The following is a 71,452-nucleotide window of genomic DNA, read 5'->3' as shown; positions in this document are numbered from 1 at the left end:
AACATCTATTTTTCATAGCCCTAAGTGATAAGGGTTGCTCACACTAAAAAAAAAAAATTTTTTATGGAAGGATTTTTTATTATTTACTTTTTATAATGTGGCATTAAGAAATATATACAACTAAAAATAATTTATTAGGCAAAACAACGTTTGCTGGGTCAGCTAGTAATATTATAAACGCAAAAGTTTGCATGTATGGATGTTTGTTCCTCTTTCAATCAAAAATCACTGGACGGATTTAGGCGAAACTTTGTACACAGTTTATAACCAGGATTAACACATTAGATATTTATCCCGATTTTATGTTCCTGTGGGATCATTTTCGATTTAAAGCGGGCGGTTCCGCGGGCTACACCTAGTAATATAATATTTTAAATGTAGTTTACCTGCATTAATTCCGGTATCTGTGGCAGAGCTCGTTCCATGCTTGACATTTCAAAGCTATCTGTTGACATGTGCCCTGTCGATATAAAATATGTTTATAGGATACACTTGTACAAATAAATAATAATTTAAATAACATTTTAATAAGTTTGTGAGGCGGATACATAGTTATTTATTTAATAACGCATAAATTTAAATAAATTTATCGGGATCAAAACTAGTTTTTATTTCAAATAGGCCGTTTGCCAGGCACTTCTAAAACATTGGCAATAACATGACATGACTTTTTGGATCCGAAGACGTTCCAAAATGTCATTTCTAGACTTATTATTGTAACTTTTTGAAAACGCCTGGAATTATCTATACTAATATATAAAGCTGAAGAGTTTGTTTGTTTGTTTGAACGCGCTACTCTCAGGACCCACTGGTTTAAATTGAAAAAATCTTTTTGTGTTGAATAGACCACTCATCGAGGTAGGCTTCAGGCTATAAACCATCACGCTGCGATTAATAGGAGCGAAGATACAATGGAAAATTTGAAAAAAAGCAGGGCGGGTATAAATCATAACTTATATCTTCTACCCACGGGGACGAAGTCGCGGGCAACAGCTAGTAAAATAATATTATGATAACTTTTGTGAAGCGGATACTGGTCGCTCGACTAGTTTCGGACCCAACTGGATTTCTTAATCATGAGCTGACGCCGAGGTAACGCGGCTTATGTTCGTAATTAAGAAGATAGCAACATTATTGTCGGCTAGGATTGGAGATTACGTCACTCTTTCACTCTTTAACAAGTAAAAGAAATAAACATATTTTAATTTTGTAATATTACATACTTTCCCAATTTCTTGAATTGTTAATTTTTCAACTACATTAAGGAATGTCTCGTATCGCGGTGTGGTTTCACAAACATTCAAGTCACATGCGCAAAGACACCCAGACTCAGAACAAGCATTCGTGAATCACACAAATGCTTGTCCTACGCGGGTTTCGAACCTGCATCACTTCTCGTACAGTGGCTTCGGCATGGTGACCTCAACCACACGGCTATCCGTACAGACAACATATATTCCTACCTTCGGGACCACTCCTATCAGTCATAGAAGTAAGGCCTCTTTGTAACGTCTCTTTGATCTGCTGCTCGACAGACGCGGGGAGGTGTGAGGGAGACGACGGCTGCTCCTCCGACACTGGCTAGAGAGGGACAACAATATTTTGACACTATTATTTGATATATTTCTTTTTACTACGGGTATAGTATGTGTCGTATTGTGACTGGTAATGGAAATCTTATTTATTCTGTAGTTACAGGGTTGAGTCTAGGAAGTCTAGTCAGGAATGTTTAGTTTAATGATTGCTTATACGAATGGAATATTTGTGGAAAAGTTATAAGGGTCAAAGAATACCGCCTTGAGGAACTCCCTGTTTAGATTATTTTACAAAATTTTCGGTAATTTTAACTACAGTTCAATGAATGTAATGTAATGTGTATTTAAAGAGCTATACATGCATTTAAAATTTCAGAGGTTTATAGTTTACAATTTTAATTGAATTATTCAATTACAAAGCTAATTAACAGTATCAAACGCTTTATACAAAACTCTTTCCAACTCAAGGATTTTAAAATCACTAAATTTAGTTCTCTGAGAATATGATTTATTAACATTCCTGAATTGAACTTAGACTGGTAGCTGACCCCAACATAGTTGGGAAAAGGCTAGGCCGGTGATCAGCGTTGCCAGTTTTTTTTTTTGGATAAGTCGCTACTTTGGTACTTTTTGAGTGAAAATAGCGGGATTCTTCCGTCAGAAGCTATTTAAATTAAAGCGGAGGACATTTAAATTTCGTTATAAAATCGGGACGTCCGGCAACGCTGCCGGTGATAATGATGATTCCTGAATTTCCTTTGAGCCCAGCAGCGGCCCTCCCAGCCCCCACTCACCGGCGCCCAGGCCTGCCAGCGCAGCCTGGCGGACACTCCCGCGAGCGGCGCGGGCGCGGCGGGCGCGGCGGGCGCGGCGGCCGCACGCACGCGCACGCCGCGCGCTGACGAGCGGCGCGCCACGCGCGTCACCAGCCACGACCCGCCGCAACTGGTGGGGACACATATATCACTAAGGGCCAATTTTTCAATCGCCAGATGATAACTTTTATTCGACGAATATGATTGAAGTTTTGACAGCTTTTGTATAGAAAATATGTCAAACGGCCACATTTATTCCTCAGATAAAAGTTATCTGACGATTGAAAAATCGGGCCTTTGTAAACTTCGTCGTATGGTTGATGTACAACCAGGTGCCTTAAACATGATTTATACATAACATTCTCAAGTGTCTCAGTTTCCTAACGATGTCTTTTTTCATTTCTGTGTTATATGCACATGATAAAAATCCTTATAGATATATGGATGTGAACCTACGAACGATTTTGTAGGCAACGCTTATACCGGTATCACGATGTATTGGACATTCAAAAATGATTTTTGAACGTACAAAAATTTTGATGAAAAGATTTTGTCTCTCAGTCTGACCTCAGAACCTTAGCGTGTAAAATTTAATTTTGGCTGACCTTTTTAATATTTTAATAAACTATTTTGCGTTTAATCTAAATATAGTGTTGATTTATGAAAATACATTTCAACAATATTTCATAAATGATACAAGAATACTCACTTGGGATCTTCACCGATTAGTTTTAAAACTTCGAACCCGGACCCGCGCTGCGCTGCCTTCAATTCTCTGCCGGTGCAACCCACCACCTATGATAAGAAATAACCGTCCTAGTTACCTAATTACATAGTACACACTCTGCTTAATTTGAAAACCACGTTAAGATGCGAAAAAATCATTTATTTATTTAATTATCACACTAATCTACCATTACAGGTTACTTAACCTAATGCGGTAGCTAGGACTAAACAAAGGTCTAAGTATTTATGTGAACTAGGGTTTCAAAGAATGAATTATTATGCACATAGTTGCAGGTCTAAATTCCAGCAACTAACTCATATAAATAATAATCGATTACTGTCCGAAAAGGGGTTACAAATATACCAAAACTTTCGCTTTTACAATACTACTGACTGGCCTGTTGGTCTAGTGGTAAGTGGCCCTGACTGCGATACCGAAGGTCGTGGGTTCGATTCCCACCCAGGACAAATGTTTGTGTGATGACCACGATTATTTGTTCTGTGTCTGGGTGTAACTTATCTATATTATGTATGTATTTAGAAATGTATAACTATGTTTATCAGTTGTCTAGTATTCATAATACAAGATTTGCTTAGTTTGAGACTAGATGGCGTTGTGTGAAAGTTGTTGAATATTATATAATACCAGCTGTACATGCGATGACAACAACACAGACAAAAATACATTTTGCATAAATTCCCTGGACTTTCACGAATAACTCAAGACTAAAATAAGCCATATCGGTATACATAAGAAGACAACAGCGATATTGGTTTTTTAATTAACGTCTCCCGCATCAAGCAATTCAGTCGCGGGAGGTTTACAAATACAAACATAAAACTCGCACAAAGACACCCAGACTCAGAACAAGCATTCGTGGATCACACAAACGCTTGTCCTACGGGGATCGAACTAACACGTCGCGCAGTGGGTTTGGCGTGGTGACCTCAACCACTCGGCTATCCGTGCAGTCACATGTTTACCTGTAGAAACGTGACAGTCCCGTAGGGTCCCCGCGCGGGCGCTAGCTGTGGCTCGGCGGCCACCAGCAGGTGCCGCAGCCTGGCGCGGGCGGCGCCGTCCAGGGCGCGGTGCCAGGATATGTGGTCACCCGCACACAACTTGTTACCTGACAAACATACATATAGTTACCGGCACGGACCTTGAGCGCTGACCTTCACCTGCGCAGAAGTGATTGTTTGTGTCCCTTTTGCGGTATGAAGTGAGGCGCGGGCGGACTACAGTGCAGTGATTGTCCCGCAGCGCATCGCGTCATAGCCGAGATGACGGATGAGTTGAAATTCGTTCTTTGCTGCGGTTGCATGCACCACAAGACGACGAGTACGCACAATTGATTGGCGTTTTATTTAACGATGCGCAAAGCGATCCTCACTCTTCCGCCGAGCGCTCTAGATCCGTGCCGGTAACTATACCAGGTTAAGAGTGTGATATCAAAACTACATATTTACATAAAATGTTATCTTTGTGAATTCACTCAATGCACACGCAAAATAGGGATGATGTCTGGGTATAAAAAGAAAAAATCTCATTAGTCCCTCAGTTAGATAATTGAAAAGTATGAGACACGTATTTTTTCCTTTCCCAGAAAAACTAGAATTGACAAAGATTAACTGCTTTAATGTTTAGGAGAGGGGGCTTGTGACGTAACGATAGGTTACAATTAATTAAGTTTCATTCACTGTAATTTGGTCAATTTATGTTTGCGGGACAAAAAATACGTATCCATTGTTATACAATAAACTACATACAAGACGGACACTGCAAAAAAAAAAATTACATCATCCCTATTGTCAATGTCCTCTGCTACCAGGTTAAGAGTGCCTATCTTACCTGTAGTAAACACATATCTAGCTAGCGCCTGCAGCAGCGCGGCGGGCCACAGCGGCGGCTGCGCGGCGGCTTCAGCTGACAGTCTCATCGTCAGCTCGAAGCCGTAGCCCGAGGGCAGGTCGCGGGAGGTGGCGCGTGGGTGTACGCGCCCGTCGCCGTGTAGGTCGGAGAGACCGAAGCTGTGTGGGTTAAAGAATTGTAGTTTAAGGGCCTGTTTCACAACCGCCACGTAAGTTCCCATTAAATTACTTGACAGATTTTTTCACACAAAGAATGCCACATTTTTCTATTTATCTGCCAGGTAGCGGCTAATCAGAGATTGTGCAACAGGCGCTAAGAGCAGTTTTAAAAAAGCGGCTTTAGTATAGCTTGCGGTTTGTTTGCATGGTGTAATAAAAAAGACGGTCTTTGTAAGAGTATTAATAATATTTAGTTTCCCGACGTGTTTCCTAGTGAACTTGTGATGAAGGGTTCGCAATTCGAATCGATCGAGTTTCTAGAAAATTTGAATTTATTGTGTTAACGTTCGCGGTTAAAACTAGGACTACACATTTTTTTTTTAGTTTTAGGCAAATAGACCTATCCATCTAGATTGCTTACCTTTTTAAACTACCTAAACCAAATCGAGTATTGCTATTTAAAACCAATGACATTATCTAACTTGTACAATTATAAGTCAATTTAAAACTAAATGTTGTACCAACCTGACATAATGCCAGTGCGGCAGAATGTGTTCCTCCGGCTTCCCAGGGTTCCAATACATGCTGATGTAGTCCAGGGGGTCGTGACCACCTAACCTATAAAAACAAAACCGGTCAAGTGCGACTCGGACTCGCGATAACGAAGGGTCCGAACAAGAAAATGGAAAGCAATCTAACTTTCAGAGAAATATATCGCCCATATTTTTTCTTCTACGACTTGATGCTTAAATTCGTTTGAAATCGTAGTTTTATACACCGGTGCAGCTGTTTTACCAACTAAGCTGAGAAGGTCACTGACCTACAGTTAAAATCTGCCCATTACATCCTTATGATCCTTACTATCCTTACTAATCCTTACTACATCCCTACTAATATTATAAATGTGAAAGTAACTCTGTCTGTCAGTCTGTTACGCTTTCACGTCGAAACCACTGAACCGATTATAATGAAATTTGGTACAGAGATAGAGTTGACCTTGAGAAAGAACATAGGATAGTTTTTATCCCGAACTTTTGAAGAGTTCTCTTGGAAACGCGATATAACCGACATCGACGCGAACGAAGCCGCGGGCGAAAAGTTAGTATTTAATATTTTACCTATACCTTTCCTATTTGTATTTAATTACTAATAATATAGACATAACCCATGTGAAAAAAATATATACTCAATTTTACATCCTTTAATTTGTCATTTGGAGGTGTCATATGCACAGGTACCTATATATTTTTAAGTATAAAATATAACATACCAATATTTCAGCCTAGTGGTAACTTGCAGTGGGTTAGGCTGGTCTGGATACAGTCTCGAACATGCCTCACACAATGCTGCAACTCCCGCTGGAACTAAAGGATCTGCGGACAAGTATTATTAGAATTTCAGAACTATTTCTCATTGAAATAAGACTACTTTTACAGATTTTTTTGGATAATCTAGGTTCCTATTTATTTATTATCCATTTTAAACCCTTTGGTTAACATGACTACTTTTAGCAACAGAATTTATTTCAAATAATCAGGTTTTGATATTGGTAAATTAAATGGTTGGTTATATGGTATAAGGTAATAAAATACTTGGAACCCAGTAAAGTTTAGACAAAGGTAGGAACTGGGCAAATCCAATTACCAATCATTCATTGGCCATTGTAAATAGCAGTCCGATTTAAACACCTTCTTGTTTTCATTGAAAAGTCCTGGCACTTGGAAGCATGGAGTTAAATGGATTCCTTTGCCCAGATATGGAACATAGAATGAAAACAAAACAGAAAACACTAGTATTATAATTCTTGTACTTCTATAGTAAGTGAATACTCTTTTCGGAAAGTGTATTAATTAAAAAAAACAAACTTTCTCTTTCTCTGCTGCATTGTAACATATTAAAACCTTCTCTTTATCCGTCTTATTTACATTCTAAGCATACACCATGTACTTTATTCTTATGTATGATTCAGAATAATGATCATAAAACTGTTACCCTTTGCTGACATCAAGTTAAGCCAAAAAAGGAAGCAAGAATGGACATTCAAGTTAAAGGTAACAAAATTAACTTAAAACTTGAATGAAAATGATTTTAAAAGACGTAAAGTTAGGATGAATGACTAAATTCCTTTACCTGCCTGCCCCATCTCCTCCCTATCCATTTCCTGCGAGTTCCCTGGGACATTGTCAGCTGTTGCCGTAGGCTGCGCAGTCGCAACAAATGATAATGCACTGCTTTGGACAACTCCACTTGGCGGCGCAGCGCCTTGAGCACTGCTACTCGACATTATAATATAATTAGTTAACTTCTGATATGTTATTGTCTAAATTTAAGAGGTTTTAATAAAAGTTTAAGAAATATAGCTGTTTTGTGTGCAGTCTGTCCCGTAGTGTTTTCTGTTGAATTGTTTATTTATTTTTGTCGCATTTTGAGCATTGCATGAAAGCTCCTTATCACAACCTCATATGTGTGAGAAGGATATTTAATATATGCTAAAAATGTCGTCATTTTAAAAGCTGATATAATTACTGAACGAAATTTCTTCAGCTTCAATATAATTCCATTATAAAAGGTTTTGTAAGTGCTTCATAACATAAATAGGCCTTTAATCTTGATATATGAAATAGCTATCATGATTTAAATACATAATATTGTTTTTGTTTTCAATTCAGAAATTATCGAACGACATGATTCACACATTCCGAAATAACTAAAATGTCAATGTCACATCATTTCAGAACGGACTTCCGTTCGAAGCGGAAAGCAGCCCTGTTTATTTGTTTGTGGAATTAAATCAATCTTATACGTCGTTTTACTCTATTTATAAACACAAACAAGGCATTCGATTACTATAAATAACATTTACAACATTCCCAGCGCCATTATCCGCTATACAAGTCAGTAAACACGAAGTTTTCAGTCATAATGCGTTACCTATTTTTAACTACTATATTTAGTGTGGTTTTTGCTTACGAAAAAGATGTGACTGTTATGATACAAGCAGGAAAAGTGGATTGTTTCTACCACAAGGTGCAGCCCGATGAAATTATCGATATTGAGTATCAGGTAAGAAAATAAAAATGTTTTTATTTGGAGGTAGATAACCTTTTTGGTGGGTCGCAATCGGCCGAATTAATCACGAACCTAAATATAATTAATCGTTATCTCTTAAATTTTCAACCAAGTAATCAGTGCCTTTATTAAGTTTTATTTTTTCTTTAATAATAATTACACTGTACAGAAATTATATTCGTACCGAATATTTTCGTTTTCTTCTTGGATAAGTGCCAATTGCCAGCTCAGGACGGCGTTACGTTGAGTTTTATCGCGATATACATTTCCTAATTTCTGTAATCTATGTTGCTATTGCGAGGAAAAAAATGTAGCAAACAAACATTATAATTTATTATGAAAAGTTTTTTTATTTTTAAGATATCTTGAATTAAACTTATTATGAATATTTTTTTCTTACTATCAGCTAACTGTTTACTTACTACCTGTAATATAGATAAAACAAGTTTTCTATTTCCAGGCCTCTTTCAGCATCAATATGATTTCATATGTATAAAAAAAAAACAAGTTTCAAGAAGGTTTTAAATAAAATTTCTACTTATCATCATTCAAATAGTCTGCTCCCGTTTCTACCTTGCTCTGATCTCATTTCAATATCTCATAATGTTATTTGTTTTTCTACAATTGTTTTTGTAAATACTATTGTTTGAAAATGTTATGGTAAATCTGATTTTTTGAACACTCATGAGTTGCAAATCATCATACCCCTGCCCTTATCCCAATTATATTAATTGGGGTCGGCGCAACATGTCATCTTCTTCCATACCTTCCTATCGGCCGTCATCTCACAAGAAACACTCTTTACAGCCATATTGTCTTTCACACAATCCATCCATCGTTTGTCCTCTTCCCCTATATCCATCCACATTCATGCTTAACGCCTTCCTTACCACATGATTTTCATTCCTCCGCATAACATGCCCATACCATTGGAAATACTACTTTTTTATATGGAACTGATTCTTTTACAATATAGATAGTAGATGATGATATAGTGTTTACTACACTATAACGCTATATTTAGCAGCCCTATTCAAAATAGTGCACAAAAGGAAACTGTCTTTTTATTGTAATTTGTGTATCTTCTTGACCATATCATATTGATAATAATGGCGATGATGACTGGGTATAAAAAGAAAAAATCTCATCAGTCCCTCAGTTAGATAATTGAAAAGTATGAGACACGTATTTTTTCCTTCTTCAGAAAAACTAGAATTAACAAAGATTAACTGCTTTAAAGTTTAGGAGAGGGGGCTTGTGACGTAACGATATGGTAAAATTTCTTTCAATCGTGACGTCACGCGTATGTTTCATTCTCTGTAATTTGGTCAATTTATGTTTGCGGGACAAACTAAAAATATGTATCCATTATTATACAAAAAAACTAAAAGATGGAAACTGCAAAAAAAAAAATTGTCATCGTCCCTATTAGGGTTGTGACAACTATCAATATGTGTAGTTTCTAAAGATAGGTGGTAAACCATATCTCCAGTTACGTTAACTGCCCAAAGATTTCTAGATAATCCAGAATATCTATCAGAATGAAATCATCCTACTACTATTATAAAGGCGATAGTTTGTAAGTATGGATGTATGGATGTTTGTTATTCTTTCACGTAAAAACTACTCAATGGATTTGAATGAAACTTTACCACAATATAGCTTATACATCAGAATAACACATAGGCTACAATTTTTTAGGTTTCTAATGTGAGGTCGTAAAAAAAACACATTTTTTTGCGCTTACATTGCAAACGCTGTCTGAATCCTACAAGATAGATAGAAGGCAGGTATAAATTATAACTTATATCTTCTAACCACGCGGACGAAGTCGCGGGCAACAGCTAGTATGTTATAATTGTTCATACTCCAATTTCCTAGCCAATTTCTGACTTCTTACAGCAAGAAAATTAACTTTAAATACTCCTCATAGCATCCACAATCTTATCAAATATAATCTTATCAATTAGGTCTAGTTTTGGCAAACCGGCAATAGACAGACAAACATTCCCATCGTTTTTTTGTGAACATTAACATTGTAGTAAATACAAGGGGTTATAAATTAATTTAATGAGTTCAATGTACATTGATAAGGTTGTAATCAGGATTGAGGTATTAAATACTTTCAGAGGTTGTCAACTGTTGGTTGTGTTTCAAATCTTTCTATTCCATCCGTAGGTTGTATTGGCAGAGTGGTTACTGGCCCTGGCTGTTGTACTGGGTCTTAAATTCGGTTCCCATTGTTCCCACTCATAACATGTATGTATTTGGTAGTATGTGTTTCGGAAGGCACGTTAAATTGTGAGTCCCGGCTGTAATTTCTACATCTTTGACAGTCGTTTCAGGTAGTCAGAAGCTTGAAAAGTCTGACAATCAGTCTAACTAAGGGGTATCGTGTTGTCTGTAACTGGGTTGAGGAGGTCAGATAGGCAGTCGCTCCTTGTAAAACACTAGTACTTAGCTGAAACCGGTTAGACTGGTAGCCGACCCCAACATAGTTGGGAAAAGGCTAGGCCAATGATTAGGAAATCTGTTTATCGTTAATCTAGTACTCAGTAAAGCTTAGGCCTACCGGAGTCTAGTACTTTGTCCTCAAAAAAATAATCCTCAATCCCTATAAATACGCGAAAGTAAACCATTATCAATGAATGTAATGTCAAAGTACTTTATCAAATGTTGACGACCCCTGAAAACGTTTTCAATGTTAACAACTCGAACGTAAAACGCTATCACAGCAATAAAACATGTTGATAACGACAAGAACTTGTTCGATGATTTGTAACACTGTTTTTAAGGTAGGATTTATTAACGAATGTATAAGGATCGCAACGCATTGCCATACACCGATACAAAAACGCGGATGACGTAGCACGGCGGTTCAGGTTTAGTCAGTAAGAGTCTGACACTACCCATTTCCTCCCCCGAGGCAGTGGGTGTCCATGAGGATTCCCCGGCCTTAACAAAACAAAAAATACTAACGAACTCTTTACTAATGCTGAGGTCACATTTAAAAATATATGCCATTAATTATCGCGATTACGGATGTTAACCGTAGGTGTAGCCACAACTGAACGCGATAATTTGACAACAGCATTGACATTTTGCCGTTCAGCGTTAGGCGATAACTCAAGTGGGGGTACATAAAAAATTAACACAATCATTATTGAGCTAATGAGCGTTGACGTTAGCCACTAGTGTCCCTAGGATAAGGTATTTAATCCTTGTATCGCGGTGCTTTCACAAACATTCAAGTCACATGCACAAAGACACCCGGACTCTGGACAAGCAATCGTGGATCACACAAATGCTTGTCCTGCGAATTGATTTGACGCTCGGCTATCGTACTTCCTGAACGATGTGAAACTTCGCTAATCAATTACGAAGTAATTATGCTTTGAGGAATCCAATTAAAATCTGTGATTATCCTGATTTCAATTTCAACACAGATTTGTGTTTTTTTTCTGTTTGAATTTACATTGTTTCTTTTTATGTTTGTTACTACAAATCCAGTGCCGGCGTAAGGGCCTCTGTCACCCTGGGCGAAAATATTTTGGCGCCCACTTGAGGGAAGCAATATCAAGTGTTAGTTTTTTGCTGATCCCAAGTAAAATTATACTAAGAATTTCATCATTCCTTTAGCGTTACGTTTGTCGGTGGAAGTATTCCACCTCTAGCGTAGAGCACAGTTTTGAGGGTTTGCGCCAGGAGACTCCAACTTCAGACTTTGGCGCCCCCCAGAATTTGTCGCCCTGGGCCATCGCCCCATCACGCCCTTACGCCGGCACTGTACAAATCTTCGGTTTAGATGAACCGATTTCGTTGATTATGTTTCCATTTACCGCGAAAATACTCCTATAAAAAAATCTAAAGTCGATTTTATGTTTTTTTTTTTCTTGTTATAGTATATTATTTGCCGTCGTAACTTTTTCTTTTGTTTAAGACGCCTCCCTCAGAAACGAATTTAATCCTTGTTTCGCGGGGATTTTCACAAACATACAAATCACATGCACAAAGACACCCAGACTCTGAACAAGCATTCGTGGATTAAAAAAATGCTTGTCCAACACGGGGATTGATCCCGTCACGCTCAGTGGGTTTAGCGTGATGACCTCAGCCACTCGGCTATCCGTGCAGTCATTTACTGTGGCCTATCTTCAACAAATACTCCTTGTTGTCCCTCATCCCCAGGTGATAGACTCGACCCACGGCGACTTGGACATCTCGTTCCAGCTGTCGGACCCTGGCGGGCGCGTCATCGTCGCCGACTACAAGAAGCCGGAGAACAGCCACCGGCACACCGCCGCCATGACCGGAGACTACAAGTTCTGCTTCGATAACAGCTTCAGCACCTTCAGTCAGAAGACGGTGGGTTTGATTATTTATGAGAGGAAGGCTTAAAAAATAATAACATCATTTAGATACATACTATAATTTTCACTAGTTCAGGTTAAAGTGACGCGTGTGGAAACATTTTTCTCCAAAGCTGATAAAGAAATTTCACTAAAAAAAGAAATTAATAGACTTGAAAACCTTAAGACACGTAAATACCCACGTTTTTAATTGTCACTCCATTCAAATTATTAAAATAAATCCAACGGTTTTTATAGTTGTAAATTGCATTGTCATCCGGTTTGAAGTTACCCTGAAAATTTCAGCCTGCTAGCTTATCGGGAAGTGCTTCAAAATTGAGTTACAAAAAATCCAACTGGAACGACAAACAAACAAGCAAGAAAGCGATTGTATAAAAACGTGGGAAAAAAACTGCGAGAAATGAAATAATCCATTCTGTAAATGGCATAGACGTCATCACTTTTACAAGACGATGTAAATTACATTGTAATTTTTTAGATCATCCTCTCTGCTGGAGGAAAACTCACATTGTTGATGGATCAATTATAACTCATATCTACCCTCATTTCCAGGTATTCTTCGACATGCTAATAGACAATGATGAGCAGGAGGAGAAGGATTACGATGACGATAAGGAAATGGAACTAGGTAAGAAATAACTTTATCAAATAAATGTATATTATGTTGTCTCGTAACTCTTAAGGAGTCTGCCCACTACACCGTTCCATACCATGACCGTGCTATGTACGTGTCAGGCAATGGCGGGGAGGAGCTCGAGGCTAAGCTATAACCGCATAAGTGAATCGATCACGGGTTATGCTATGCTTGACGCGGATGCTCCTTAGATGGGTGACCATCTTTGTCATAACGAGTTCCTCCGTGTTTCGGAAGGCACGTAATTAAGTATATGAAATTCCCGTGTCACGATGTTAGTTACCGTACTCCTCCGAAACGGCTTAACCGTTTTTTACCAAATTTGTTATGCGTATTCAGTAGGTCTGAGAATCGTCTAACATCTATTTTTCATACCCCTAAGTGTTAAGGGTATTACATTTATTTTTTGGACGAAATTTTTTGTTTATCTAGACACTAGAAAGAATATAAGGTAAAACAACGTTTAACGGGTCAGCTAATTGTATATACTTCCCCTACCCCAGGTACAGCAGCAGAGACTTACATGATGCGAGTCCGGGATATATCAGAGTCGGTGTCCCGGGTCAAGGACAAGGTGTCGGCGGCGCGACGCCTCCAGGAGCTGCACTCCGCGCACGAGGCCAGGGACAGGAACCTCGCTGAGGAGATGTGTAACAGGTGAGACTGTGAATGTTATCTCACTGTTATAGTGAGGCTATAGGTGTAATTCCACGGTTTTAATTTGATGTGGTAAAGCTTTCCGGGAGTTGGGAATATTATTAATTCCCTGGGAATATCCCCCCAGGGGAAAGACAGGTTTGGGAAGAATAGGACAAAGTGGGTGGTGGTGTGTTTGCAAGTGTTTGACATTGATATTATTTTAGTTATTTAGATTATTTATATTCGTTTGAATTAAGATTTTTTTTCTTGAAAGAAAAATAGTGAAATATTCAATACTTAACTCCTAATGAATATCGTTAACCCCCCAGGGGAAGACGGGGGTCTGGGTTTTTGTTTGCAAAAATGGGACTAAGTGGGTGTGTTTGCAAGTATTTGTCACAATAACATTGATATTATTTCACTTATTTATATTCGTCTTAATACGCGCACTTACATTTTTTTTAATACTGAGATATTTAATACTTTAAAAACCCCTAATGAATATCATTACAGTTCACAATATCTAACAAATTAAATTGCGACGTACGTTCTTCCTCTCTCCTAAACCTTTTCATGGCCGACAGTGTCCATACTATTTTCATATAACGTACATGTATACCATAGAAACACGGATAGCCGAGTGGTTGAGGTCACCACGCCAAACCCACGCGACGTGTTAGTTCGATCCTCGTAGGACAAGCATTTGTGTGATCCACGAATGCTTGTCCTGAGTCTGGGTGTCGTTGTGTATGTGACTTCAATGTTTGTGAAACCCGTGACACAAGGATTGAAGTCCTTACTGTGGGAGTCGATCGAAATAATGTAGTTTCGAGTATTAAGTTACCAATGCCATTTATAAATTATTTTCATTTCTTGTTTCAGAGTCCTGACTTGGTCAATAGGACATATAATATTGATGTTATGTGTCGGGTTTACACAGGTCAGTTGAAGTTTATTTTGAAATTATAATAAGAAAATAAATACGATTTTTAATAGGACACAGGATGTAAAACCCCGTGCGACACAAGGATTTAATTCCCAACTGCGAGAGGCGTTAAAACAGTTTTAATATACCCTAAATTATGGGAAGTGCTTGTGTTATTATTATTATAAACCCACGGTATCCCACAGCTGGACAAAGTCTTCTTATTTTTCTCTTTCTGTGGATTCAGCTAATACTTAATTATTTACTTTTAACAGGTAATATTTGTGAAAAGCTTATTTGAAGATAGCAGAAACTTCAGGAAGCTGGTTCCCGGGTTATCTTCGTAGTCAGTATTGCCATATGTAAAAATAATTATCACTTGGTTAAGATGCGGGATGAAATGTGTTTGAATGATGGATGTATGGAATTAATGTGTGTATGAGTTGTAGAATCACAGACCAGTCACGATGTCTGTTATAAGTAATGTATGAAAATCGATCGCTCAACCCCAACTAGTAAAATAATTCAGCTTTGTAATGTTTAGTTACAAAAAAATATGGCAAAGTATTTGATTTATGCATTTTTGTCTCAATTTTTATTCTCTGAGAATTCTAAGCATTGTTTTGGTCTTTGGATCGGCAAAAAAAAACTTTTTGCAATAAATCTTCCGCTTTTTGTCTAATAGATTTAAACAGATAACTAGTGGTTAGTGCAATATTTTATCCCTTCCGTGGTGTGAATCATAAGAAATGAATGCTCGTTCTCTGTATGAGATGCCTGCAGACAGTTACAGGCTGGTCTTATTATAGTTACCGGCACGGATCTTGAGCGCTGACCTTCACCTGCGCAGAAGTGATTGTTTGTGTCCGTTTTGCGGTATGAAGTGAGGCGCGGGGCGGACATAACGTCATAGCCGTCACTCGTGATTGGTTGAAATTCGTTCTTTGCTGCAGTTGCATGCATCACAAGACGACGAGTACGCACAATTGATTGGCGTTTTATTTTACGATGCGCAAAGCGATCCCCACTTTTCTGCCGAGCGCTCAAGATCCGTGCCGGTAACTATAACAGCTTCGGTATTGGCGCCCCACCGTGGGGCCGCCCACAACCGCCAATCAGTGCTGTTTTCTGCATAAAAACTATTACCCCATAAAAGTGTTTATCTATAAACAATAAACTACTAATATAGTAGATTTACTTATTGTAAATAATCCAAATTTTCAGCCGTTTCGACTGTTAAGATTAATTATGTTTAAGTAACAAGCGCCAAAGCACAATATTAGGTAATTAGGAATATTTAGTTTGTTGTACAAATGGTCGCACAATAATTAGATAAATAAATAAATATACTAGTCTATAATGTTGTTTTATTTCACGCAACACTCCTTTTTCTTTGACAAGATATTACATCTTACCACAGCTTTAACAAACAAAAAGATTTTCCTTTGTTATTGTCTAATTGAGGAAACAGTATTTCATACGATTAGAAGAGCGACAAACAAAATTAAATGCAGTATGGGATTGATGATGATATGTCATCATCATCGGCCTAGCCTTTTCCCAACTATGTTGGGTCGGCTACCAGTCAAACCGGTTTCAGCTAAATACCAGTGTTTTACAAGGAGCGACTGCCTATCTGACCTCCTCAACCCAGTTACCTGGGCAACACGATACTCCTTGGTAACACTGGCCGTCAGACTTTTCAAGCTTCTGACTACCTGTAACGACTGTCAAAAATGTAGGAATAACAGCCGGGACCCACAATTGATGATGATATGTATGATCCCAAAACTACTTAAAAGAACTTCCAAATTACCCTATATTTTAAAATAACTGGCCGCGTACTTCCCGCCTCTCTTACGATGTTACTTCTTCCAATCGAATACTTGTATTGGCTGTTATTGCTACCTTTTCACCGTTTTACTTGAAATTCTGATTTTCGTTCTGTTATAACTCCAGCTAAAGAATGTTAGAATTAAAAAAATATGCTTTTGCTTTGGAATGAAATGAAATCATTTATTTTGTAAGTAGTATATATCATCGCTTTTACATGTCTTCTTTTTTTTTGAGAACGCTGGAGTCGACATTTCCTATCTGACTACCCTGAGAAGAAATGACGAACTAAACTCAGGGGTCACAGTCTCTTTTGAAGTCCAGACAATTTAAATGCGAATAGAAATGCATGGAACAATGCACCTGTTATAATTTAAGCTATCACAATTAATTGAGACGTTATTGTAATTTAAGCTCACCGTTGTAAAATGTTTGTATTTTCATACATGGTAACTTTGCATGCGAATGTCAGTGTCAAGCAAATAATTCTCGGGCTTCGTTTGTTGATCAATACATTGCGAAGATACTTATCAAACACTATTTCACTTAAAATCATAGATTTCTAACATAAAACACTAATATGTCCTCAAAAACATAACAAATAATGCTATCCAAATGAATTTTCTTCTACATGTAATACAAAACCGTAACAAAAATGTTGGCAGTACTTATACTGAATCGACTGAATAAACTACGCGAAGCTAGAAAACAAAAGAGTCCCAATGCAGTTCCTGCTGAAAAGAAGCCAGCTTTAGAAGAAATTATGTATTGTAGGACTTGCTTGGGGACCGATGATCTAGTTTCGATATTTTTTAATAAAGAGGATGAGACAAAAAAGTCCGAGGACTTAAGACTGGTTACGGGATTGGAGGTCAGTTTTAATCTGTTTTACGTGAATTCGTGTTTAATATTGGCGGGTAATAGCCTTTTTTATATATTTTTTGTATATCTGACGGTTTAAACTTGAAAATCTTGGAATTGTGAGATGGTAATCTTAGGTACTTTTTACATAAAGATTACGAGATTTATAAGATTCTCATAGAAATCAAATTATTGTGAGAAAGCTTGTGCCTGTCAACCTATTTCCCCGAAACCTCCAGTTTATTATTACAAAGAACCTTTTTAGACTAAATTTAAATATTTTCTTCAATTTTTTTTGTGCAAGATACCTTTCTTACTCTAGGCTGTTAAAATACTGCCATATAAATACAATATAGGGAAAAATCAGAGACCACTATCTGTCTAAATCTGCTATTTGGTATTATGTGTAGTTAAAACATTTTCAGATAAAAATGAATGATGGACTATCGCAGAAGATCTGTGCACAATGCATAGAGATCATGAACACAGCGCTACAGTTCAGACGGACAAGCAGGAAGGCGGAAAGGACATTAATTAAATTAGCTTCGGGTATGTAACAACTAAACTTTTTCTAACATTATTCTATTTTGATTTGAAGCTAAGAAGTTAAGATACAAGTTCACAAACCTCTGGTTTTATTATTCATCTATACCTAACAGAAAGAAAAATAAACCTAATAAAACTATAATCATAACATAGAATCTTCATCATTATTTTTTTCCATGTGCCCTTGGACAGAGAATCGCGAAAGAATTTGGGGTAGGGTCAGACTTTTGCCCAGCTGTGGGACACAGTTAGCTACACACAAAAAATGAATTAATGACGATATAATTTAATTTTAACGAGAATAAGAATAAAATCTTTCAATTAGTACTAGCCTACATAATGTGTTCATAGTTTTGCATTGATCTTGAGAAGTCTTATCAAAATCAGCCCAGCATTATTGAAGGTCACACACAGACAAATGATATAAAAGATCTTATAGTGCCATTGGGAAAGAAGCAGTAACCTTGAAAAAATATGTTATTACAAACATAATATTCATTTATCACATGTCATGTAACAGGTGACCTTTCAAAAAAGAAATCCCCGACTGGTCTCCAGAAGCCATCAACAAAGCCAAAACTGAAGACAGCCAAAGTGGAAAAGGTGGAAATGAACGACTACAGCTATGAGATATACAGCGAGGAGTTCCAGAACGATGGAGAGGATTACCAGGAATTCATGGCTGATAAGGAGGCTGAACGGAGAAAGGTATTATTTTATCTATCCTCTCTTCTGGGCAAAGATTTCCCTCAAAATTCTTCCAAGATTCTCTATTCTGAGTCATCACATGGTTTGCCTCTGAACATCCCACCACGGCTTCATAGACCGACCATAACAGTGCATCTATCTGGTTGTTGCCATTTTGGGTAACTTTGGCCTTTGCCAGCTGCCTCAATCCATGTACCTATCGTGCCAAATTCCACCAAATTTCGCATCATCTATGAATATCTTACGTTCTAGCTATTAGAATTCATAAGATGCAGCCTGGTAACAAACATACAAAACTTCGACACCTTAAAAAGCATATACAGTGAATTCACGGAACTAGGCGAGTGGTTGAGGTATTGGTTCGATCTCCGCGTAGGACAAGCATTGGTGTCATCCACGAATGCTTGTTCTGAGTCTGGGTGTCTTTGTGCATGTGACTTATACTCAATAAGTGTTTATATATATCCTTCATTTTCTCTAGGAGAAGGAAGACAAGAAGACCCGCAAGAAGATATCGGACCAGGTCCGCGGCTCGTACAAGTGCCAGCAGTGCGGCAAGGAGTTCCGCATGAGGGCCACCTTCAAGGCCCACGTGAGGTTTCACACCAACTACTGTGTTTGTGAGGTTAGTTGTCATATATCACACGACCATGTACACCCACCTCCTTAGGGGAGTTAGTAATCTCGGATTCTTTTAAAATATGAGACACCCTATTGCGCCAGAAGGCCCCAAATCGGCCCGTTATGTATTTTCTTTAATAAGCATTGCTCATTAATAACTCGCTGTTACCAGATTTTGTCTACTTCAGTTTACAGCGCGAGGTTCCCGTTTCGGTGGGAATTTACATTTACATTACCCACCTCTCTTGAAATATAAATACCTAAAGACCTCTGAGCACATATTTCATTATATTAATAAAGCCGTTCAAATCCGCCTTTCGATTTGTTTTTATATAAATAAATAAAAAAGTAAAATATCATAAGATAAAGCAAGATTGTGTGGAACTGTTAGCATAAGTAATTGTACTTTCAGAAATATTGTAGGTACACAATACTATGTGAAAATGAGCGTTATTATCGCCAACAAACTGTTATGCAGTTTGGTGATTTTTTTGACATTCGATAATTGTATGCCTTTGTTTTTAATAAATAAATAAATAATTATTTTTCCACATGATTTTGAAATACTATACAATGTATAAAAAAGGGTTGTAATATGACATAGTCTGTGTTCATTACGTCCCCTTACCCGTTTCCCAGTTAAGAATTAGCCTAAAACATTTAATTACAATCGGTTCAGAAGTTTTGCCGTGGAAGCGACATAGATACTCAGAAACACTTCCGTATTTACAAGATGATAAGTATGAGAGACGTCCCCCCCTTGTGCAGTTGTGCGGCAAGCGCTGCCGCAACAACGTGCAGCTGCAGGAGCACAAGCGCGCGCGCCACGGCCTGCGCCGCATCCACCAGTGCAACTACTGCGACTACTCGTCCGCCACCAAGGAGGCGCTCACGGTCAGTACACCATTACATCCATATCGGTTCAGTAGGTTAGGATGTATTTAAAATGTCATCATCGTAGCCTTGCTTTACTGTTCGGGATTTTTTTTATGAAGAAAAGCAGCGAAACCATTTAATAGTATTTTATTGAGTGCATGGATAGCCGAGTGGTTGAGGTAGCTACACCAAACCCACGTGCTGTGCGCGTCGTGTCGCGGGTTAGATCCCCGCATAGGACACGCCTTTATGTGAGTGTCTTTGTGCATGTGACTTGAATGTTTCTGAAACCCCCCGCAACACAAGGAAATTCCTTACTGCGGGAGTCGTTATCATCGGTCTGCTGGTCTAGCCTTTTCTCAACTGTGTTGAGGTCGGCTTCCAGTCTAACCGGACACAGCTAAGTACCAGTGTTTTACAAGGAGCGACTGCCTATCTGACCTCCTCAACCCAGTTACCTGGGTAACACGATACCCCTTAGTTAGACTGGTTGGCAGACTTTCTGGCTTCGGATTACCTGTAACGACTCAAAGATTTATAAATAATAGCCAGGACCCACAGTTTCTTTTACACGGAGGAACTCGTAATAAAAAAAATTGTCAACCATCCACAGATCAACCTTATCAACCTTAGCTTAACCAGTGATCGATCAACTTGTGCATAATGCTGTGTCTATAAATACCTACCCCCCACAGATCCACGAGCGGCGCCACACGGGCGAGCGTCCCTACGTGTGCGACCACTGCGGCGCCACCTTCCACCGCCGCTCCAACCTCGTCCAGCACATCGCCATACATCTGCCCGAGAAGAACTTCCAGGTATGTGGCTTATTGTTGGCTTGTCCACTGCTGGTCATAGGCCTAACTTCGACTAGATTGTCAATTGTGTCTAGAAAAGTTAAAGGGATGGGGTTTGACCAACAGTAGGGAGTACAGTGACCTATACGCTTGCCCGACACTAGAGGGTATTGGTCACTGCTGGGCAAAGGTCAACTTATGCTTGTATAGTTGATTTCGATCAGAATAACAGCTGACTTTTAATAAATTAGTCTGCAACCTTTGCTCAATTATTCAAAATATTGATTGATTAAACAAATTGATTCAGATTTAAATATTCGACTTTTTGTTAATATTTTGGGCATTCTAAAACGATAAAAGTTTAAATTTTAAAATAATTTTATTTAGAAGGATTAGTTTTAATTGTTCCGACATAACAATACTTTTATTTTATCCTTTAAATATGCGGTTCCCTCGTTAGGTCACACTAACTAGCGTATGAAAATATGTTTGACTACAAAGTCAATAATAGATTAATATCCCTATCATCTTCCTAAAAATTACCCTCATATTGACCATTTACCCCGTTGATGTCTATTTCCTCAATCTATTTACCCATATTTGTTCCACTTACAACTCCATTGTCTATTCCCGTATTTTCAACTTACCCCCAAACTGTCCTTTACCACTGTGACGCATACTTACCTCAATTTAGTTTTCTTACCCTAATTTGGTCCAGTCACCCCCATATTTTAAACTGACCCCCACATAGCCCACATACCCAATACTACAGCTATACCTGACAGTGCGACATGTGCCCGAAGCGGCTGAAGTCGCGCAAGTTCCTCCAGATCCACAAGCACAACGCGCACACGGGCAAGCGCTACGGCTACCTGTGCGGCATATGCGAGCATCGCTTCGAGAAGCCGAACAAAGTGCGCGCGCATATGCGCCGCGTGCATGGCCTGCCCGACGAACAGTTCGGCCCGATTGTTAGGGTGCAACTTTAATGGGCCTTATTAGAACCAGAAGGCTTTGTTTGAAACCTAGGGCCTTGTTAGATTCGTCTGTCGTTAAGTCTTTTGTACATTACTTAGTTAATTAGGGTTTTATGAGTTACTGTTTAGGCCTTAATAGGTTACGGCTTTATTAGGGGCCTTGTTAGGTTTGCAGTTCAGACAAATTGTTTATTTATTATTAAGTCAAGGTTATGTTTTTTGGACTCCTTGCGATTTGATTTAGACTCTATAAAGCAGTGTCTTAGGATTTAATAAGGCCTATTGTCTGCAGACATTAAACTTTTATAGGGCCTAAGCTTAACCATTATTGAGTCCAACTTTCAAGTGTCATGTCATATTTGAAAAGCATAAAAGTGATTCTGTGTGTACGTAGCAACGTAGCGGAAAGACTTGCCTTTAGTTTTTAAATCTTCGATGTTTTTTTGGTGCGTTTTATCTAATTGTACTTGCCCAACAGTGGGCTGTACAGGATAGAAGAAAATGATGATATATGTAAAGTAAATTTACTAAAATAATACTTAAGTAATTAGTTTTAATTAAGCATTACTCAATAATAGTCTTTTAGAAAGAGAAGAGGTATTCATATCTTTACTCCATTTGTTTAGGTACTCAAATAAAGGTAAACAATCTTGGTGTGTCTTTTTGTCTAAAACTCAGTATAAAATAAAACGCGATTGAAAACAAATGTAAAACAACAATAAAGATTACCAAATCAAATGTACCTGTCACTGAAATATATCAGTTGTTTATTTATTTAATATGTGTTTGTATAAAAAGACACATTATGATTGTTTGTTAAGTACCTAAAAAAATTTAGTATAAACTCTCAAAAACCTTTGAGATAATAGAAAAAAATATATTTTAATTAGTTTTATATTCAAGATTATTGATCCCCTAGAAAGCCTGCCCTCACCTTATAAATTAATATTGTAGTTGTAAAAACGTGACAGTGCACTTCATAGCCTAGAGCGACATCTCGCAGAATCTCGCTTCCATAAGTTTATAATAGATTTTAAAAATCAAAAATTTTATCAGAATCGTTCCAGCCGTTTTTATAGTTGTAAACTGCATTGTCATCGGGTTTGAAGCTACTATGAAAATTTCAGCCTGCTAGCTTATGGGAAAGTGCATCAAAATTGAGTTGCAAATATTCAACCTCAACGACAAACAAAAAATAGAAGTTAGTTTATAAAAACGTGGGACAAAACGACTTAGCTCCAAGTAGTTTAATCCTTGTGGCACGGGTCATAAACATTCAAGTCACATGCACAAAGACGCCCAGACTCAGGACAAGCATTCGTGGATCACACAAATGCTTGTCCTACGCGGGATTCGAACCAACACGTCGCGCTCAGTGTGTTTGGTGCAGTGTCATGCGTGCTGTCTAAACTACAATTATATTAATTTGAGGTTAATTGCAGGCAATCTAAGTCTTATTAAATGTCGATATTTTGTAATTAGCGGCCATAATAGCTTAGATATTTTTATCGTTATAACTTAAATGAAATATAGTGATCTCGTAAAGTAATGACATATATAGCTTATAGTATTTTTTGTAGATATTTCTATTGATATAATCATGTCTAATAATAAAATAATAATAGATATACACCGTGATTATTTAGTCGTCTTACAAAAGCAGCCCAGTGCATGTATCCAATGACTAGAACACGTTCATGATAAGAAAATAGGTATTTATGAGATTTGAACAAATTTAAAATGCAAATAAAAAATTCAATATTATGATGCAATTCGTAGTTTTTTAGAAACACAACTCTGTTGCGAGTGCGGTCCGAGCCTTGTAACAATGGTGAGGGGCGCGGGCGGCGGCGTTTTTATATTTTTTGACAGGATGTTTCAGATTTCTCTTGTTTCATTTTTCTTCGTACCTATTATCTTAGTAGATGTTAAAAAATAATAATCGCGCCTAGAGGTATTTTATGTCGGATACATGAACTGGGCTACTTTTGTAAGACGACTAAAAAATAACCGTGTTTAATTCTAAGAAATAAAAAAAATAATTGTTTTTATCAACGAAGTCTGTATAATCGTATTTCTATAAAACAGTTATATTTTCTTATTGAAGGACGAAATATATTTTTACTTATCATACCATCCCTTATTATGTGTTTGTGCGATTAAGAAAGCAAAGTCTTGATAGGAACTATCGTGAGACTGATTCATTATTAAATGATGCAACGCGTATTTATCGGGAGTGCCCGACTAGTATTTCGACTCGCTCGCCCGCCGCGTCAGCTCATGATTAAGGACTCCGGTTGGGTCCGAAACTAGTCGAGCGATACCGATACATACACGTGAGTAAACTGTTACATCATTTAATAGAGCCAAGTCTATAGGTTTCAATAAGGCCCGTTTATGAATGAGTAGGGAATGCCCCTGACAATCGGCTCAGCTCGGCGCGGACAAAGCAAGGTAAGGGCACTAGTGCGAATTTAAATTGTATTTTCTTTTAGAATATTGTGCACTAGTGGTTGACATGAAGTCTCGAAGATTTTCATATAGATTTATTTGAAGGTTTTTGACTAAAAATGTTTGTTTTTTTATAGTACCATAAGGACGAGTGGTATTGGAACTTATGAAGTGGAGAACAATATATTTTATTTTAATTAATTTGTTATTATTATTTGGGGGAGGCCTTTGCCCAGCAGTGGGACACAGTGGGCTAGAGAAAAAAAAAAAAAAAATTTGTTTATGATTTGGTAATGTTTCTAAAAACTACATAAAGCAGATTTCGTTTTTAAATGGAAATTCATCCTTGAAAGAATTTAAATAATCACTTCATTAGTTTCAAAACACTCTGAATTATGGTAGCAATATTTATATTTAGTAAAGATTTATTATTCTTTGTCAACTGCTAGTGACAATTTTACTTCAAATTTGATGAATGTCAAGCACTAGTGCCCTTACTTTTCCTTTTACAAACTTTGCATGATGTATTACAAGGAGCGACTGTCTATCTGACCTCCTCAACCCAGTTACCTGGACAACGATATCCCTTAGTTAGACTGGATGTCAGACTTTCAAGCTTCTGACTACCTGTAACGACTGTCAAAGATGTATAAATAACAGCCGGGACCCACAATTTAACTTTTCTCTTGAAACACAGAGGACATCTTTCAACATAGATTGTCACCTATCCATGAACCGTTTCAAGCGCAGCTTAACCTTTGATCGATCAACTTGACCTGTTCTATCTTAGCCACTAGCTCCTCTATAATCATTCTATTTACAACCAAACTAATAAAAACCCATCGTTAACAGTGCAGCATATGTAAGAAACGGGAGCGATCGAAGAAGAGGCTTCAAGTTCACGTCCACAAGGCGCATCGTATGAGAGACAAATACAGGTACATATGTCCAATATGCAAGAGCTTGTACGTGAGGTCTCACCGGGCGAGGGTACACCGGATGACCAGGAAGCGGCGGGGCGGTGTCGAGAAGTACACGGTAGGTGTTGGTAGGTGGGTCAATTTTCAATGTTGAGGCATCCGTTGGGGATAGTGACGCTCGATACTTTTAATACTAGTGCAACTGACGAAAACCAAAAATATATTTTTTTAATTATATTTAACTTAAATGAAAATAAAATATCAAAAATATTAATTGTTTTAATTATATTTAACTTAAGGCCGATATTTCAATCGCCAAATAAATTTTATTCGACGAATATGTTTGACGTTTTGACAGGTTTTGTATAGAAAATATGTCAAACGGTCATATTTATTCTTCAGATAAAAGGTATCTGACGATTGAAAAATCGGGCCTTAAGTTAACAAAAATTAATTCCTATTTTTGTTTTTTGTCAGTGACTGGTTGCACTAGTAGTCAGGCGTTGTGTAAGTCTTCTTTATGGCAGAGTCGGGCAATACGCACGGTACTAAGGAGAATGTTGGATTTATTGTAGAAGTAGAAGTTGACTGTACGGATAGCTCAGGGGTTCATGTCAGTACACCAAACCTAAAGAGTGCAACGTGTCTCGGGTTCGATCCTCGTGTTGACAAGTGTTTATGTGATCAACGAATGCTTGTGATCAACCGCGACATAGGTATTAAATTCCATAATGCGGGAGACGCTTATTTTAAGAAAAAAGTTTGGTATGGTAAACAGGAGCGTTATTTACGCTCTACCGGGCTTTATTAAAACCCCTTCTTCAAATACATATTCGTTGTTCCCAGGTACATGTGCCCCCAATGCCCGAAGATATACAGTGGCCCTGACCACGTTCGCCGGCACCTGGTCAACCATCACAACATACCGCGGCCCCAACAAGGCCCGATCGACAAGTTCCTTGCGAATGGCACGTGCTCGGTCAGCGTGGCTTCAAGAGATTCCTTTAGTCATTCACTTGAAAGCAAACCTTTTTGAAAAAGTTTTTGAGTTATTTTTGGTAAAGAAACTGTGATTGTCGTGGAGTCAAAGGCTTTGAGATTTTTGATACCATGGTTTGTGATTTAATAATAAATAAATGCGGACAACATCACATACATTGTTCTGGACCCAAAGTAAGTTGCTAAAGCACTTGGGTTATGGAATTCAGATACAATGAAGGTACCACAAAACCCAGAGCCGAGTCAATGTAGAAATGTGATTTTTTACATTGACCCGACCGGGGATCGAACCCGGGACCTCAGAGCTAGCGACCACGGAGTTCGTCAAGATTTGGAAGCAGTGTTCTTAATAAGGCCCTTTGTTAGGTAGTAGCTACAGGTAAGGGAGGGTTACCTTACAGGACAAGTAGTCAGAATACTGACGCGTTTTCGGTTAAACCATGCGTCTAAAGTTTGCCCATTGTGCACAGTTTTCAGCGTGAAGCAAGTTAAAGTCTTTTTCTACCATTACACAATATTAAAATCAGTTGCTCTATTATTGTAATTGTATGTGTAAAAATAATAATATTCCTCGGTAGCTATTAACCCATTTGTATAGGTAATAGGGATGATGACAATGTTTTTGCAGTGTCCGTCTTGTAGTTTTTTGTATAATAATGGATACGTATTTTTTTAATTTGTCCCGCAAACGTAAATTGACCAAATTACAGTGAATGAAACTTACGCGTGACGTCACGATTGAGTATAAATTTTACTCTATCGTTACGTCCGCTCTCATAAACTTTGAAGCAGTTAATCTTTGTTAATTCTAGTTATTCTGAAAAGGGAATACGTGTCTAATTCTTCTCAATTATCTAACTGAGGGATTAATTAGATTTTTTCTTTTTATACCCAGTCGTCATCCCTATTAGAAAATATAAACAATCTTGGTGTCTTTTCAAACGACTAAAAACAAATGTAAAACAACAATAAAGATTACCAAATCAAATATACTTGTCACTGAAATATATCAGTCGTTTATTTATTTAATATGTGTTTGTATAAAAATACAAGAGTATATGACTATGATGAAACTATGAAACATATTATAACCAAAAAGTGTAAATATCTTTTAAAATCAAATTAATTAAAACAGTATATGATTATAGTAACTCTCTTGAGGCGGATACATAATTATTTATTTAATAACGGTTTATTCAAAAGTATTCCCGCCGCGTCAGCTCATGATTACGGACTCCGGTTGGGTCCGAAACTAGTCGGGCGATCCCGATAAATACGCGTGAGTAAACTCCGCCTCACCTATAATATAATAAATAATATATATAGAAACTTTATTACTTTGTTTTAGAGACGGTTAAACATGTAAGAAAAATATTAAATACTGTATTCATAGCGAGTAACATACAGATTCGTAGGAATCAAGAATGACTGTGAATGCACAGCAAGGGATGTCTTTGTTGAGAACCGATAGCATTATTAAATTTTCCCTGAATGAGCACTGATGGTTGGACAGACAAGTTTAATGTAAGTTACAGTCACCACAAAACAATTTTTTTTCCAATTGCATAGGCCTCTCCTTTCTAGTGACAATTTCTACGGTCCTGTGCCAGCCTCATCCAGACTCGACCCGAGACCTTGACTTTATCATCGACCCGTCTTGCTCCCGGACGGCAGATACTTCTTTCGCCTTAAGTCACGTTAGATATCTAAGAGTGATTTAAACTCTGGCATCGGGTTTTATTTAAATCTTACGACAAGAAAATTTACCTAGCCTTTTTTTTAAGTGAAGTCATCCCTTGCCATTTTAGATTAAGCTAAAGGTAATGTCAGAATTCTAGCGCCTAAAACCTGTCCATGTTCCTTCACTTTGTGTACCGGGGCGTAGCAACTTCGGGCTTTCGGACAGTCCTGCTTTCCCGGCAATGATCAATACTCATGCCCTCGCCCCCCCCCCTTAACCTTTTTTCTGGTAAGGCGAGGGAATCCTCATGGACACCCACTCCTTCGGGGGAGGCAATGGGTAGTGTCAGACTCTTACTGACTAAACCTGAACCGGCGTGCTACGTCATCCGCGTTTTTGTGTCGGTGTATGGCAATGCGTTGCAATCCTTCATACGCCGACCACGGACTTCGACCACTTAATTCTTCGTCGTTAATTTTCTACCGGGTAGACGAATATGTTGATTTTAATAATGAAATGATTCTATTGGTTCTTAACAATACATTTGACAGAAATGTGTATTCACCTTTAAAGCATATTTGTGTAATATATAAAGAATCTCATACATTTTAATATAATGGCATTCTCTGTATTGTAGCAAGAATCTAATTCGCATATTTGATAATAGATATTTGTATCTAATCTGCATGTTGTTTTTTTTTTTAAACTACCTTCAACCTCGGTCCCGTATTTTTTCTTCGTAGGCACTTATTTTAGAAAAGTATAAAATATAGTGCATTCGTTTACAAGTTACAGGAGATGTGTGGTTTATGGAAGTGCCTCGAATGACGGTCGTGGGTTCGATTTCCCATCCAGGATAATATTTGTGTTATGAGCACGATCATTTATTCTGTAACTTTCTGTTTTTTTTTTCTTTAAAAAAAAATGACTCCCGCTCTAAGGTATTTAATCCTTGTATCGGGGGGGTTTCACAAACATACAATTCACATGCACAAAGACACCCAGACTCGGAACAAGCATTGGTGCAACACACAAACGCTTGTCCTACGGGGATCGAACTAATACGTCGCGCAGTGGGTTTAGCGTGATGACCTGAACCACTTTGCTATCCGTGCAGTCATGAGTGATCAACTGGGTGTAAGTAAAAGTGTATTTGGAAACGAATACTTTTAATACAAGTTTTTCTTAGTTTAAAGTCCTACAATGTACTCTCGGTGTGAGTAGACATTTAATTAGATTCGTTTTCATTACAAAAAAATAAAAATAGTGGCGTCCTGTATCAGCTGATTACATCAATAATGAGACTTGTTATTCTCAACCTCTCACAACTAATTATAACTGGTTAAATCAAAAGAATAAATCAGAAGAAGTGTCAATAATTTAATTTTATCCTCGGTTTAATCATTAAAGTGTATCTGGATATTATTCAAATGCTGATACCGAAACTGAACGCGTTTGTACGTATTGTGTAAATAACTAAACGCAAACGTCACTCGTCTAGCGTCTAAAAAAAAGTTGTCTAAATGAAATCAACTACTTTTTTCATGTTTAAATTCGCATTAGAATAGGATTCACGGGATAAATTAATGTAAAAACTAAACTTATACTATTATCTTCGTTTTAACAACAAAATGTATCCCTGGAATTGCTGCCGAGCGTGTTTGGGAGTACAAAATCTGTATCCAATTTTCTCGTTAAACGATCATCATGAAAAATATTCAGAGGTGATATTATCCACAACTGGGCTTAAGGTATGATATCTAAATATCTTTTCTATTAAATTAACAGCTACAGAAGTAGTGAGCATGGTGTAAAAACTGATAATATGTAGTTTGTAACTCAACCCTTGATGTTACAAAATCTTTATTTATTTTGATAAACTTGAGTTCACATATAGTTTGAAATGAGAATAACTGAAATCCAAATAAAAGTTCTTAATAAAGAAATCATTACTTGTTGTACAAGAAGCTGAAAGAATGAAAGCAATAGTGTAAGTTTTTTGCTTTATAATTATATTTGCTGCACAAATATTTTGATGCTTTTTCAAATTCTTTCGATGATTTCTAAATCTAGGATGTACAATGGAATTGATATGGTCGCTAATTGACACAAGATCCCTACAATAATCAGCAGCAACAGTCACAAAATTTACACAACTTAGTAATAATAGAAAAATAACTGAACATAAGTTAATTAGACTTATTTCTCTTTTCAGGTAGAAATAAACGACGCACTCCCGCAAGAAATGTGCACAACATGTATAACATTCATAAACAATTCATACAAATTTCGTAAAAAATGTGAAGAAAATCAAAAATCTTTACAGGACCGCCTCAACCATAAATACGAAATTAAAATAGAAACAAACCCAAATATACTGAAAATGGAAAATGGACAACCTTTGACAATAGATATATCTGACTTACTTCAAGATACAAAAACCTTTGATGACCACGAAGACAGTTTTAACTACGATTCTACAGAAAACAATGATGAAGTGATAGAATTTGAAACGAAAGTCAAAGATCTCGTTGAAAAGCCCGTAGAAATTATCTTCAAGAAGGGCAAGAGTAAACGAAGTGCTGAAAAGCCGGTCAGAAGGTCATTAAGAAGTAAAGAGAACGGACAACAGGATAGAGAACGAGTTAAGGAGAAGATAGAATGTGAATATTGTCATAAGATATTAACGTCAAAATTGTCTTTGCGGAATCATTATAAGATACATACAGGATTTGATGTAGTTTGTGAGGTGGGTTTAATTTGCCTATTTATATTAATTCTAGTTACGCCTGTGTGTTTTTTGGGATAGCCCGACCTCTTTTGGACCCTGGACAACCGGAGTCCTCAATCATGAGGTGACTTGGTGACGGGTGAGTGAGTCGAACTTTCGAATGGTGACAAAAATATGATGCAGAGTTCTGGATGGGGAGGCCTTGGCCAGCTGTGGGATGGCAAACAGGCTCCAACTAAATACTAACTTGAAGCCTTACAGTTTGTTTTAAATTACAAAATTTGCTCAAATCACACTTGTTATTGAGGAGAAACGTCGTGTTAGAATAAACGGCGTCGTAACGTAAAGATGGCGTCTCGACCCCGCTCGGCTCAAATCATACTTTTTATTAGATTAGAAACATTTAAAAAAAGTCGACCCGTGACGTGATAAATTGTTTTTCGACGCCGAAAAGATGTTTCTCATCAAAACACTTGTTCTAAAGATCGGAATAGACGTCAATAGGTTTTGTAGTAACAGACCCTTAATATTGGACGCTTCAATTTATTTTATTTTTGTACATTTCTAGCACTGCGGCAAAAAGTTTATTACAAGGAGATTACTGTTAATGCACTGTAGAGCGAAGCACGGCTATGAGAAGACTGACAAGTGTTCGTATTGTGACTACAGGGCCTCAAATGCTGAGCAAGTCAAGGTGAAACTTTATATTTTTGATAAGAAAAAAGATCATTGAAATATTCTGTAGTAGATACTACACTAGGGTAAACATCACGTCACGCGGAAACCACTGTGCATGATTTGTACCGGGTTCGATCCCCGCGAAACACTTTCGTTGCTTAGACAACAGTGAGTGCTTGTAATTTAAAATAGACTGAATTAGACTGTATGTAATAGCAATAAAGCGCAAATTGATTCTACGTTTTAGTTAGGAAATGTTTGTATGGGAAAAAGGGCTGTTTTTAAGGGTTTTCTAGCAATTATACGATTTTTTCTCGCCGTAAAAACCACGTCATTGAAAAAAAAATGGAACAAATTTGATCCAGGTATTGTTGAGTTATGCCCTTACCAATACATTTTGCCATTAATGTTTATATTGTACACTCCTATATCTCCTACTGCCCCCGTCAGATCCACGAGCGGCTGCACACGGGGGAGAAGCCGTTCGTGTGCGCGCAGTGCGGCGCCGGCTTCCACCGCAAGAGCAGCTACCTGCAGCATGTGGCCATACACCTGCCCGACAAGACTGTGCAGGTACTGCATGCTTTACTAGCTGGGACTTGAGTGTTTGTGGGACATATCGCTACAGCCGCTACAGGATTCAATTCCGTAGTGCGAGAGCTGTTAAAAAAAATCTCATAGCTGCAAAATTTTACCTAAGAAAGTCGAAAAAAAGTAGTTTAGAACTAATCCGAGGTGTGAGTGTATTGGACCCAATGACAGCTATTTCGCAATGAATAAAAAAAATCGGTTCATCCATTCCGAAGATCTGAGATTAAAAATCTTCTCATTTTTTAAGGCTGTTGAAAAATATTTAGTTAATAGATATAAAAAAAAACTATTCAAAATTTTATCAAAATCGGTCCGTGGAGTGTCCCTTTCATTGTTGTAAATTGCATTGTCATTGAGTTCAAAGCTACCCTGAAAATCTCATCCTGCTTGCTTATCATTAAGTATCTCAAAATTGAATTACAAAAAAGCTTGCCAAATCCAACCGGAACGACAAACAAACAAGAAAGTAAGTGTATTACAAATAACATAGCATACTATTTATAAAAAAAAAATGATTTTAAGAGAAATCAAAAAAATATTTCAACGCCATCTAGCGGTTCAGTTATGAAGTTCCTGTGTACTGTTTTACCGGTCACGTCATTATCCAATCCAATTGACTATAGTTGTGCTACCCCGAGCTGCGAACTAAGCCCACCCGGACAGAGTCGCGGGCAACAGCTAGTAAACTATAAATAAAGATAAATTTATTTGTCAGAATACAGTGCACTAAGGTGTTACATATTATAAATTAGCATCTTGTATTCTATCATTACTGGTGCACAAATATTATACTTATAAACTAACAAAATCAATAATGGCCAATATTATATAATGCGAAAGTAAATATATTATAGATGAATTTCAGGAGAAAATTATCATTTAACTAGCTGTTGCCCGCGACTTCGTCCCCGTGAGTAGAAGATATAAGTTATGATTTATACCTGCCCTGTTTTTTATTCACATTTTCTATTATATCTTCGCTAATATTAGCCGCAGTGTGATGGTTTATAGCCTAAAGCCTTCGTCGATGAGTGGTCTATTCAACACAAAAAGAATTTTTCAATTTGGACCAGTAGTTCCTGAGATTAGCGCGTTCAAACAAACAAACAAACTCTTCAGCTTTATGTATTAGTATAGATAAATTTCAGGAAAAACATTATCATTATATTATAAATTCATATCACATTGCATCATTTAAGTAATCATTGACAGTATTGTAACACTTATCAATCAATTAATTACAATTGTTGTTTTAAATAAGTTCAATGTTTCATTTAAAGACTAACATCGTTTCGTTCCAGTGCGACCAATGTCCCGCTCGCTTCAAGTCCGTGACTCTGATGCGTATTCACAAGAACCGGCATCGCGCCCCGCAGTACTCCTTCAAGTGTCGCGTTTGTGACAACAACTTCGCGAGACGCCGCAATGTTGTGAGACACCTGCAGCGGATACACGCCGTCCAGCCCACGCCCGAGCATATAGGCAGGATGAAGATAGCTTAGCAATTAACGAGGAATTAGGTAAAATACAAAATCTTTTATATAATAAAAATGAATGGCTGTTCGTTAGTCTCGCTTAAACTCGAGAACGGCTGAACCGATTTGGCTTATTGTCTTGAAGTATTCGTGGTAGTCCAGGGAAGGTTTAAACGGTGAGAAAATGTGAAAAATTGGGGCAGACAAATTAAACTGTAAAATTACCACAAGATCGGGTACTAAGCGGGTGAAACCGCGGGAAACAGCTATTATGTAATAGAAATTGGGAATTAGGAATTAAAAACTCTGTTTGGCAATGGAATTAACGCCTAAGGCTACATGTAAGTTGGTTAACAAGTGATGCTATTTCTTCTGCTGTATATTAATGAGAAAGTCTGTTTGTATGTTGATCATTTCTTGACATACAAACGGCTTGACCGATTTTGATGAAGTAAGCAACAAGGGGCAGATCAGCTTCGTAATTGTGCGTAACACCGCATGGCGTAGATAATAATTTATTCTAAAATCATCTCAAATCTAGTATTGTTAGATAGATTATTTTAACACAATTAGAAATTAAATTATTGATTAACGAAGTTATAATAAGGATAAGTATTAAAATTGTGATATTAATACCTTGTAAGTAGCTCAAAACGTATTATTATTTGTTTATTTATTCTTAATTTCCTTGTATAAGAAACATTGTATTTGAAAATCATTTGACTATTATGATTGAAATTTGTAATTAAGTAATTATTTATAACAGTAGGTGATACAAATAGCAATAATTAAATAACTTTATTTATTTATTATAAAATAAATTAATTTGTATACAAAATGAGTTTTTAATGCAGTGGGACAGTTACAGGCTGGTGTTATTAACAGCTTCGGTAATGGCGCCCCACCGTGGGGCAGATCACAAGCGCGGTGATCAATGCTCGTTATCTATATGAGAGGCCTGCAGTGGGACAGTTACAGGTTAAATTAAACTCCAACTTAACTTAGATTGCAGTACTTTATTTAACTGGTCACAAGTTAAAAACAATAGTTTATTATTGATAGATAACATTTAATATTATATTTAGGTAAATCTAACCAATTTCCAAGTGACATCGTGTCTTAACAAGCACTTAAAATATGTAACGTGTAAAAAAATTTCAACAAGTGAAAGAATAGTAGGTTTATGCCCAACAGTGAGTTTACCGAGGTCAGATTAAGGACGGGTGACCATTCAACCCTCAGCGGTAAATAAGTGTCTGGCAACAGCAATTGACAGTGGAAATTGTGCAATTATTGCTGTTACATTACTAGGTAAGTGTTATTGCAATACATGTTAACAGCAATAATTGTCCACTTACTGCTATGTCATTGCTTTTGCTAGATAATACCACAGCGAGCTTATTTGAAAATAAACATCAAAAACAAGATATTTGTTCTACATGTTACATAAAATAAGATACATCATTTTAGTAGATCAAACACACAAACATTCGAAATCGGTTAGAAAAATAACATTTTTGGTTCCGTACATCGGGTAATAAATAATTTATTTCAAAACAATCAATCAGAGATCCTTAGAAAATAACAAAAAACGCAACACACCACCGATTTACATGAATATCGTTGTTTAGGAAACAAGTTAAATTAAATACAGTCGAAATAAATAGAAAATGGACGAAAACTGAGTTATTATAAATATAAAACGCTGGGTATAATATTAAATATCTATAAATGAACAGAAGATCGATAAATAAACATCTGTCCTGGGTGGGAATCGAACTCACGACCTCCGGTATAGCAGTCAGGGTCTCTAATCACTAGACCAACAGGCCAGTCAATTATGAATCCACTTCACGAAAACTAGAAAATTAATTTAGAAAAGTGTAACGCGAATAAATACGATAATACATCGGTAGGAACCGAACCTACAACATTTGGTTCAGCCCAGCGTTTTATAACACAAGTCAGTATGTAATCTACTAAATAAATATTAAATAAATGAATTGATTCTTAAGAACCAAATGCTTGTCCGAAAAGCTTTCAATGAAAAAGCATGTCTTTTTCAAAAGGAACTTTTGTGATATAAAATAAAATGCTGAAATTTTAATTTAAAGTAAGTAAATATATATATCTAATCGAGTTATTTATACAAATGTTTCAAATAGCAAGTATTTTTAATAGGATCATGTATTTGCAACTAATAATTAATAAATATTTGTTAAAATTTACAATACATATTATTAAACTAACTTATTTAACTATATATTGGATCCAAATTGGCTAAATGTGACTAAAATTGGCTAAACACATAATCAGATGAACTTATCAAGAAATGTGATGATTTACAAACGAGTCAAAAGTGACTGAAAATGTGTAAATTTATTTCTTACATTGTTTTTTATATAAATTGTTAGTTGTGACAATTTGGAACACGCAATAAGGCATCCAATTTGACTTCAATTGGCTTCAACGGTTTGACAAGAGCTTGTTTCATAACTCATAAGGGGTCCGAAGTGGCTAAAACTGTCGTAATCGTAATCTTTGCACTAAATGAATTGCAAAGTCTAAAGTGACAATCAAATATGAATGCAGCTTGGGTTACATTTCCTCGACACCTCAAGTTGATAAATAAACTGTGATAATTTGAACACATAATTACAGTGACTAAACTCAAAAATTTTACCTACATTTAGAATATAAAGTGTGGAACTCAAAATCAAGGATCCCTAATGTCAAAAAGTGTCTCAAACTCAAAATTCCCGGGGATCCAAACTAATCCGTAGTGACTAAAAGTGGCTATAACCTGGTGACCTGGCGTCGTTGACTATCGATGGTACTTCTGCAGTTTCTCACAGCTGGGCGTGCGCAGTTTCTGCGCGTCCGAGTACTGTCGGGAGTCGCCGAAGTTGCGCGCCTTCCACACCATGCTGTCGCGGTAGTTGCGCTCACGTTGGCAGGCGTGGCGGAGGCCCACTGTTGGGAAACGTTATTGAGTCAATGATTTGTCCAACGAGGTAAAGTCAGTAACAAGCGTCGGATAATATTCAACAGCTTTCAGTAGAGTACAGAGTACGAGACAACTGATAAACATTCCACATTATAGATATTGTTCACTAGAACCGTACCTATATATTCCTCTTCTATAGCCATCTCCAGCCGTCGCAGCGAGCCCTGGTAGTCCGTGTGGAAGTTCTCCTTCACGTAGTAAGGTACCTGCAGGTGACACATTACAACATTAAGGTTAACAGGTTTAATAGTTATTCTGCAAATAGGATATTTCGTCACTTTTACATGTGTGGTTTTTTCTGCCCACCTTGAGATTAACGGTCTCCCTGGGCACGGGGTACTTGGAGCTGGGCGCGAGGCTGTAGACGGGCTCGCTGATGAAGTAGCCGGACATCATGCTGAGCAGCACGAGCACGAGCACGGGCAGCAGCTGCACGAGCCCCGCGTGCGTGTCGCGGGCCTCGGGCTCGCGCGCGCGGCGGCGGGCGTACACCGTGGGACCGCCGCCAGGGAACGCTGCGGAACGGCGGACTCCCTTAATGCCACAAACTTATCATTTGACGATCTCCGTGGTCGAGTGGCGTACGAACCGGTTTCAAGGTGTCTGAGGTCCCAGGTCAATGTAAAAATTCACGTTTCTATATTGACTCGGGTCTGGGTGTTTGTGGTACTTTCGTTGTATCTGAATTCCATAACACAAGTGCTTTAGCAACTTTCTTTCGGTTTAATTTTGGAATTAATCCGTACTGACTAAAAATGGATTGTTTATTTTTTAGACACCCAAATTTCCTTACCCGAGTTTCATGAAATAAACTGCGATAATTTGAACACGTAATAACTTAAACCAAACTGTCTGAAAGTGGCTAAACTGATTGTTTTTGTGCTATGTTTTGAATATAAAATATGGAAACTCCAAATCAAGGGTCTGTAATATCAACTAGTGCCTTAAACTCAAAACTCCAGGGGATAAAAATTAATCCACAATGACTAAAAGTGGCTTCAACTTTTTGACTTGCTGTCGTTGACTATCGATGGTACTCCTGCCTCACAGTTAAGCGCCCTACATGGTCTAGAATCTAGATTCACAATGCAATCCGGCAGAACGAAGTTTGTCGATTCAACTACTCTTTGCATATAATAAAAGCATAAAAAGTGCAATCTGTGCAATTAATATTTATTTTAAAGAATGTTTTCTGTGTGGTCTACAAAGGAAAACTAAAAAATGTTTTATCTGTGCGTGAGACTTTGCGCGATGAACTCGGCCTCGGCTAATCCAATACGATGCATTGTGGTAAAATTAGCGACTTTACATTTCAATCGATTAAAAAATAAATAAGTTTTTCCAATAATCATGTAGATGAAGATATACCCCAAAATACTGCCAATAGTCACTTTCCCACGCGAAAGAATTTGAAGACAAACGCAGTCGTGGTCATATACAGCATTTAAAACATTTGATGATCACACAAAAGCTTGCCCTACACGGGCATCGAACAACTCGTCCTGCTCAGAGGGTTTGAGGACCTCAACCACTCGGCTATCTGTGCAATGACAGTCGTGTAGCAAGCAAAACAGCCTACCTGACTAAAAGCAGTATTATATTTAATAGAATCAAACCTGTTCTCGCACCTGCAGCTCCAAAGAACATGTTGAAGAGTTCCTCGGCGGTGAGGTCTGATTCGAAGCCTCTCGCGTAGTACTGGTGGTGGGTCTGCGGCTGGTGGACAGCCTCCTCGCCGCGGAGGTCGTACTGCTTGCGTTTCTCCGCGTCCGTCAGAATCGCGGCCGCGTTTCCGATCGCCTGGGTTTTGGTGATTGTGGGTTAAATTTTGAGTGTTGGAGATTTCGTGCCTTATAGTTTTTACTATAGTTTTGGTTATCAATTCAGGGGGAGAGGGGGGTAGTGAGGGTATATCGAATTCGTATAAAGGTAGCCAAGGTACCAGCTACCTTCGTTGAAAATTTCATCGAAATTGATCGAGCACTTTAGGCGTAAAGAGGTAACAAGCATGGACACACAAATACATACTGTATTTACAATATTACTGTGATAACTTATAGTGGCTAAGCTCTATCAGTACAAATTGATCGATAACGAGTTTAGCTTTTATTGATACGGTCCGTCGCTGGATGGGTGACCATTATGACATAACCAGATTCGAAGCCAACATAGTTGGAAAAGGCTGGGATGATGGGTCTGAGAACATACCTTGAAGGCCTCAGCTGCTCCGGGCGCATGATTCTTGTCCGGGTGAAGCTGTAAAGCCAGCTTCTTATACGCCTTCTTGACATCAGAGTCTGTTGCATCCTTTGATACTCCTGCAAAGATGATATTGTATTTTTAAATTTATACTAGTTTAGAAAGGGCATGGATTGGCCTCCCAGAACCACCCGACGCACAATAGGCCGACTTGGAGCTTACGTGCGGAAAAAGGAGCCCATCACCAGTAACCAGTAAGGGCTTGGATTAGGATGGTTTATTATAGACATGTTTCATTCAATAATAACCGGTTAAGGCGAGGGTCGTACTCGGGACAATGATGGTTCCATACAAAATAAAACTTGGTTGGGTGCTTACATACCCTCAAATAAATATATTTGAAAAACCAACAACAAAACTTATATTTACCCACCAAAAAAGTTGCTTAACCACTCTTTATTCTAGTTATATCGGCAACAGCATATTTCAACTGTCTAGATACCTTGGTTCACGAGATACAACCAAGTAACAGATGAGTAGACAACATATGATCAGAAGACTGATAATACACAGTCAAGTCTGAATTTAAAAGCTCAATGCAGTATTTTTAATGATTTTAAGCATAATTACAATCAGTTGTTACAAATTTAAATTAACAATTAGGTATTGAATAGAAAACAATGACATTGCATTATCATAATGTAGATATTTTAGTCCAGAATAAAGGTTACATTAATAAATATCAAAGTTCTTGTATAATAAGTTAGGTAATTACTAATTGTGTGTCTGTATGTGACTCAAATGTTGTTGAAAGACCTGCAAAATATTGATCTAATTTGTTAGTCGGCAATCATTGTGATGTTAATGAAAGAAACTACTGTTAGACATAGTTAGGTATAGATATTGTGATAATTAAAAGACCTGGTGCCTCAAAATAAACTGTGGGATACAAAACTAACCTCTTTTTTTAGGTAGGGTCGATAATACTAGTTTAATAGGGATATTTTGTAAGAGGTATAATGGAAAATATACCCTAAATCAAATACATTATTTATTATTAATCATGAAAATCTATAAATAACCATCTTTGTCTTGCAAGTCTGTGAAGAGAATTGTTTCATTGACTAATTGGTTATTGACCTAAACAAACCAATGCCTCATTTTGAGTTCTGATTAAAATTGTTGAAAAAGAATATGATTTTTATTGTGTTTTGGTCCACTTTAGCCAACAATAATAACTAATTTTTGCTTAGTCAGCTGTGTTTATAACAATATTTGTCTTGTCATTAAAATAAGTATCACACATAGGTACCTTCAAGGGCAGAATAAGGAAATTATTTTTTAGTGCTCATTTGTCATTTATAGTATATGAAGCAGCCTTTAGTTCAAAAGGTAGTACTTTATTATTAAAAGTATAATAACCTTGAAAATATAATAGGAAATTAAACTTCCTTTGTAGTCAAACTTTTTACTTATCTGCTGAAAAACCTTGCACTACTATCAAAATGGTTTCAAATCTGTGTTTCGTACTGATAAACTGTGATTTTGAGCTTTAATACACGACGTGTGTGTACTATGAGATTGCGTTGAGAGTGATGTTAGGTAGAAAATTACGAAATAAATAAAGTCTCACCTAATATTTCATAGAAATCCTTGCATTTATTGACTCGTCGGACAGCCTCTTGTTGTTCGGGAGTGTATTCTCTCTGTGGAGGCTGGTGAGCAGGGGTTTTTCGCCTCCGAAGATCCTCAGCGCTCGGGCTGCTTGGTGGAGTCTTTTTAGGCGGCGCTGTAGACGGCCCAGCAGCCCTAACCCGCACCAAAAGCTCCTTAGCGTGTGTAGTAGGGTATAAACGCTCAGCTTTTAGCAAAAACTTTTCAGCTTTCTCCATGTTTCCACTTGAAAATGCATTTTGGGCAATGGCTATACACTTTTCTGCTTCGTCCTTATTCCCTTCAAGCGTCATTTTGAGACGGTTCTAGCGCGCGTTTTCGATGTAATTGTTATGAAACGCTGAGGACACGTCGCGGAATGAATTTAGTTATATTGACGCGCAAATTTAATTAGCGCAAATAGAATTTAATTGCGTTTAATTCACTACATTTATGTTCATGAGCAGTGTAAGTATTGCGTCAATCAAAATACTACTGCAGAGGGTTGCCAAAGTTTCACTATTTTTGGATTTGTCTGTGGTTTGCAGTATTATTAGAGACCTAAAAAGTCGTATTTTTTTGCAATTGAAATAAAACCATACTCATTGGTACGTGTTGCAGTAAAGTGGCTCTGAATAGTTCATTTGTTAAGTTACGCTTATAGTTGTAAAAAGTGGACTTAATTAAATTGTTCACAATAAATTAGATTAATCGATAAAAACTTAAAAGCTCTATATCCAAGTAGGAATAAGTTTTGGACACGTTTGACGTATACTTAGCTGCGTTTCATATTAGAAAAGTTGACATCAAAAACACCAATTTTTCTGTTTTCTCTTTTACATTCTCGCGATTTCGTATCTTCGCCTCTCTTGCACAGCTGGTTCAACACAACTCTTGCCAAAGGATTAATCATTTATCGTCATATGACGTATGACGCATTATATATAGAATTGATTCAATTGAGTCGTTTGAAACGTAATATTATTGCGCTAGGCGTATCCGGCGCTTAGAATCTAAGTGTAAACCAAGTAAAAGTTGTTCCTAATCTTCGTATTTCCATTTTTCGGACTTTGGACGAACCGCCGCTAGAAACACCGTAGAAAAAATGGCTGCTCCGATATATAATCCCGTAAGTATTTCAAACATTCCTGTGTGTTATGACCACATTTTCTATTATGTGCGGCATTTTACATGATTTCAAGGGCATTTAGAACAATTTGGTGCGGTTGGTTTTGCTTCTTATTGTGTAAATACAAAGTATGGGTGAAGTAAAGTTTTATCACTCAGCGGTAGTCGGTCACGGAAACTTATTCTGTGCAAACATTCCCAAGGACTTTTCCTATTACAGAGACAGTTGATCACGTTATTCTTGTTATTTGCATTGTTTTTCCTCGTTCTTGGAATTGAATTAACATTCTGGCAATAAAAAAATATGTTATATTTTGCTGTCAATGTTTCTGACTATTTCCCATACAGAATTTGGTTATTAGGCGTATATCTTAGTCAGCAGTGGCTCTTTCTAACCCTTAAACTTTGCGGGGGTTCTTTTTGAACTTGTCTTGATCAACAACCAGTTAATAGCATGTTGACTCAGCCTTATAACTGATGAAATACCTCTCCAACTTTTTGCAATTCAAAAAGTATCGTTAGATTAGTCATAGTTACTCTACAGCCCCCAATTCTCGAAATAAACTTACCAAGTAACAAGATGTAACATTTTGTATAATCTAAAAATACCAAAGTTGACTACAAACATTATAAGTTTTACCTATTAAGCCTTCATTCATGCCTTACCATGCAAAGTTAGCACTTATTACCAAAAGGCGGGCTTAATTGACCCTGGTGTTACTTGAATAACTTGGACAATGTTGTTTTAACACAAACATTGTTTCTTGAGAAATACAAGAAAATAAATGACTCAGTCTGAACGATGGAGACAAATGAATGGATGTTGTGATGCTACTTGAGAGAGGTCTATGTCCAGATTATATCGCAAAAGGCTGATTTGATTGTTACCCTTGCTTTCTTGAAAAAACTAGTGTATTTTTCTAGACGGAAATTGTATTTGTATGATGCCTGTTTGTCAAAACACATTGATTCTTTATTTAATCTGTGCCGGTTTAAAAAATGCCTTGTAATGATAAATATTCATCAATTTATGTGTTTTATCTTTATCTTAAGATTAAGTGAAACAATATTAAATTTTAAAGATTGTACACCACATGGGTATGTTACAGTGATACTTTGTTATAACACTAATTTTAAGAGCTGAATTTCCACCTGTGACAAACAATAAATAAATCTTAAATCTTGAATATGTTGTGTTACTGTATAAACGGTAGGTAAATTAAAAGTGAATGTGGGTACCTTCAGAAATTTTTTATAGTAAAATCTTACACCAGATCTTTTCTTGTAAAATAAATATAGCTAGCGCAACATCCATTGATGAATAGAAAACTTGACATCAAAAACTCTCATTCTTTTCTTCACACATTTTTATATCTTTGCCTCCCTTTTCGCTCTTTTCATAGCTGGTTCAATAAAACTTTTTTTAAATCATTAATCATATCCGATACAAACAATATTGCCCTGGATTGTTTTTCAGGAACTTTTAGTTCAAAATTAAATGGTAGATTTTATGCTTTCATAGCAATTTTTCTGTAAAAAAACGTGGCCAAGTTGGACAATTAGCATGTAAATACAAAATATGCTAAAGTAAAAAAAGTAGCGCACACCAAATATTATGACCATAATATATCTTGATAGTAACTATTGGATTGGGAGAATGATTCAGTATTAAATGATGCAACGTTTTACTCACGTGTATTTAACGGGATCGCCCGACTAGTTTGTTATACCGGCAATAGAAAAACATCTTCCCCAATTTCAATGATCTAGGTATCATATTCATGACATAAAGCCCTCTGTGTTACGAATCCGACACGTTCTTGACACTTTTTTGGGGATCCCGCGTCAAATGCTCGAAAATGGAAACGCGAATGTTGCGTAATCAGAATTACAACATTAGAAATTGTTACGTTACGGTTCATTGAAAATGTGACGTCATAGCCGCCATTTAATTTGTGTCTATCTTTTTTTATTTATAACTAGCTAGTAGCTGTCCCGGCGAACTACGAACCGCCTAACAGTCGATGATAAAAATGCAGACAAAAGTTTATTTTGTTACAACCTTTTCCATATTTTGTCCTTTAAACCTTCCCTGGACTGTCACGAATATTTCAAGACTATAATAATCCAAATCGGTTCAGCCGTTCTCGAGTTCTAGCGAGACTAACGAACAGCAATTCATTTTCATATATAACAAAATCTGTGTCAGATTCCCTCTCTCCTCCAGACCTCTCTATGTTTTTTTTATTTAATAGTTTATGTACACACACAAAAGGTCTTAAAAATAATATAACACATATATAAATGATGTACAAGGGTACTGCTTGGGGTATCTTTCACGATTTCTGTCCTCGGACTCCCCGTATATTTGACTAGATCGCTAGATCATCACACCACCTTCGTCGCGTACGACCTTGGCGACGATGTCCTTCCTCTAATGTCCAGTGGGTGGCATCTAATTACTAAATAATTAGTTTAGTCATTTGTTCATGTTTAAAAGGTTTTCTCATTCGTAATCTGTCGTTAGATAGTCGTTATCAGTAATTATTTCAGATTATTTTACTTGAAGAATCAGGTACATAATAGGTCTTTATTTTCAAATATTCATTTATTTGTAACGTTCTTTATCCTTTTCTGCCTATATTAGAAGAGTTGACTGACCAGTAGGATATTCACATTTTAATTTCTTGGAACGGTTGTTTCTAAATGCTAACATAGTATGATCTTACTCTATTTAATCTATGACCGGTCAAACCGTTTCGGAGGATATAGATACTAAACTTCTTTTGAAGACTCGGAAACCCTCAATTTATTCAGAAGGCATTAAGGCATTTATTTTAGGCAATGAATCATGAAATCCAAACCAATTATATGCTGCGTCATAATTACGTTGTGTGACTCAAATTTAAGCATGTTGGGATCTATTTATTCAAATATGTATGCCAACATTGTCGAATTGAGTGTTTACCTGTAAAGACGGTGATGTACACAAAAAAAAAATGTTCATCTGACACGGAGAAGAGCTACAACTGCACAAGGATCGATCACTGATTAAGCCACGCACGAACCGGTCACTCCGTGGATGGGTGACCATTTGTGTCATACCGAGATGCTCAGTGTTAGGGGCACGTTAAATTGTGGATCCCGGTTATTATATATACATGTATGTCAGTCGTTACGAGTAGTCAGAAGCTAAAAAGTCTCTTACTAAGGGGTATCGTGTCTCCCAGCTAATAGGGTTGAGGAGGTAAGATAAGTGACTCCTTGTAAAAAACTGGAAAAATTGCATCCAGTGTGACTGGAATCCGAACACAATATAGTTGGGGTAAAATCGAAACTGATGATGACTTCTTTGCGAGTTTTTTTTTTAGAAAAAAAACAGCAAAGGTTTTTTACTTAATTGGTCTATTAAAACTATAAACCTGTCTTAATATATATTTTAAATAAAATAGACAAATGCTTAGACACTACCAAAATTTTGTCAAATTCAAAGACAATTCATTTATCAATTAGAGCAAATTAATTGGACATTAACAATTAAATACGCTCTTTAAAAACCACCTTCTTTCAGACATAGTCCGCAAAAATTTCGATTCCGATTTAAGTCTTGAAACTTAATAAATTTTCTCCATTTTCCTTGAGTGAAGCCCTGATTCATTTATTATTCAGCACGGCGAGTTTATAGTTTCGTTGCTATGGTATTCCCGTATTGATAATTCATTGTGTGGCAGCGATTTTAAAACTGACCACTTTACATGTCGACTTTTCCCTGTTAAACTTTATGATATATTTTTTTTTGTATTGCGGGGGAATTCTCTATATGACAGACTCTTACGGACTAAAGGTAACCGCCGGGTAACGTCCGTAGAAATCCATAGCAGCAAACCACGTGCCGGAAAGATTTTGACCCTGGATTTTTCTGTAAGGAATAACAGCTGTATTCAAAAACGTATACTATTCACAGTAAACATACAGCAAAATAACGCTTTTAGGTGTCATGGTGTCCTGATCAGTGTCAAATAGAATTTTATAACGTCACTTAATTAAATGTCGTTAAAATTTCATTGACACCAAAATTGAATAAGAACGGTATAGTGCTGCGACTCGCAACACGAGGGTTCCGTCCGAATAGGTTTGAAAAAGGACATATTTGCCACAATTATTGGTAAAATATCACGTCTATGACCGTTCCAACCGTTTCTTTGCCCAAACGTCAACGTTATAACACATTCGAAGTAACTGGTATCTTCACAGATATTTCTGAAAAGGATCAATCCCAGTGCACAGCGGCCGTTAGACGATGCAACTTTCCTCATGCAAATAATTTTCCTTTACATACATAAGATTAAAAATCATATGTAACGCTAGCTGAAGGTCTCGACTTCGCCCGCCTATGTGTCGGTTACAATTCCAAAAACGTCGCGGGTTCGATCCCAGTATGCTCGCGTAGTCCACGTATGCTCGCTCTGAGTTTGGGTTTCTTTGTGCATGTGAATTGTATGTTTGTGAAACCCCCGCGACGCAAGGATTAAATTCTTTAGTGAGGGTGTCTTTTTTTTTAATATGTGATGAAGACGCTGTCTTCTGCGGCTCTCTCAGTGTGTGTTGGTAGTCCACAACGGAAACCTATCGGGTGTATCCGCTGAGCTATGCTACTATGCCAGTATGATAGGCTATCACAAATCTGAATCATCAGGGTAACTCCTGATAACACAAGGCCATTGATTGATAACACGTCACTTCAATGTTATTTTGTCACTGACCTGCCTTTGTTTAAACCTATAATATAAAAAACCCCTCCCAAAACGAAGCTAAGATTTCTCTTGATTGAGTCATCAATATTATATTTCAGTGCACTTACATTTGAGTCCCCACTCGAGTATATTTGCAGACTAATTTTTCTTCCCCATTTTCAACCTCCACAGCTTTTAAACAGCTCAACCGTTTTTCACCAAAAAAATCTAAACAAAGTAAATTGAAATCGGGTATTTCGTTCGAAAATTATGATACCAGGAACGGGTAGATAGATAGACTCTTAAAACTTATAACACATCTTACACCTGGGGTAAAGGAAACCACTCTCACACAGAACATTACAATCCTTGTAACGTCCACAAGCACTCGTGGATCACGCAAATGGTGCCGCTTCGTCCTGCTAAACGTTGCGCAAAGTGGATTTGGCGTGGTGACGTCAACCACTCAGGCATCCATGTAGTCGTTTAGATCGACCCTATAACTTGGGCATACCAAACCATGCATAGAATTGCAATTCAGCCACAAGCAGTGGCGTAGCTAGGGGGAGGGGGCGGTCCGCCCCGGGCGCCAGTATCAGTAGGGTGGCAAAATTTAGAAAAAGCGGCAAATTATCATGTAGATACAATTTCGATGTTCCGCGTGTGAACGAAACATAAACAAAGAGGTGTATACTTCATGACAAATTGAACGAATATATTTTTTTAAGGTGCCTACTTTGGGCGCCAAGGTGTGAATCCCGCCCCGGGCGACGGTGACCCAAGCAACACCACTGACCACAACTCACGTGGTGACAACACCACTCGGCTATCCTTGTAGTTAATATTCGCATCTCTTACAAATTTTCTAATGAAGTCTTTCTTTTCAGGTCATACCATGCGTGCACCCGATCCCCGGCGGCATGTACCCTGGCCGCATGATCAGGGTGCAAGGTACCACGCCCCCTGGCGCTCAGAGGTGAGTGCAAAGTTTTTGGTAACATTGTCATAATAAGTTCTCAACCACTAGGTGTTAGCCCTTTTTATTTGTTTATTGCAATATTTTAATATGATCTCGCGGTAATTTTTGGGTTTCTCCTTAGGATACATAATCATCATTTTTTTTATCTTTTCCGCAATTTTGCATATTTTCTCACCGTTTAAACCTTCCCTGGACTTTCATGAATATTTCAAGACTAAAATAAGCCAAATCGCTTCAGCTGTTCTCGAGTTTTAGCAAGACTAACGAACTTCGTCTCATGAAGGTATCCATTAAATTAAAAGTGTTTCACTGTTAGGCAATGCTGCTAGGCCCAAATTAGAAGTCTGGACGATTGATCACCATAATTAATCACAGTCGCGTGTCGAACTCGACGAAGTTTGACGCGCGACTCTACCGCCGCGTCAGCTCATGAGACTAGCCGGGCTATCCCAACAAATTCTCTCGAGTAAACCTTTTTGAATGATAAATCATCCTCATAAAACTACATTATCTCCCACCAGATTCGCCATCAACTTCCAGTGCGGGCCGAACACGGACCCCCGCGACGATATCGCCCTCCACCTGAACTTCAGGTTCGTGGAGATGTGCGTGGTGCGGAACCACCTCACCGCCATGAACTGGGGCGTCGAGGATACCAGCGGCGGGATGCCGCTCAACAGGGGGGACTCCTTCGAGGCCCTCATATTGTGTGAACCGCACTCGTTGAAGGTGAGGCTATGTACGACAAGTATGCTTGTTCTGAGTCTGGGTATCATTGTGCATGTGATTTGTATGTTTATGAAGCCCACGCGACACAAGGATGAAATTCCTTGCCTGCGGTAGTCCATATTAAAAAAAAACAGCAACAACTCCTTTTTAAACCCGAGATCTTTGATCTTCGATACAGAAAACGTTACATATAATGTTACATCTCCCCAACAGGTGGCGCTAAACGGTATCCACTTCTGCGAGTTCCCTCACCGCGTGCCCTTCCAGAGGATCTCCCACCTGACAGTGGACGGTGACGTCATGATACAGCTGATCGGCTTCGAGGGCGCTCAGCCGCCCCCGCAGCAAATGTACATGGTAAGTTACCACATAAACTAGAATTTGTAACAAGGTATATGACTTTTGGGGCAGAAAAGACCACGTACCAGCAAGCGCAGCGTGGGACAAATGGACCGACGACCTAGTGAAAGCCGCTGGGTCTCGTTGGATGCAGGTGGCAATGAACCGGTCGCGCCGGAGAACGTATGGAGAGGCCCATGTCCAGTGGACAGCTATAGGCTGAGATGATGATGATGATGACTAACAGGAAACTGTTTAGTCCGTCATGCACTGTATTTTTATATTCCCACGTTTTTATAAACTCACTTTCTTGTTTGTTTGTCGTTCCGGTTGGATTTTTGTAAATCAGTTTTGAGATACTTCCCGATAAGTTAGCAGGCTGAAATTTTCAGGGTAGCTTTAAACCCGATGACCATGCAATTTACAACTATAAAAACTGACAAAATTCATACAATTTGACATTTAAAAACGTGGGTATTTAGAATTTTTTAAATCTCTCAATTTTTCTTTATCTCGCAAACAAAAAAATTAAGAGGAAATTGAGGGAGATTTTAAATAATATCTCGTGTTGAAAAGAATTGGCTTTTCTTACATTATACTTTATTTAAATATTCAATACGCAATCAATAATGTGTCATTAGATAATAGATGACACATTTACGTAATATAAATTTAATTGGCTTACTAATAAAAACAATATGAAAGAATAATTAGTTTAATTTTATGGAAACGAAAACTCGGCGTTCAAAAATGCTTCGATGCTAAAATTAACACAATTTTTCTTCTAGACTCATTCTAAAAAAATCTTATTCATCTCTCTTATATATAAAAACGAATTGCTGTTCGTTAGTCTCGCTAAAACTCGAGAACGGCTGAACCGATTTGGCTTATTTTAGTCTTGAAATACTCGTGATAGTCCAGGGAAGGTTTAAACTTTGATAATATATTTAAAAGCTGCAAAAAAATGTGTTTTTGTCTGCATTGTCATCATCGACTGTTAGGCGGTACAACCGGGACAACTAGTACTATATATATATATGTATATTACTAATGTTTATGATGTATGTTTTCAGTCCGAGCCCCCCGCGTACGGCGCGTACGGGGCCCCGCCGCCCGCCTACGGGGCCCCCGGCTACGGGGCGCCACAAGGTAAGACAATAGTATATATGGGTCAACAGCTTATGATGTAGATAGATAATTAATTATGGGTATGTAACCAACCAAATACTACATCATAGGGATGATGACTGGCTATAAAAAGAAAAAATCTCATTAGTCCCTCAGTTAGATAATTGAAAAGTATGAGACACGTATTTTTTCCTTTTTCAGTAAAACTAGAATTGACAAAGATTAACTGCTTTAAAGTTTAGGAGAGGGGCTTGTGACGTAACGATAGAGTAAAATTTATACTCAATCGTGACGTCACGCGCAAGTTTCATTCACTGTAATTTGGTCAATTGATGTTTGCGGGACAAATTAAAAAATAAGTATCCATTATTATACAAAAAACTACAATACGGACACTGCAAAAAAAAAATTGTCATCATCCCTATTTTGACTGCACGGATAGCCGAGTGGTTGAGGTCATCACACCAAACCCACTGCAGTTTCTTGCCGGTCCTTCTCCATAAGAATGACACTTTGGAACCGCGCAACTAGGGTCAGTAATGTAACGTTTTGAAAGAGCCTGGAAAACGGCCTGCTTGAAATAAAAAAAAACTTTTCAATTTGATTTTGACTGCTTGGACTTGACTTGACTGTTTTGGTTTCGATCCCCGTGTAGGACAAGCATTTGTGTGATCCGTGAATGCTTGTCCTGAGTCTGGGTGTCTGTGTGCATGTGACTTGAATGTTTAGAAACCCTTCGCGATACAAAGATTAATCAAAAATTTATTGCGGTAGCTGTCATGTAGTTTAATGTATAATAATGGATATGTATCTTATCTTTTTTCCCGCAAACATAAATTGATCAAATTACAGTGAATAGCAAGTGCTATTCAATCGTGACGTCACGTTTGTGTCTAAATTTTACGAAGTCGTTACGTCACAAGCCAGCTTCACTTTAAAGCTTATCTTTGTTCAAAAAAAAGGCAATAATACGTGTCTAATATATTCATAGATTTTTACTTTTATACTTAATAGTAAATATGTTTTCCTGTAGTATTTGGTTGGTTTCAATTGTACTAATTAACTGTAGTTTTAACAATAACAGTTATTCGGATTTTTGATATTATGTTATTTTGTATACTAAACTCTATTTTATTTTAACTAATATACTCACTAACTTTTTAGGATTTTCAGTACTTGTAGCGAAGCGATTGCTAGTTATATAATATTTAGGGGTATTTTTTAGTTTAAAATGTTAATATTTTGTTGTTATTTTCTGTAGTAGTCTAGCTCCCTAAATTATAGAACGATTCTAATTTATTTTGTAAAAAAAAACTCATTTAAGCGAAGTTCATGTTAGAATTTTTCTAGTTATTTAGTTATTCCATGATTTTAATATTTTAACAGAAACGTCAGCCCAGCTGTGGGCTAAGAAAACACAGAATATAATCGTATTTGATATAAGTAATCTAGAAAAAAAACCTTTACATCATGATAATGTTTCACTTTTGTAAATATTATATCACATAGCATGATATAGCCATCGCTTCGCTTTTCCTTAAGTGGTAGATCGCCCTGAGCATGTAATAGCATGACTTTTAAAAACTTTATTATAGCTTAGCTATTTCTTATTTCAACCTTATTTTTATACGAATTTAAAAGCTTAATCTACTGTAAATATATTTCATTTTTATTACTAAATTTTTATAAACATTCCCTTTTAAAAATATTTCTTTTCTATATTAATATATTTATTAAGTATTGTAAATGTTTATTTTTTCAATTTAAATACATTTTTTTTCTATAATTAATCTACATACAATATATTCATATGGGTTTTTGATAACACACACACAATATTTTTAACTTTAACCGATGTTTCACAAAATGACCGGTTATTTTTTAACTTTGACCGTTAAACGCGAGTGTCACAGTAGAATGCCTAAAGGTAAGTCTACTTTGTAAATAATATATTTTATCTTTTTATTATATAAATGTTATTATGTATGCGTTTTGTTTGTTTGTTTGTTTGTTGGTGTGTGGGATTGTTTCTTTTTTATCTTTTTTCCCTTTTTCTTAACACTATACTAATATTAATGATTGCTTTTGTCTGTTTGTGTCTTGTATTGTATGAGAATACCTTATTGACAGTTTTTTTTTGTGATTATGTAATATATTTAGTTGTTGAACAACTATAGATACTGTTTTATAAAGGTTAAGTGTAAGACAGCGCTGCAACACAGGGGGTTCTGTACAAAAGGGCTTAAGGGTCTAAACAGACGGACCGCATTTCAACTGCAAACCAACTGCAAGTTGGCAGTTCGGTTGCAGTTTGAATGCAGTTGACACGACTGCAATGGAACTGCAAACCAACCGTCACACGACTGGCCGCCGACTGCAATTGGACCGCACGGTTGGTTTGCAGTTCAAATGAAATGCGGTCCGTCTGTTAAGACCCTAAGATTAACAAATCAGTTGGGTGATAACATAAGACCGTCACAACGTATGCTTGACTTATATCTCGACTCACGAGGAACTCGTCATGACAAAGACGGTCACCGATCCACGGACGTACCGCGTCAAGCGTAGCTTAACCTGTGATCGATCACTTGTGCAGTTATAGCCTAAGGCTATGAAAGTAGTTTTATATTTAAATTTATATTATTTGGTGGTAGTTTGCTTGTAGTTAGCCGGTGGTCAGAGATTTATTTAATTATTATTTTATTGTAATGTCTGTTCATTATTATTTTGTTGTAGATTATTATTTATTTATTTAACGTTTCCTTTGCTGCAGGCTTCTACTGATACGCTTTCGTGATTCGAGAATAATTATACAGGTATATATAGTTATTTATTGAGTAACTTCTATTTTTTTAGATATTTTAAATATAGGTGAACAATCTTGGTGTGTTTTTATACAAATACATATTAAATAAATAAACGACTGATATAACACAGTGGTATATTTGATTCGGTAATCTCTATTGTTGTTTTATACACGGTGATTTTTAGTCGTCTTACAAAAGGAGCCCAGTTCATGTATCCGACGTAAAATACCCCTAGGCGCGATTTTTTTTATCATCAACTAAGATAATAAGTACGAAGAAAATTAAACAAGAGAAATCTGAAATATACTCTTAAAAATGATAAAAACGGCGCCGCCCGCGCCCCTCACCATTGTTACAAGGCTCGGACCGCGCTCGCAACAGAAATGTGTTTCTAAAAAACTACGAATTGCATCATAATATTGAATAAAAATTGCATTTTAAATTTATTCAAATCTCATAAATACCTATTTTTTTATCATGAACATGTTCTAGTCATTGGAAACATGAACTGGGCTGCTTTTGTAAGACGACTAAAAAATCACGGTGTATTGGTTTTAGGTCGCGTTTTATTTTAATCAAAAATTTATGAATAAGACCAAGATTGTTTTCCTTTATGTAAGTACCTAAATGAATTGTGTATAGATATTAGTTAAAACATAAAATACAATATAATTACTAGATGAACTAGCTGTTGCCCGCGGCTCCGCCCTCGCGTAAATGATCCCAATTTAACATAAAATCGGGATAAAACCTATCCTATGTGTTAATCCTGGTTATAAACTATCTGTTTACCAAATTTCGTCCAAATTCGTTCAGTGGTTTTTGCGGGAAAGAGTAAAAAAAATCTGTTTATTTCCATAAAAAAGAAAATAAAAGTAATTCTAAACTACACATAAGTAGCAAAAATCTATTACATCTAGATTTAAAAAAAAAATGCGGACAACATCACATACATTGTTCTGAACCCAAAGTAAGTTGCGAAAGCGCTTGTGTTATGGAATTCAGATACAACGAAGGTACCACAAACACCCAGACCCGAGACAATGTAGAAATGTGAATATTTACATTGACCCGACCGGGGATCGAACCCGGGACCTCAGAGCTAGCGACACCTTGAAACCGGTACGTACGCCACTCGACCACGGAGCTCGTCAATTGAATCAGTGGATTGTAGGCGGATTATGGAGTCACGGTCTTTTGAAAATATGTTGAAGACAGATTGTATGTTCCCATGGGATCATTTTCGATGTGTAACGGGTGGACAAGCGGGCAAAAGCTTGTATGTAATATTGAAATGTTTTGCATACTTAAATAGGGATGATGACTGGGTATAAAAAGAAAAAATCTCATTAGTCCCTCAGTTAGATAATTGAAAAGTAAGAGACACGAATTTCTTCCTTTTTCAGAAAAACTAGAATTGACAAAGATTAACTGCTTTAAAGTTTAGGAGAGGGGCTTGTGACGTAACGATAGAGTAAAATTTATACTCAATCGTGACGTCACGCGTAAGTTTCATTCACTGAAATTTGTTTGCGGGACAAATTAAAAAATACGTTTCCATTATTATACAAAAAACTACAAGACGGACACTGCAAAAAAAAAGTTGGCATCATCCCTATTCTAAATTATTAATTTGATTGATTGTATTTTAATGTAAAGTATTTAATACTAATGCCAAAATTATTAATTTTCAGGTGCCTTGTAATATAAGGAGATGGAAGAAAAACAACTATATTTCAAATTATTATTAAAATTGCAAGGTTTAACGATGGCACTAATATTTTATTGAACGACGGCAAAGGAAATATTAATAACTAGCTGTTGCCCGCGACTTCGCCCCCGTGGGTAGAAGATATAAGTTATGATTTATACCTGCCTTGTTTTTTTTCACATTTTCCATTTTATCTACGCTCCTATTAGTCGCAGCGTGATGGTTTATAGCCTAAAGCCTTCCTCGATGAATAGTCTATTCAACATAAAAAGAATGTTTCAATTTGGACCAGTAGTTCCTGAGGTTAGCGCGTTCAAACAAACAAACAAACTCGTCAGCTTTATACGTTTTTATTTTTGAAAGTATTTAAACTAAAAATGAATTTCTGTTCGTTAGTTTCGCTAAAACTCGAGAACGGCTGAACCGATTCGGCTAATTTATGTTTTGAAATATTCGTAAATGTCCAGGGAAGGTTTTAATGATTAGAAAATATGCATTTCTTTTAAAACGACTTCCGCATTAAGGAATTGAGTCCTTGTGTCACGGAAGGTTGCACAAACATTCAAGTCACATGCACAAAGACATCCAGACTCAGGACAAGCATTCGTGGATCACACAAATGCTTTTCCTACGGGGATCGAACTAACACGTCGCGCTCAGTTTGGCGTGGTCACCTCAACCACTCGGCTATCCGAACAACTAAAATAACCTCAAGATCGGGTACTACGCGGGCGAAACCGCGCTAAACAACTAGTTTTTTATATTTCTCTTGTCGTCGATAATTTTCACATTATTTTATATTGCTTCTCGTGAGTAAGATGTTAAATCACTTTAATTATATTTATTATTTGTTTATTTATTTAAATGTTCAGGCTTGTGTGTGTATGTTGTGAGAAGTATACGACAGGTAAAAATAATGTTTCAATTGTAGAAAATTTTATATATAATAGGCTTGTATTGGGTTTGAAGATATTATGAATATGCAGAACAAATTGTAGCTTCAGATAAATATTTTTTTATTCATTTAAAAGATCAAATGGTAAATGACTATTTTCAGGTTATGTTAAAAAATGTTTGACTAGTTGCAACCTAGTATGAGTCTATTTCGAAACTAGTCAGTCAATCTTATGTTGTAAGTTTTGTAACGTATGTTTAATTGAAACTTGATGTAACTTACAAAATTTTAAACAAAGATTTTCCAGACTAGATACTGCCTAGTTGGAGATTAAGAAACTAGTCCACTTTAAAACTGACTCGATTAGAATGAAATACACCGATCTGGACTCATTTCTTTTAAGATGGCTGACTAGTTGGGACTTATTACTAACGGTCTGGTATGGGTCTAGTTAGCAACTAGTCGTGTGTTCTTGATCTACAAGTGAAAACTGTAATTTGAGTATATTAGATGAAACGGAATTCCTATTGGGCTGTGCCAAAAGTGAGGCCTGAACATTTTCCTATAAAAATAATATTAAAATATATATATATATATAATATTATATACTGCAAAATTGTCTGTCTGTTTGCTCTTTAGTTCACATTGAATCTTTTCTTAACAACATCACGTTTTGATTTAAAGGTGCGAAGTAATATTCTTATAATTTACAACGAAAAATACCAAAAGTGTGTGTAAAAAAAATTAGCCTCAGACTGGATTCGAACCTGCGACTTATCGTTCAACTTGCCAATAGTTGCGAGATGTATAAATGTGCAACAGACAGACAATTGTAGTTTATCAATAAATATAGTTGTAAATAATGTCCAATGACGCCAAAAAAAAAATACTTTATCAGAGATGTGGTCCATTTACTAATACATATAAAATTGGTGTGTCTGTCTTGTAATATTGAAATAACAGTTTATAGATACGATACGTTAAATACACTAAAATAACATGTTTTTCTATAACTTTTCTGTCTTTGTTCTTCTCTTTTTCAATAATCTCGAAAATGAATCTCAATAATTTATGAACAAAACTTGTAAAAAGTTCAGAAAACTTCATCTCCTAAACGGTTAAACCCACTTTCATGAACAAAATTTCTTAATTCGGTTGTTGCTGAATAAAGAATTAAGCTTGATTATTTTTTCTCTATTCTCGAAAATCTATTAAAATATTTAATAAATGGACCACATTTTATATTTCTCTCCTTGGATTTTTCGAAATGTTTTTCGACCGACTTCTAAAATGGCGGTTATTATTGTATCCTAATACATATACCTATTGTTATTAATTCGTACATAAATTGTTTGAAAACTCATTAAAAATCATGCATTTATTAATTGGCATTTATATTTTTGGCGAAAAATAACTGAATTGGTTTATAACAGTGCGAGGAATATCTTTACTCTAAAAGGGTATTAAAAAGATATTAAATGATGTAACGGTTTCCTCATCCCTACTAATATTATAAAGGCGAAAGTAACTCTGTCTGTCTGTTACGCTTTCACGTCTAAACCACTGAACAGATTTTAATGAAATTTGGTACAGAGATAGAGTTGACCTTGAGAAAGAACGTAGGATAGTTTTTATCCCGGACTTTTGAAGAGTTCTCTTGGCAACGCGATATAACCGACCTCGACGCGGGCGAAGCCGCAGGCGAAAAGCTAGTGTGTATATATATATCATACCAAGTTTCGTCTAAATCCGTTCAGTGGTTATTGTGTGAAAGAGGAACATATTAGTAGTAGATAACGTGTCGAATTGAACTCGCCCGTCACGTCAGCTCATGATGGACTCCGGTTGGGTCCGAAACTAGTCGGGCGATCCCGATACATACGCGTGAGTAAACCGTTACATCATTTAATCATGAATCAGTCTCACGATAGTTACTATACAAAGACTCGGTTTCAAAGTATTTTTCATCAATTTTTTGCACTTGTTTTTCCAAAATGTATCTATTTATGTACGATCCTGCGTATTTTCGTATTTGCATTTAATGTGTAATGAACACCTGTTGTATTGATTGTGCAAGTATATCGCATTATTTAATGTTTTCAAGTTAATAAAAAATTTTGAACTTTTGTTGGTGTTTTTCTTATATCTTCCACCTAATTTTGACTATATCGTATTTTGGGTAGTGGAGTTTTGTACCCAAATAAGATTATTAATTTTTCGTTTCGTTGTTTCTCTGCGATGGACTCCTAAATTACTTGACCGATTATAATTAAACTTGCAAGCCGTGTGTACTTTGATCCAACTTGAACTATAAAATAGCTTAATAAAAATATTTTTTTGTATTTCTGTCTTGCCATCATCGACTGTTAGGCGGTACGAAGTTCGCCTTGCTATAATTGTGTAATACTAGCTGTTACCCGCGACTTCGTCCGAGTTTTATGAAAATATAAGCACAAACTTTCTAAAATTTTATAGAGACAACTTTAAAAGTCAATCCTGATTCAAATAATCCATCCATGTCTAATATTTCAATTTGACCACAAATTGGAATTAAACCTATCCTACCTTTAAATTTCTTAAAAATCGGTTTAGTAGTTTCGGAGTCCATCCCGGATTAACTGCGTGACACGTAATTTTATTTATAATAGCTTACTAGATCGAAGTAGTAAGTATAAAAAGCCTTGTCTACGTTGATATCGGCTCCCAGTCTCACCGACAGCTGAGCCCCGTATGTTACCTCGCGACTGTCTATCTGACAACACAACACATGTTACTGTGACACAGTATCACATAGTAAGACTGCGTCACAACTGTAGTGACTTGACGACTGACAAATATTAACGTATGACAGTCGGGAGCAAAGGCTCTATGTACTGTCTAGTTTATGAAATAATAAAATTTTAAGGTTTTTAAATAGGATATTTGACTTAATCTAATAATATAAATCTGTTCGTAGTCCGTCAGACAGGTTTCTAAAAAATATTGAGTATTTTTCGTTATAACACCACTAAAAAGTTAGGAAAATTAAGCGCTTAAGATGATGAAATGAATGGTTGTGGGGGCTAGTAAAAAGCGTACTGGTAAGTGACGTCACACGACGTTTAAATTACTGTATTTTTAGTTTATCCAATATACTTTGGAAATCGTCTGACAGACTGTGCCGTTCTTTTTTGACAAATACCCTATTATATTAATAGAATACGTATTTTAAAGGTATTTTTGTTAATAAATACTTTTTTATTGTTTTAGGATACGCACCACAGCCAGGGGTGAGTTTTATTTTGTAAATCTTTCTGCTACATGTATTGAATGGAGACGTGGATTCGACCTCGCGTAGGACAAGTATTATAATTATAAATGCTTAGTCTGAGTGTCTTTCTGCTTGTAACTTGAATGTTTGTGATACGTCCTGCTATTAAGGCATTAAATACCTTACTGCAGGAGTTAAGCGCTTCGCGAGTTTGCGCTTTTTCATGTTTATTCACTTAAACAACATTTAAAAGCTATATTTTCCAACTACGCTTTATTTTTAGCCAAAATACATTATCTATGTCCAGTATGTTTAAACATTACAATTGTATTCCCCCCAAACCAGGTACAGTACGCCCAAGGCATGCCCCCACAAGGAATGGGCCCCCGCTTCGGCGGGCCCCAGCCACAGTACGTGCAGGGCCCGCAGCGGCGCGGCATGGGCGCCGGGACGGCGGTGGGCATGGGCGTCGGGGCCCTCGCGGCCGGCGGCCTGGCCGGGTACGCCCTGGGAGGCGGCTTCAGTAGTAATGACGCCCCGAGCGAGGTGAGGATACTAAAAACTTAATATCTTCAATCATAGGCTAAGCTCTTGATACGGTTGGTCCATGGATCGGTGACCGTCTATGTTGTAACGTGTTTCGGAAGGCACGTTAAATTGAGGGTTCCGGCTGTTATTTGCATATCTTTGACAGTCGTTGCGGGTAGTCGAAAGCTAGTCTGAATGTGTATCGTATCGCCCAGGTAACTGGGATGCGCATTTTACGGAAAATAAAATTCTATTAAGGGGTAATAGTCACAAATTCTGATTAAGGGGTATCGTGTTGCCCAGGTAACTGGGTTGAGGAGGTCAGACAGGCAGTCGCTCCTTGTATATCATTGGTACTTTGCTGAATCCGGTAGGACTGAAGTTTTTTTTGATAAATTAGGTAGCAAAAACAATTAAACATTTACATTTAGTTTATATAGGTAAAACAATACTGTATTTGGCAAAAAAATATACAATATTTTTGGGAAACCTGTCTGACGAATTAACCAGATGTTTTAATCAAATACCTTATCAACGTGTTGCGGAAAACATTATAAGAAGGAATTCCAATATTATAAACATCCCGATATCACCCTTATACCTCTCACTTTAACTTAATTCTGTTCACCAACTCTTTAAGGGCGTCGACTCATACCATCCCCCAACGCAAGCCCACATTGCCCCCGAGGCAGACGATGATGATGAATGGATCGAAGAATAGTCGGATATTAAGGGATATTAGGATATTCTAAGTATCCGGTATGTCTGTAGACACTAGGATAGTAGATAGTCTACATAGAAATGTGATACTTAGAGCCCTGCATACATAAAGGGTTAATCCTTCCCACGTTTTTATACACTCACTTTTCTTGTTTGTTTGTCGTTTCGGTTGGATTTTTGCAACTCAATTTTGAGGCACTTCCCGATAAGTTAGCACGCTGAAATTTTCAGGGTAGCTTCAAATCCGATGACAATGCAATTTACATGTATAAAAACGACTGGATCGATTTTGATAAAATGTGAATTGAGTGACATTTAAAAACGTGGGGTTTTAGATTTTTTTAATATATTAATTATTACTTTACACGCCTTCCGGCTTTGCACGCGTTATTATTATTCTAAAATGGGGCTAAATGGAAAACAAATTCAGTCTTTAGCCTCGGTTGAAGTGTGATAAATTATGCATCGCCATACACCGACACAAAAACGCGGATGATGTAGCTCGGCGGTTCAGGTTAAGTCAGTAAGAGTCTGACACTACCCATTTCCTCCCCCGAGGCAGTGGGTGTCCATAAGAATTGGCCTACCTTACCAGAAAAATATAAATACGAATTTCTTGATTGACACAATTTTTAACACTTATTCCCGGACAATAAAATAGAAACAATGGGAACTAGTTAAAACTGTATTTCAGGAGCTAGTTTTAAAGAGGATTATTTTCTTGGACTATATTAAATTAATATATGGGCAAATATCGTCCAAAGGCAATGCTATAGCAATTAGCAATGAAAATAGTATTTTTACACTTTTTTTTTAATTAAAATGTTTTTATCGCTACACGGGCTGCGCATTCTGCATGACAGACATATTTTGACAGCTGCGTTTTTGCATATTTTGCTATTGCTTCGCTTTTGCTGGACTTTTAGTCCATTTGAATGTATTTTTTTCTAAAAACTATGTTTCAAAGTTAACGCTTATCTTAAAACTAAAGTTAAAATATAATAAAGCTCACTGAAAACAAGTTTTTTTTAATATAATACTAAATCTGACATCAGAAACTATATTAAATAATCACTTTGTTTCCATAAAATGTTGTATTTCGACAGGCCTGTTGGTCTAGTGGTTAGTGGCGCTGACTGCTATACCGGAGGTCGTGGGTTCGATCCCCACTCAAAACAAATATTTGTGTGATGAGCACGTTCATTTTTTTGTGTCTGGGTGTAATTTATCTATAATACGTATGTATTTAGAAATATATAAGTATGTTTATTTGTCTAGTACTCAAAATACAAGCTTTGCTTAGTTTGAGACTAGATGGCGTTGTGTGAAATTTGTTCAATATTAATATTTTCCATTTCTATTCCCAGGTTCACGTAGTCGATTCGATCGATTTCGGCGGCGACGACTGGATGGACTGAAGGCACCGGAAGATGATAGTCGCAACACTAGTGTGTGCCACAACACTACTGCTTGTGAAACTATCAACTATCGTGTATGCAGCTTTGAGGCTGGGCTAGTGAGTTGATATAAATAATTATGTATTATTTAAAAAGTACAAAAGATAAAATAAAAATGTATATTTGTTAATAGTGACATCACCTAACTTGCAATTACAATATTGTTGTCGAAAAGTTTTAATTGTTTCGGTCATTTTTTTTTGATCTGTCCAAAGGTTACTCCTAAAACGGACGATTTGTGAGAACATATGATTTGTACTATTGTCTATTATAAAGTGGTATCGTGAAATTGAGATTGTATTTGCAGGTTTGGTCGTCGCTACTGAATTAAATAAGACTTTGGTCCGACTAAAGATTTTAATTATGAAAGAAAATTAGTGAAAAAAATTACTTAAATGTTATATATTTGTCAAAAGCTATTTACTTCGACCCCCGCTGATAGCACGGCGTTTATATGTCTGACTACGTATTTTGCAATCGAACAGCAAAAATTGCACTACAATTGCTAGCAAATTGCACTCCACAGTATTAAGTATTGCAATAGTATGATACATAATAAATTTGACAGCAATTCTCGAGCAATTTTCGTTGTCGATGGCTATTGCTTATAAAATACGTAATATGTTGAATGTACTTATGTAAAATAGATAGAAAATTATATATTGAAGACAAAACGAATTCTAAATTACTGAAATTGTAAATAATAATTATATATACAGGGTGTCCCAAAACTCAACGATATTCTGAGACCGGATGAAAGGCCAAGTGATAACAGATCAGGGAAAAAAATCCATATCACTCAGTTCAGCAATGAGAGACATTTTTTTGCATTGCATTAATTTATAGTTGCGATTAATAGCATCGTTAATGAAGATCTCGAAATAAAAAAATCTCAGCGATATTGTTACATTGGTGACCACAGGACTTAAAAATGCGACGAGGGATGTCGAATTACAACTTTTTAAATGTCTCTTATCACTGAACTGAATGATATGATTTTTTTTTTCTTTCTCCCTTATCTGTTACGACTTGGCGTTTCATCCGGTCTCAGATTATCGTTGAGTTTTGGGACAGCCTGTATAAATGTTTTTAATGTTGACTCAGTAGCCCAGAGGTAGTATCTGCTTTTAAAGTTATATTATAGCAATTGTGGAAAAAGTTTAAAAATACTGTCTGATCAATATGTGACTAAATCTAATTTTATAAATCTGTTCAGTCCATCAAACAGATTTCCAAAAAATATTGAATACGTATTTTTAATTTTATCTCATCTTTAAATAATAAGGAAGATTAAAATCACTTAAATTTGGTAGTGGTGGCTAGTGACATCACTTGCTAGTGAAAAGCGTACTGGTGAATGACGTCACATGAGATTTTAAATCACTGTATTCTCTTTATGTTTTGGTTTACGAGATAAAAGGAAAAATATTCAAATATAGTAAGGGTTTGTAGCGTAGTGTAAAATGATAAAATACCCGTGATTATTTATTGGGAAAGATTTTCTGCGATCAAATAAATTTAATTAAAAATAATGAAGAACGAACGTGTTTCGAAAGGCACGTTAAATTGTGTGACCCGGCTGTTATTCATACATCTCTGACAGTCGTTACACGTAGTCAGAAGCTTGAAAGTCTGACAACTAGTCTCACCAAGGGGTATTGTTGCCCAGGTAACTGGGTTGAGGAGGTCAGATAGGCAGTTGCTCATTGTAAAACACTGGTACTTAGCTGAATCCGGTTAGACTGGTAGCCGACCCCAACATAGTTGGGAAAAGGCTAGGCCGATGATGAAGTCTGGCAAGTCACTTATATGCCCTTCAATGATCGGACAAGGTTTTTAATACATAATTTTGAGTTTTTCCACAGTTGAAATAACATAACTTTAAGGCATGTTAGACCCTTAGAAAGATGTAAGATATATAATTATGTTTAATTGTTGTAAAATTAGGATTTATACAGCACTGTGTCTACAGATCTTAAGGAAAACGATGAGGTTGAAATAATTATTTAATAATTATAGTTTTTAAAACACTGTCTTATCTATAAATACCAGTTGATTCCCACTGCTGGGCAAAGGCCTCTTTCTATGTAGCGAAGGATTGAAAATGGATCGCAGTAGCTAAAGCTGTCCTGAAGTTATAATTGAAATGAAATCATTTATTCTGTAAGTAGGATATATCATCACTTTTACAAGCCTTCTTCTTGTTGAGAACGCTGGAGTCGACATTTCCTATCTGACTACCCCGAGAAGAAATGTCGAAACAAACTCAGGGGTCACTTTTGAAGTCCAGACAATTTCAATTGGAATGGAGGCTTTTAAAATAATAAATGTAGTGTTCGTAGTATCAAAAAATTAAAATGAAATGAAAGTTGTCAAAAACTACACTGAGAATAATAAGTTTCTTTTTTATACCAGCAAGTATCATACTCTGACAATTACACTGTTCAGACAGATGACGGCTCAGATAGCCGATGTATCGCGGGTTTGATCCCCGCGTAGCACAACCATTTGTGTGATCCACGAATGCTTGTCCTGAATCTGGGTATCTTTGTGCATGTGACTTGAATGTTTGTGAAACCCCCCGCTATATAGGTATTAAATTCCAAGATTTATTTTTCTAAAATAATTCATGTGTTTCTTGACTACTTCCTATTCTATAAGGTATATTGTGGCGTATTTTTAACAAGTAAGTGCTCGAAAATATTTATATTAATGTTATATTATTTCAACCCCATCGATTAAATTGAATGATGCCTTAAATAGTTATAATAATAGAAAAGAGAAATTATATTATAATAGCGCTGTCTACACACTACAGAATACACTACAGAAAACCGGTCACTACTAGTCTGACTCGCGGTCCTTATAAATACGCTGAAGAAAAACTAATTGCTAGAGTGACAATTTATATTGAAGGGTACTGATAAAATAATGTACCAACAAAATTATAAATACAATAACCGTTGCTTAAGGGTCGTCGCACACGGGCCACCGGCCGCAAATACAAAACGCCGCTACAGGCATATTTATCTACTGTAGTTTATAGGGACTCGTGGAGGAGCTCGTGGCTAAGCTATAACCGCATAAGTGATTCGATCACAGGTTAAGCTATGCTTGACGCGGTTGGTCCGTGGATGGGTGACCATCTTTGTCATAACGAGTTCCTCCGTGTTTCGGAAGGCACGTTAAATTGTGGGTCCCGACTGTTATTCCTACATCTTTGACAGTCGTTACAGATAGTCAGAAGCTGAAAAAAAGTCTGACAGCCAGTCTAACCAAGGGGTATCGTGTTGCCCAGGTAACTGGGTTGAGGAGGTCAGATAGGCAGTCGCTCCTTGTAAAACACTGGTACTTAGCTGAAACCGGTTTGACTGGAAGCCGACCCCAACATAGTTGGGAAAAGGCTAGGCTGATGATGAGTTTATAGGGACTCGCCGCATAAGTTTGAAGCTAGTGGTCGCCACACGTTACAAGACACTGCTCGCTCTTCTGTATAAACTGCGTTAAAGTACAGGAAATATGCCAGTAGCGGCGTTTTGTGGTGGTGGCCGGTGGCCCGTGTGCGGGAGCCCTCGAAGTTTATTGTTAGTATTTGTATTACAACGGTCATTGAATACATCATCTGTAAAAAAATCAATTTTCTAGGTTTCACAGTTTCTGAGATACAACCCAGTGACAGACGGTCAGACATAAAAACCTTAGTAACGATTCGGTTTTCTGCCTTTGAATCCGGTACCCTAATAAACAGAAGCCTAATAGACAGAGATTGCGTTATTGTATCAAATTTATGATCAAAATATAATTATTATTAATCGTATCAGTCAACCAAGAGGCATTAATAAAATAGTCAATTTAATACATTATAGGGTATTTGACAAAGGGCCGATTTTTCAATCGCCAGATAACTTTTATTCGACGAATAAGTTTGGCGTTTTGACAGCTTTTGTATAGGAAATATGTCAACCACCATATTTATTCCTCAGATAGAAGTTATCTGACGATTGAAAATCTAAATCTAATAATATAAAACAGTTTAGTCTGTCAGTCAGATTTACAAAAAATATATTCACTACGTATTTTCATTTTATCACATCTTTAAATAATAAGGAAGATTAAAATCACTTAAATTTGGTAGTAGGGGCTAGTGACATCACTTGCTAGTGAAAGGTACTGGTAAGTGACGTCACACGAGATTTTAAATCACTGTATCCCGAAAATTTTTATTTACGAGATAAAATAAAAAAATGCTTATGTAATATATTTTGGAAATTTGTTTCATTGACTAAACAGTTTTCTTTGTTAAATATCCTATTTTATTGTATTATTAAAAAATAGTAAACTATCAGCTTTCCAATAATAATGTTTGAACCACATTATCAAATTTAAGCTGAATATTTTTATTTGATGTAAATAATGTATTTATGTATAAATAAATAATGTTTTTTTTATTGTATATTAGTAAATAATATTGATTTTCAATTTTTTGTATTTTTTTTCGTTTTATCCAGTCGTGTTTGTATGTTAATTAAAACAGGAATAGGGATGATGATTGGGATTAAAAAGTGAAAATCTATATTATTATTTTCTGCCCAACAAAAATTCACAAAACTGCTTTAAAGTTTAGCTAGTTTGTGACGTAACGACTTCATTTTATACACTATAGTGACGTCACGCGTAAGTTCCGTTTACTATGATTTGATTAATTTATGGTTTGCGGGACAAGAAACGTATTTATTATTGTGCATTAAACTACAAGATAGACACTGAAATAAAAAAATGGCATCATCCCTATTCTCGTAAGTAATTAAATCCTTTCGTTAAATCAATAAATAATTAATCTTTCAACTGTACACAAGTGAAATTAATAAGTTATTGTGCTATTCGTAATAATACATATTCGCAACAACAAATAATAATTAATAGATTAAAAAATCTATACGTACACCCACGTTTTAAATGCCACTACATTTAAATTTTATCAAAATCGTTCACAGCCGTTTTTATAATTGTAAATTGCATTGTCATCGGGTTTGAAGCCACCCTGAAAATTTCAGCCTGCTGGCTTATCGGGAAGTGCCTCATGTGTTGCAAAAATCCAACCGGAACGACAAACAAACAAGAAAAGTGAGTGTATAAAAACGTGGGAGAAACAAAAAATATTAAATTATGTAACAGTTTACTCACCCGTATGTATCGGGATCGCCCGACTAGTTTCGGACCCAACCGGAGTCCTTAATCATGAGCGCGGCGGGATCGCAAGTCGAGCTGGACCCGATAAATACGCGTGAGTAAACCGTTACATCATTTAGTAATGAATCATTCTCACGACAGTTACTATCAAAACAAAAATAGTTCAATTTTTTGCTTTGCATAGCTTTATCAAATCCTTTCACCATGTAAGCGCTAATTTTTAGGTTAGGTTGAAAGTTTAAAATGTGACTGACAGTCAGTATTAAGTAAAACAGTTAAATAAATGTCAATAAGAGTAAATATATCGAAATTGTTCCTGCAATTGTAAAGCAAGATGTTAATATATAAATATTATTGTATATTTTAATGTTTTAATGGTATTTAACTAAATTGTTATAATTAACCCGTCAGATAGATGGCCAAAGAAATGGGATACGATTTTTATTATTTTAAATATAACGCGACGCCATCTAGTCTCAAATTAAGCATAGCTTGCATTAAGAGTACTAGACAACTGATAAACATACTTATATATTTATAAATACATACAAAGATTTGTTCTGCCAGGGAATCAAACACACTACCTGCGCTTTAACAGTCAAGGCCAATTACAACTAGACCAACAAATGGTGAAAATTATGGAACTAGCTAGTGACGTCATTTGTCAGTAGAAATAGTACTGATAAGTGATGACACACCAGATTTTAATTTTTAATATTTTTTTGTATTCGCGATAAATGTTATATATCCAAGGCGGTTTGGTAGTTTGTCTGACGGGTTAATAAGTTTTTTTAGTCAAATATCTAATTATTGATTGTTAAGAATACATCGTTTATAACTCGGTCATGATTTAGAATATCTGCTTCTGCACTGCAATGAACAGTATTCTTTAAGACAGCACTAGTCTACCCAAAAACAAATTTCAAGAATCATTGCCAAAAATATAGTTACTAATCATATTTGTGATTGTATCAACCATTGCTTAACCCTCAAACTTCATTTTTAATTATAGCAACAGATATATCGGTCAAAACTTCAACCTTCTATATATTAAGGTTCGTGAGATACAGACTAGAGAGAGACAGATAGAAGTCTTGTAATACGATTCTGTCTTAACATTTTTGGGTAAAGAATCCCTATATTGTTATAAATTTTGTTCAAGATACCGTAGGGGTGAATAAGTTTCAAAGGGTGTATAGAAAATTGCGTTTTTAGGGGATTGCATGAATATTTTATTACATAAAAATGCAACACAATTAATTAAGAAATGTTTCAGAATTTTCTTATAATCTAAAGGCAAAATATAATTTGCATTGTTGAACGTCCAAATTTTAATAAAATCTCTTTTTTTATTCACCCCAAAAACTATATTTTTTGAAGAAACTTGTTCATTACCGTGTAAGGTGCAGTATTCGCAAGATGGCCGATCTTTGCTGAGCGTGGTATGAGCAGTGCACTCGCGTGGCTTCACACTGTTATGTATAAATAATAAATTATGTAAATATATGTTGTGTTTTATTTCTGGAATCTTATATTAGAAAGCCTGCTGTACACTGGGAATGTGTCACGGGTTCGCTTTTTTTTAAACGACTCCCGCAGTAAGGATTTTAATATTTGTGTCGCGGGGGTTTTACAAAGACACCCAGACTCAGAACAAGCATTCGTGGATCACACAAATTCTTGTCCTACGCGGGGATCGAACCTGCGACACGACGTGCAGAGTGGGTATGGTGTGGTGACCAATCTGGTATCCAACTTGTTTCCTCAACAACATGGGCATGTTATGCGGAGGAATGAAAATCATGTGGTAAGGATGGATGAGGATGGATATAGAGGAAGAGGACGACCAAGGAATCGATGGATGGATTGTGTGAAAGACGATATGGCTGTAAAGAGTGTTTCTTGTGAGATGACGACCGATAGGAAGGTATGGAAAAGATGACATGTTGCGCCGACCCCAAATAAAATAATTGGGATAAGGGCAGGTTAATGATGAACTTGTTTCCTCAACATTACAAGTTCAAATTAAAAAATAAACAGTTGATTATTATTACCATTTTAAACATTTATTTAAACAAGTATTTATTGTCAGCTGTTTTTGTATGCTTGCACGCGGAGGCTATGCGTTCTGTAACGATGTCTTGAGAGCTGTCGTGATGACTTGAATACTTGTGGGCATTGGTCGCACTGGAACAAATATATTATAAATACAAATAATTATACATATAGGCAAAAAGCCTTGCTTTTTAGCTTGGGTTACAATCATCAATTCATAATTCCCCGTTTCTTTGTTAAGGCGTCTAGGCGGGGGAATCCTCATGGACACCCACTCCCTCGGGGGAAGAAATGGTAGTGTTAGACGTTTACTGACTAAACCTGACCCGGCGTGCTACGTCATCCGCGTTTTTGTGTCGGTGTATGGCAATGCATTGTAATCCTTTATACACAATCATCATTCCCCTGCCCTAATCCCAAATACTTTGTTTGGGTCGGCGCAACCTGTACTCTGCCTCTCTTCTTTCTATCTGACATCATCCCACAAGAAAGATTCTTTGCAGCCATATCGCCTTGCAACCAATCCATCCATCGTTTCCTTGGTCGTCCTCTTCCCCAATATCCATCCACATCCATGCTCAAGGCCTTCCTCACCACATGATTTTCATTCCTTCTCATAATATGCCCATACCATGACAAGATAACATTAAAAAACCCCTGTAAATACCGCACATGACAAATCTTTTTAGTAGAATTGTAAAGACTGGGCCTTAATTCCGCTATTCAGAATAACCGAAGAATTAATGGAAAATATATTACATTATCACTATTCGGTTTCTCCTAAAGCATTTTGCCAACAATAATTGAAAATTCAGTACCTACGGGGCGGAACACTCACTGTCATTTGCAAATAACGGATTGGGGCTAGGACCGCCCTTTGGAAGAAACAGCCAGATTAATCTGAGCAAGCTTGTGCCATCAAGCGGCAGGCCTGTAGGTCTAATGGTCAGTACCCTGACAGCTATACCGGAGGTCGTTCGGTTCCAACCCAGGACAATGTTTGGGTGATTAGCACGAGCATTTGTTCTGTGTCTGGTTGTCCAATTTATCAATAGTAGGTATTTAAAAATATATAAGTATGTTTATCAGTTGTCTAGTACTCATAATACAAGCTTCGCTTAGTTAGAGACTAGATGGCGTTGTGTGAAAGTTGTCTATACTATTATTAAAGTTAACTACCTAAATATAGGCTGATATGTTTACCTGCCACGGTAGCGACAGTCCGATGGCTCTCCAGGTGCTGCACTAGGCACCGCCGGCTGTGATATGAAGCACTGCAGGTGTCGCACACGTAGGGACGCTCAAATGTATGCTGACGACGTGTGTGTACCTGTAAGGGGAATCTATATCTATACTAATATATAAAGCTGAAGAGTTTGTTTGTTTTGAACGCGCTAATCTCAGGAACGAGTCTGATTACCACTTAAGCAGTATCAACCTCAATACTCAATTATTTATTGCGTCCGCCTCTCTTACTCACCTTAAGTTGCGCATTATCTAAAGCGAGATAGCTGCAGTGTTTGCATTGCAGGTCCCTCTCCATGCCGTGATACGACCTGCAGTGGCGTTTCAATTGTGTTGTCGATATGAAACTTTGCCACAGAACTGAAAAAATATTGAAAAATGACACACACATCTCACTCACATTCAGACACACATGACACTTACATGTCAGAGACACATGACACTCACATGTCACACACATGACACACTCACGTCACACATATGACACTTACATGTCAGAACACATGACACTCACATGTCACAGACATGACACACATATGACACTTACATGTCAGAGACACATGACACTCACTTGTCACTCACATGAGTCACACATTACACTCAAATTCAACACATGTCACACACATGACACACACATGACCCACATATGACACTTACATGTCAGAGACACATGAGACTCACATGTCACACACATGAGACACACTCACGTCGCACATGATACTCACATGTCTCACACATGAGAGACATTCACGTCACCCATGACACACACATGTCACACACATGACACTCACATGACTCACGTGGCACTCACATATCCCACACGTGACACTCATATGACACACACGTGTCTTTCACATGTCACACATGGCTCTCACATGACACACACATAACCCTCACATGACACACACACGACCCTCACATGTCATTCACATGAGCTTCACATGTCTCACACGTGACACTCACATATCACACATATGACACTTATGAGAAAAACATGTCTCTCACACATGGCAATCACCCTTTACTCGTCTCGTACTGTTTAACCAATGCAACTATTTCAAATACTTACTTCACACATGAAATTGAACCCCAAATGTAATTTCGCGTGGCTTATGAAACAGGACCATTTGCTGACCGATTTCTTACAAACTCTGCACTTGACTGGACCACACGGGTCCAACTTTCCTTCCACTAAATCCAAATATCTTTGTCTCTTTTCCTTCCTCGATAACTTTTTAACAGGTTCCTCTGCCCGCCATGTTGTGACGCCATCTTCTTTTGAACTGTCACATTGTATTTCGATTTTTATTTCTGGTATTGGCATATTAGGATTTGAATTGTTAATTTCTATGCATATATCATGATGATCTGCTAATTCAGTGTGTATTTCTTCAATTTTTGTTGTATATATTTCGGTTTTTGTGTTTTCGTATTTCTTGCGTAAATTCTTCAGTTCTATATCGCTTGTTTGACTTTTAATACGTAGTAAGGATGCGGACTGAACGTCTTCTTTGCACTGTTTGCATATTTTTTGAGGAAAACCATCGTTTGGATCGATCTGTAGACCACGACATACAATTAGGGTTTTTTTTTTATAAAGTCAACTTGCAATATTTATTTTCGTTCTGTTAGACAAAAACATATTAAATAAACAAACAAATGATATATTTATATAAGTGGCTTGATTTAGTAATCTTTATTGTGGTATTATGTTTTTTTTAGTCACGTTTTATTTCAAACTGAGTTTAAAGGCAAGACATTTAAAGGTTATTTACATAAAGGAATGGAGTATGTAACGTTTACGTTACATACTGGAATGGAGTATGTAACGTTTACGTTACATACTCCATTCCTTTATGATCGCTTCGTTTAAATCTAGATAATATTAAAAAAAGTAAGTTACATTCATATAAAATCCCAGCAATTCGTTAAAAAAACTATTCCAGCAATTTTTCTCTTTAAATCCTTTTATTGAAGTAATTGCTAGCAGGTTTCAGTTCTTACGGTAATCTAAAATAAAACTATCACCGTAAATTAATGTTTTCGTCCACAAGTCATAAGTTTCGATATTATTTAAAAATGTCACACATTTAAATAAACAATAGAGTATACTCGGTAAACATTTCATAACACTACGTAAATACAACAAGAAACTCACCTCTAAACCAGTCGTGTCACACAAAACATTCTTGTATTTGTCTATTTCTTCT

At 36.8% G+C, this 71,452-nt stretch overlaps 6 protein-coding genes and 1 long non-coding RNA gene across 12 annotated transcripts in view; 4 read left to right on the top strand and 3 right to left on the bottom strand.

The window, feature by feature from the left end:
* Positions 1-7,529, bottom strand: part of LOC113507076 (suppressor of fused homolog) — a 10,453-nt gene extending 2,924 nt beyond the window's left edge. The window contains exons 1-9 of the mRNA XM_026889928.1: positions 7,238-7,529; positions 6,378-6,480; positions 5,633-5,725; positions 4,929-5,107; positions 4,061-4,206; positions 3,060-3,145; positions 2,330-2,480; positions 1,464-1,581; positions 387-460 (exon numbers count right to left, since the gene is read on the bottom strand). Coding sequence (XP_026745729.1) covers positions 387-460; positions 1,464-1,581; positions 2,330-2,480; positions 3,060-3,145; positions 4,061-4,206; positions 4,929-5,107; positions 5,633-5,725; positions 6,378-6,480; positions 7,238-7,391 — 1,104 coding nt within the window. The 5' untranslated portion in view covers positions 7,392-7,529. The remainder of the gene's footprint in view (positions 1-386; positions 461-1,463; positions 1,582-2,329; positions 2,481-3,059; positions 3,146-4,060; positions 4,207-4,928; positions 5,108-5,632; positions 5,726-6,377; positions 6,481-7,237) is intronic.
* A 309-nt stretch (positions 7,530-7,838) lies between these two features.
* LOC113507077 (transmembrane emp24 domain-containing protein 5-like) lies at positions 7,839-15,299 on the top strand. Its single transcript, XM_026889929.1, has 6 exons — positions 7,839-8,170; positions 12,365-12,541; positions 13,099-13,174; positions 13,684-13,837; positions 14,702-14,759; positions 15,020-15,299. Exons 1-6 carry the CDS (start codon positions 8,030-8,032, stop codon positions 15,089-15,091), a joined length of 678 nt encoding a protein of 225 aa, XP_026745730.1. The 5' UTR covers positions 7,839-8,029; the 3' UTR covers positions 15,092-15,299.
* Positions 15,300-17,081: 1,782 nt separating this feature from the next.
* LOC113507080 (zinc finger protein 32-like) lies at positions 17,082-26,514 on the top strand. 5 transcript variants are annotated; one of them, XM_026889932.1, is made up of 8 exons: positions 17,082-17,448; positions 17,864-17,987; positions 18,505-18,692; positions 19,174-19,317; positions 20,082-20,207; positions 20,885-21,007; positions 25,267-25,352; positions 26,181-26,514. In XM_026889932.1, the coding sequence occupies exons 1-8, from the start codon at positions 17,233-17,235 to the stop codon at positions 26,368-26,370; spliced, it is 1,197 nt and encodes a 398-aa protein (XP_026745733.1). In that variant the 5' UTR covers positions 17,082-17,232; the 3' UTR covers positions 26,371-26,514. The 5 variants fall into 5 exon arrangements, with proteins under 5 accessions (XP_026745733.1, XP_026745732.1, XP_026745734.1 ...); XM_026889931.1 differs by having other exon boundaries at positions 25,267-25,466; XM_026889933.1 differs by having other exon boundaries at positions 25,267-25,452; positions 26,181-26,319.
* Positions 26,515-29,525: 3,011 nt separating this feature from the next.
* LOC113507083 (zinc finger protein 615-like) lies at positions 29,526-33,605 on the top strand. Its single transcript, XM_026889939.1, has 5 exons — positions 29,526-29,765; positions 30,230-30,763; positions 31,314-31,439; positions 31,874-31,996; positions 33,316-33,605. The coding sequence occupies exons 1-5, from the start codon at positions 29,646-29,648 to the stop codon at positions 33,514-33,516; spliced, it is 1,104 nt and encodes a 367-aa protein (XP_026745740.1). The 5' UTR covers positions 29,526-29,645; the 3' UTR covers positions 33,517-33,605.
* A 1,416-nt stretch (positions 33,606-35,021) lies between these two features.
* On the bottom strand, positions 35,022-40,860 carry LOC113507074 (dnaJ homolog subfamily B member 12). 2 transcript variants are annotated; one of them, XM_026889924.1, is made up of 6 exons: positions 40,329-40,860; positions 38,705-38,814; positions 38,113-38,296; positions 36,803-37,011; positions 36,615-36,702; positions 35,022-36,462 (listed from the first exon to the last, which is right to left on the bottom strand). In XM_026889924.1, exons 1-6 carry the CDS (start codon positions 40,660-40,662, stop codon positions 36,314-36,316), a joined length of 1,074 nt encoding a protein of 357 aa, XP_026745725.1. In that variant the 5' UTR covers positions 40,663-40,860; the 3' UTR covers positions 35,022-36,313. The 2 variants fall into 2 exon arrangements, with proteins under 2 accessions (XP_026745725.1, XP_026745727.1); XM_026889926.1 differs by having other exon boundaries at positions 38,125-38,296.
* A 353-nt stretch (positions 40,861-41,213) lies between these two features.
* LOC113507075 (galectin-4-like) lies at positions 41,214-61,426 on the top strand. The gene is made up of 8 exons (XM_026889927.1): positions 41,214-41,477; positions 47,097-47,185; positions 47,710-47,917; positions 48,131-48,274; positions 49,330-49,405; positions 58,047-58,066; positions 58,393-58,593; positions 60,663-61,426. The coding sequence occupies exons 1-8, from the start codon at positions 41,454-41,456 to the stop codon at positions 60,711-60,713; spliced, it is 813 nt and encodes a 270-aa protein (XP_026745728.1). The 5' UTR covers positions 41,214-41,453; the 3' UTR covers positions 60,714-61,426.
* A 7,785-nt stretch (positions 61,427-69,211) lies between these two features.
* LOC113507078 lies at positions 69,212-71,452 on the bottom strand. The gene is made up of 4 exons (XR_003401794.1): positions 71,401-71,452; positions 70,312-70,800; positions 69,478-69,602; positions 69,212-69,327 (listed from the first exon to the last, which is right to left on the bottom strand). It is a non-coding gene; the product is annotated as an uncharacterized LOC113507078 (long non-coding RNA).

The sequence above is a fragment of the Trichoplusia ni genome, unplaced genomic scaffold, assembly GCF_003590095.1.
Source record: "Trichoplusia ni isolate ovarian cell line Hi5 unplaced genomic scaffold, tn1 tig00000572, whole genome shotgun sequence".
Classification (NCBI taxonomy): Eukaryota; Metazoa; Arthropoda; class Insecta; order Lepidoptera; family Noctuidae; genus Trichoplusia; species Trichoplusia ni.
The sequence above is the reverse complement of the archived record's forward strand: the minus strand, read 5'-3'. Positions and strand labels throughout refer to the sequence as shown.

Excerpts from the sequence above, each read along its gene's own strand:
- LOC113507077 (XM_026889929.1), top strand. The coding sequence starts at position 8,030 with ATGCGTTACCTATTTTTAACTACTATATTTAGTGTGGTTTTTGCTTAC. Across the intron at positions 12,542-13,098 it reads GCACCTTCAGTCAGAAGACG|GTATTCTTCGACATGCTAAT; the intron begins GTGGGTTTGATT and ends CCTCATTTCCAG. Across the intron at positions 13,838-14,701 it reads GCTGAGGAGATGTGTAACAG|AGTCCTGACTTGGTCAATAG; the intron begins GTGAGACTGTGA and ends TTCTTGTTTCAG.
- LOC113507080 (XM_026889931.1), top strand. The coding sequence starts at position 17,233 with ATGTTGGCAGTACTTATACTGAATCGACTGAATAAACTACGCGAAGCT. Across the intron at positions 17,988-18,504 it reads ATTAATTAAATTAGCTTCGG|GTGACCTTTCAAAAAAGAAA; the intron begins GTATGTAACAAC and ends GTCATGTAACAG. Across the intron at positions 18,693-19,173 it reads AGGAGGCTGAACGGAGAAAG|GAGAAGGAAGACAAGAAGAC; the intron begins GTATTATTTTAT and ends CATTTTCTCTAG.
- LOC113507083 (XM_026889939.1), top strand. The coding sequence starts at position 29,646 with ATGTATCCCTGGAATTGCTGCCGAGCGTGTTTGGGAGTACAAAATCTG. Across the intron at positions 29,766-30,229 it reads TATCCACAACTGGGCTTAAG|GTAGAAATAAACGACGCACT; the intron begins GTATGATATCTA and ends TTCTCTTTTCAG. Across the intron at positions 30,764-31,313 it reads GATTTGATGTAGTTTGTGAG|CACTGCGGCAAAAAGTTTAT; the intron begins GTGGGTTTAATT and ends GTACATTTCTAG.
- LOC113507074 (XM_026889924.1), bottom strand. The coding sequence starts at position 40,662 with ATGACGCTTGAAGGGAATAAGGACGAAGCAGAAAAGTGTATAGCCATT. Across the intron at positions 38,297-38,704 it reads GAGCAGCTGAGGCCTTCAAG|GCGATCGGAAACGCGGCCGC; the intron begins GTATGTTCTCAG and ends ACCAAAACCCAG. Across the intron at positions 36,463-36,614 it reads TATAGAAGAGGAATATATAG|TGGGCCTCCGCCACGCCTGC; the intron begins GTACGGTTCTAG and ends GTTTCCCAACAG.
- LOC113507075 (XM_026889927.1), top strand. The coding sequence starts at position 41,454 with ATGGCTGCTCCGATATATAATCCC. Across the intron at positions 48,275-49,329 it reads CCCCGCAGCAAATGTACATG|TCCGAGCCCCCCGCGTACGG; the intron begins GTAAGTTACCAC and ends GTATGTTTTCAG. Across the intron at positions 58,594-60,662 it reads GTAATGACGCCCCGAGCGAG|GTTCACGTAGTCGATTCGAT; the intron begins GTGAGGATACTA and ends TTCTATTCCCAG.